Source organism: Cyanistes caeruleus, chromosome 6 (assembly GCF_971803275.1).
Source record: "Cyanistes caeruleus chromosome 6, bCyaCae1.hap1.1, whole genome shotgun sequence".
Lineage (NCBI taxonomy): Eukaryota > Metazoa > Chordata > Aves > Passeriformes > Paridae > Cyanistes > Cyanistes caeruleus.
This window is the reverse complement of record NC_141706.1, coordinates 50,134,659-50,206,747: the sequence shown is the minus strand read 5'-3', so window position 1 is coordinate 50,206,747 and position 72,089 is coordinate 50,134,659.

The following is a 72,089-nucleotide window of genomic DNA, read 5'->3' as shown; positions in this document are numbered from 1 at the left end:
AGTGTAAACCTGTTTCCCATATCTTACACCTGTGGAAGAGCTGCATTTATTCCCCTGATTTCACCTTGATTGTAGGGGATAATTTTAAATAATGCTTTTCAGATGATAGGCACCTTAAGTTATATTAAAACATGTAGAAAGTGTGAAGACATTATTGAAGGGGGCTTTTTTTTACTATTAGTGTTCAATAAATTATGTTTTTAAAGTTTTGGAGACAATTTACTGTATTTTTGTGATAACAGGTGTTTGCATTATCTTAGCAGTAAAAGGTGGGTTTTGTGCACATTACAGAGCATGTGTGTTCTAAATAGGTGTGTGTGTGTGTATTTTAATACTGATTAAAAACTTAAGTGGTTTTTGAAGTCTTTGAAAATGTTTTTGTTGTTTTTTTTTTTAAGAATAGATAATGTATAGGTAATCGAATCAATTACAATTGAACATATAGGTAATATTGAATCAGTGGAGTATGAAGTAATGGGAAAGTTTGATTTTCTCTCCTTCAAGTATTTCTGATATTGGCTTTTCTCATACAGATAGCTTAGGGAAAATGTCCAAAGACCACCACTTACATTGCAAAAACCTTCAAGCAAACTAAACTGTTCTAGATTTAAATTCTGATAACACAAGAAAGTGCCAGAAAATGAATTTGATTAATCACTCCATAAACATTGATGGTCGAGTTACTATCTCTTGTTACTTACAGGAGTTGGAGGACAGATTTTTTACCCACTTTTTAAATGTAAATCACAGTGGCCTTTGAGCAGTAATATGTTAGAATCATATCTAAATGCAGAAAACTAAGAAATACCACAGAATTTGTAATTCCTCTGTCTCAGCGAAAATATGTCTTTAAATATAAATGTAAATGCATTCCTAAATAATGATTCCTCTGTTAATTTGAGCTGCAATGAAGAGGACAAATTTTAATGAATGGTATGATTTTCCTCCCTTCAAATGTGTTATTCAAACAACTTTATTTTTCATTGTTCACTAAGCAGTACTAGAATTAAAGAAACTATAAACATCTTCCAGCTAGAAAAACATTTTTTTACAAGCAAAATATTTGAAGTTTGTTTGCTTTTTTCCTGTCTGCTTTTAAAAGTCTTAGTGAGTAGAGATCAGGCAGCTTTTCTCCAAAACCTATTCTATATTCTACTTGAAGCAACTTGGATGTGTTTCTTTTCTCCCTTCTCAGTTTTGTCCTATTAATGTTAGTTTTCCAGACATCAAAGTAGTAAGTAGGGTAGACTGTAAATTTTTTGACATAAGCTTAATAGTTTAAAGAGCTCTTGATGCATCTAGATCTTTAGCCTAATAATCTACAGAAGCATGGAAGTTGTGTAGAATGTCATATTTCAATTTTCTTATGTCATCCCTTTGCCAGTTTGTACAGTGGAAGCTCCCTGTGAAAGAGTCTTGTTAGTAAAATACTTAAGAGATCACACTTTTTAGAAGTGTTTGCCGCTACTCTTTTCATGTATTTTATTTCATTGATTGTGTTAGGTGAACACAGTTTCTTGCAACTCTGCTTCATCAGTTGTTTTTTAGAATTGTTGCGTTGTATTTTAGAATTGGAAACACCTGAAATCTTTGGATCTGTATAAAGCTATTTGACTGCAATGGTAGATCATTAACTGAACAACAGCTTCTCCTGACTAAAATTCCTGGGCCACACTACACATGAGAACACCCTGTGTCACTCTTTGTGGCTGCTGTGACCCCTTCTTCCCCAGAAATTTATATCTATGTACATTTATATCTATAGAAATATCTTTATATATATATTAATACATATTATAGAAAATAATATCAATTATCTCTTACATAAAAAGTAGAGTATGAAATACAATAGAAGCATCTCTCCAGAAACCAAACAAAACAGAACAAAACAACAAAAACCCTCCTAAAAAATGCCCCAAAAATGGGGAAATATTTGGAATATATGCAAAGTATATTTCTTTTCCCTTAGTATTTTGCACACACATACTAAGGTGTGCTTACATGAGTCAAATTCCTCAGGACTAATTTAAACAGCTAAGAAATGATCAGAGAGGAAGCTCTACACTGCTGTTACAAGAATATTGTTCGCATGTTTTTGTTTAGACAGCTCTTTTTTGTCCAGAGGTGAGAAAGTCATTGTCAAAGCAATCCATTCCACCCTTTTCTACCTGTCATCCACCTCTTGTGAGCAATGCTGGAATCCTTCATAGAATAATGAGAACTTTAATTTCACTACACACCTGAAACGCATGTTAATGGCTGAACTGTGTGTACAAGGTACAAATTATGTTTTCTTTTGCACTTTCATGAAGACAGCAAAATAATTTCAACCTGAAAAAACCCCAGAACCTAAAACAAACCCCACCCACACCTCTTTGACTTTTAAAACAAAAATGCACTTGCTATTTTGACTTCTTTGTGAATCACTTAGCGTTTTTGAGACTTTATGTGCTTCTGTTCATAGCACAGGCAAACTTTACATGAAGTTGCCCATTTCATGCTAGCACTGAAGTTATGGTCTCTTTCTGTTCCAGAGGAAAGATTATTGTTTCCCCATCTTTTAGTCCTCAAGAGTCCAAATTTTATGTACTTTTACTGAAAAGTCTCATATTTAGTGGAGTATTAAAATTTTTCTCTTTTCTTTGAGAACCTTACAGAAAGCAATTTTGAGTTCAGGAGAAAGGGAGGAGCAGCCTGTCCTTCAGAAAAGACAGGCTCTTCGTATGAGGGGCAGCTCCTACAAAGGGCATGCTCCATTTGGCTTGTTTCCTAGGTATGAGATGAAACAAGCCATGCTGCTTCAGGCAGATGAAAGCTGGGAAGGAGATGGGGGTTGGTTCTGACCCCAGTTCCTACTTGTCAAAAATGTGTGATTTTTTTTCTCTATTTAAATATATTATAAAGAGCAGAGGGGGGCGGGTGAAAAATGGAGGAAGAAAGCCAAAAAAAGTCAGCTATTTTCTGGCAGGTTAACCATCAAGTCTCATCATGAGAATGACTGTTATGGTATGATCCCAATCCTGCAATGTGGAATGCAAAAATGCCTTTTACTGAGACTGTCCAATTTGATTTGAAGGGCCTGCATACAAAGAGGCTCCCCAGGAAACTGTTTAATACTGCAACATTAAAGCAAAATATGTTACTTTAACTGGAACTTTGTTCTTCACCATAAACCTTTAACATCACCTTAAGGAGCAGATTATTAAAAAGTAATATGTGATATATCTATATATATCTATATATATATGTAATTTGAGATTAATTCCTAACTTAATATTAATAAGCAAAATGCTCAGACCTACTACAGGATGGACAGCACTTCTTTCTGGGAGAGCTCTGACAGATTAAAAAATGCAGAGTCAGACCCCAAACCTATCAGATTACCATTGTTCTCTGGTCATATTCCAGAGTCCTTATTAAATGAGCTGCACCAATCTCAGCTGGTATCTGAACTACAGCTCTAACAAGTAACTGGGGGAGAATGTTATTTGCTCATAGTATATTTCCCTCCTAGGAGAGATCCAGGTTAATGCTTGATAATCTTTTTGTATTTAGGGTTCAGGCTGTCTTTGCTTGAAGAAAACTTCCTCAGAAGTCACTAGTATTAAGCTTGTAGCTTAAGAATTAACAGTTATATTAACATTAATATCTTGAAAGCTTGTACAAACTGTCAAGCTAACAAGATGAACAAAACCTTTATTCTGAGAGAGATTTTCTTCCCATAAAATCTCAGTGTTTCATATCATCTTTGTCTCTTGTCAATTTATGTTCCATAGCTTATTCTTTGTATAAAATAAGCAGTCCCAGGGAAGTCATTAGGAAGTAGGAATATTATAAATGTTTGTCTAGAGCCAGAGTTTGCCAGTTTATTGCTGCCTGTTAAAGGTGTGAGAAATGGTAACTTTGCCCAAACTCAAGCAGTATTAGAAAATGTTGATAGCTGAGCATATCCATTTTTAGTTCCAGCATGCTCTGCTGTGTAATTTCTTGCAAAATCTTCATGTATGTGCTTTGTTCTTTATCTACTGGCAACTTGAAGAGAAAAATGCAGGATTTTGGTGGAAAGTTATAGTAAAATATTAAATATTGGCAGTCAGAAAAGGAACTACCAAACATGATTATATATCACCATATATACATATATATATCACCAATAAAGACATATTTTTTTTGTGACTCAGTTAAATTGAGTAATATGTCTCACAAAACTCAGTATCATCAATATTACTATATTAAATCTTCATCAGATGGATTATAACATCTTAGAGGTATCAATTGCTTTTGAGAGCTTAAGAAGCTTGTTCTATGCAAAGCCTCTCTAGCTTTGCTAAGTCTTGGAAAAGTTGCAGTCATTTGCATATGATATGACTACTACTTTTATCATAACTTCTGAAAAATAATCAGTGTCACAAAGTAGATACTTTTAGCAAAATCTCTATTTGCTTTCTGAAACTCACATCAGAAAAATAAGTAGCTAATTATCAGAAAAAAATAGTTCTACTGGACATTTCCAAATTCTGCAAGAGATTCCTAGTGCTTTTATTTAACTTCTCAATACTGCAAATCAGTTTAAACTTCTGAAGCTCAGACTGAATCTGAACTTCCAGACACCTGGGAAAGTAACAAACTGGATATGCTCATATATTAGTCAGAAGTCCTATTTAATAAAAAGGACAAAATGCAACAATTATATTAATAAGCAATATGCTTCCAGATAAATGTGTGGATTTGAGCATTATCTTGATAAGATGATAGAATGATAGGGAAGAAATTAACTGAAGAGAAAAAAAAAACCAAAAAACAGCTCTACCAAAATTCCCATGGAGAAAAAACACCCTTGTCAGAAAAGCTTTTTTTCCCCCAAACTTTAAATAGTCTCAACTTTCAGTTCAAATATAGTTTTTATAATCTCTAGGAATACTTTTATGTATGGGTTTCAGCTCAGACTTTTTAGCATTAATACTAATTAAATCTTCCATTTTTTTTAATCCATGTTCTCTGGAAAATTGGAAAATGCTCAAGTAGGATTAATCTTTTACAAAATTAATTCTCTTTTCCAGATCCATACAAACATGACAGGCTTTTTTCCCACTTTTAAGTCTATTTTATCTCTTATATGTACTGGTTAATAAAAACATTTCTCTGCTGTATGTCTAGGGGACATCAGACACCAGAGCTTGTGTACTAGAGCCATGAGAAGATTCCTTATTTGATGGGAAGAGGAATTCCAGGTTGCATGGTAAAAGCATGCAATAATTGGTCAGAAATCATGCTACCTACGTTTTAATTATGGCTTCTCCACCTATCAGCTGCATATCATGGGATGACTTGACTCCAGACTTAAAAGGTACTCATAAAGCTCTGATACACAAGGCTGGGTGTATCAATACATTAATAGTAGAAGCTGCTCTGACCTGTGTGTGACTGACATTCTGCTGCTGTAAACCAACACAGAACAGCAGAGGTTCTCAAGTGGGCATTCCCTGGTAAAGCACCATTGATCACTGGAGTGCCTGAGCAAGGACCAGAGGGGAGGATGGAGAGGTCAGGTCTAGGCCAGAACTGGGTCAGACAGAACAGCTGGATGTCTTGAATGCCAAAGAAGATGGTCAGGGTAGGAGCAAGGAAAAATCAGATGGCAGTGCCCACTCTGGGAATGCAGCTGGGCAGGGGGAACTGGATGCAGTACTTTGCATGTTTGTCTCCTCCACTGAAGAAAAACTTCAAATAGTTTAGAAATGGCTGTGCTGTGCTTTTTCCTTGAAAGGAATGCAGGGAAACAGATTTGTTTTCCCATGGAAGCGATCCTCTGTATCCTTCACCTCTCTGTGAGCAGTGAGTGCTGGTGCTTAGTGTACTTTTCTAGCCTATCTGAAGAGAAGGGCTTCTACCCTCCTCTAGAAACTGTGGAGGATGCTGTCAAGAATATGATCAAGGACTTTTCCCAATTAAAAAAAAAAAAGTGATCTCTTTATTTTGATAAGAAGGTCAGTCATAATGACTGACAAAAAGGATGATATCTAGAAATTTGTTTTGCTAAACTGCTAAAAACTTGACCTGTAATATTGATTTATATAGTTGTGAGGATATCCATTTTTCACTATTCAGTAAATATATTGCAATATTGTTGCATCTCTGGACACATAAAGCAGTCTTATTTAATTAATAAAGAAGAGAGTGCACATTCTCTTTTCTTTTTATGTGACATATATCAAAAAAAAGATTAAATATTAAAGTTGTCTAGGTCCTTTCCAGTTGAAAGACAAATGTAATTCTTGACTAGAAGTACATGTACAGGATATATATGCAACTCTAGGTGTGCAAGCCTGTATCATGCAGATTTTCAAACTACTAAAATCTTGGAACAGTGCAATAAACTTAGGAAAACATTGAGTCTCAATATAATCTTTCCTTACCTAAGAAAATATTTCTTTCATCTACTTTCCTTACATACATCTGTCACCATGGATGTACAAGGTTGTCAGTAGGTTTGACTTCTGTTTTTTAAGTAAATCCAATGGTTCCTTTTTCATATACTGAAAGTATACTTTTTCCATATATTGAAAGTACACAGAGGTAGACATTCAACTATGACAATCAACAAACTAAGCACAATAAACCAGGCTTTCAATATTAATGTAGACAGCAAAGCAACATTCAAGGATCAAGTGTTCTCACTGCATGTTTCAGATGAAAGACTTGGAATATCTTTTATATCAGAGACTGTGACAGAGCCCTTTGTAGATACCTGATACTTTGCCCACAGGGGTAATATCTGAGCCACCTGCATCTTACTTCGGTGTTTCAAATCTTTGTTGGTCGCAGGACAGCAAAGGAATAAGAGCAGCTAGACTTGAAAGGAGAAGAGGGAGTCAGCTGCAAATGACAACATTATGAGGAACTGCCTTAGCTATAGTAATTTATCAGAAGAATGAAGACATTTCAGCATCCTCCTCTCAATACCACCAGCTGTGTCAGAGCTGACAGTCTTTGCCATCAAGATCTTTGCAAAACACTGCTTACAGTGAAAGTGTGTGTGGGAGTGGGGAAACTGAGGGAATAGAAGAGTCTCCTGCACTGATATAGTCACCACAACTCATTCTGCTCCTAGGTTGTACTTTCTCATCAAGTACACCTATCACAAGCTGGTCCAGGAAAAGGAAAAATGGATCATAAAATCTAAAGAGAAGATGCCTTCTAATGACTAAGTATTCTTCTCTTATTTTTTCTAAAAGAACAAGATTTCCCAAAACTTGAAACCCTGTTGTATTTTTGGCTGAAGATTACTGTAATTTCTCATCAGATCTAGAAAAAACTGAAGCTTATGCAGAAAACACTAAAACTAAATTTTTGAGAATAATACAGAATACAGGTTTGTTGTACTTAGTGTTTTCAGAAAAAACATATCAGTTACACTGTTGAGAAGAGAAAGGATTTTTATTATTTTTTAAATTTTATTTATTTATTTATTATTAAATATTTTATTATTTTTTTGCTATACATTTATTAGGTGGAATGGTGTTCTTTTGAGATGGTAGAAAATACTAGAGGCATTTCATGGTACTGCTAAATGGATATTTCGGTGTTAATTTGCTTCCCTTGCATTTCCTTGGATCTCTTAGTTTGAACCCATACTAGGCTAGCCAAGGTAAAAAATTCTCAAAGGTATTAAGTGAGCTTGGTGTCATTGTTACTCTCCAGCTTCTCCAGCTGATCACTGTGATAGCCATGCCAATATAGTTCAGAGCTTTTGTAGCAGAACAGAACTGCCTTTGTAACAGTGTTGCTGCTATACAGCCAGGCTCTAGTCCCCAAAAATACACCTGGGGCTGCTTTCCCTGCCCTGTGTGTCCTGTGTGACCTAGTGCTGGCAAAGGCTGTCAGTTTGCATGGACTGTAGGACAGACACCTACACTGTCTTTCATCTGCTCCTTAAATCAAGGCTGGAGACCTCTGCTCTAACTCTGCAGAGTAAAAATAGCTCTCTGTCCCAAAGTACCCCAAACACACACTGGGGAAAGACAGCACAAATACCACATAAATAGTGTATGGAAGTAAAAAACATGACTAAGCAACGGCAAAATTTCTGGTAACCAAAATCAGAACCTGAAGATTGCTTTGTATATTGCCACTGGAGATTAATTAGAGCAGCATGTGTATATTCTGGAAAGGAGATTTCTGCTGAATGTAGTGGTTGTCCACTGCAGCTATTGAGTGAGATATTATAGTGTAGACACCATCATCTCTTAAAATGTTTAATGATGTATGAAAGTTGATGTGCTTGTGAATTTTGTTAAAGAGCTAAAAAGTCAAGAAATATTAAGAGTGCTGTAGCATTAATAAGAATATAATTTTTACTACTTTTATATAAACACATCTAGTCATTCAATATTGTCAGATATCTAGTGGCTTGTTGATGATACAGTGGTGAAATTAAATTTTTGTCTCAAAGGAAAAAAAATCTCCAGAAATCTAAAAACAATGGAAATTGAAACTTATTACTCACTCATGCTAAGTATAAAGCAGTAGAAAGGAATAGTCTCCTGTTTTTCACTTCATGAACAATTGATTAAAAAAATTAATTTCTTTAGTTCTGTTGGCTTTTTTCCCTACATTTTGAAATGCTAGTTCTATTAAAATTCTTCTGAATTAGAGGAAATATAATCATGCACACAAAGCAGCTATGGGTTTGTCCATGTGAAAACATTCAAAAATCTTTATATTGTGAATGAGTCTGCATTCATCTTATACTTGCATTCAGAAACCAAAAGATCTCTGTGGGACTAGATAGGACTTTGATTCTGAGTGTTAACAAATGCAAGGAATATTGCATATTTTAATTTATGTACATGCCTTGATTTAGGCTTTAGTGAGCTTGCACTATTGTTCTTAACAATTCTATTATTCCAAACAATTCTAATGACAACAAAAACTACTAGATAATTTGCTTTTGGGGTGTCAGATAGTGGCATTAACAAGTTCTACATAGTTAGAGAACAATTTGAAATGCTATAATGGAGATTGCAGTCTCCTTTGGCAATAAAGACCACTAAACTGACTTCACATACGTTAGTTTTCCTCACTGGGTCTAAATACATTGTTCCTATAGGAGAAAAACCCACAGCCATTCCACTATGTCCTTGAGCTAGGGTTTGGATTGGGGAAAAAGGATGACTAATCAAGAAACTGAGATTTGCAAATGTAGATTTTAGAAGCTGTTTTCCTCTGTTTTGGACAATTTATGCAACAAAATCAAATAGAACAAATGCAATAGAATCCTTTCGTTTTGGAACTGAGTGTATTCAGTGTCACTAAGGCCAATATTGTCTAAGAAACCAACATCATCTGTTTCCTCCCATACCAGATGTTTCTTCACTTTGAATTATTTGTTCATTTTTTAGAGAACAATCATTAATCCCTTCTGAAATTCTTTGTTATTTGTTGCTCAAAATGGTGTTATTAGGAAAAAAAGAATGACAAAACCACTTCTTAATACTCTTGTTTCTTGAATTCCAAATTTCACTTTAGGAAAATGCACAAAAGAATTTAGACAATAATAGGGCATACAAGGATTTTCTAAACCACAACTATGGAAAGGATTTCATGCTTTTTGAATCCTGATTCTAATCTCATAAAGCTTCCATAATCTCATAACATACTTCAGACATGCTTAACCAAGCAGGATCATCTTTTCATCTCAGGAAGGGATTTAGAGAATAAGGAAATTAAAAATTTCATATAATCAATTTTTTTTTCTTCTTCTATCTGCTTATGTATTTTTCTGCTTGTTTTCCAATACTTTCGCAGCATCAATAAAATAATGAGTCAAAAGTTATTTGTAGTGATGTTTTAGGATCTAAGAAAAATGGCTGCAAAGATAAAGAAAGTATAGGTAATTTTCATTCATGGACAATAGGTTTTCTTCTCCCCTTCAAACTGCATGTGAACAATTAGATGTGTCAGAACACCAGATAACAGAAAAAAATGGGTGATATCATTTATTACAGCAAGCCTTGCTTTCTGTGTTGGCTGTTTCTTCTCGAAGTGACAAAATTCTTTTACTCAGATGTCATAAAGGAAAAGTTCAGCTGTATCTGAGTTAAGAACTTCTGTGTTTTAGGCTGTGTTCTAGAACTCTACACCCTGGAGTTGAGCTAATGGTGAGAGAGCTAAAGAAATGTCTTGTGCTCTTCCTGAACAATACTTTAACAAATATCTCAGTGTAAGATGCACTGCTCTGAAGGTTCTACGACATGGGTTTGGGCCGAAGGAGTGAGCAAGCCAAGATAAAACATACATGGTTTGTTTTTTCCCTTGTGATGTAAAGGTGTCTTTTGAACTTTCTTGAGCTGGAGACATAGGAGTTTTGTATATATGGCAATATCAGAGCAATGAGGCCATCTCCATTGCTCTGAGGGATGTTTGAAGGCAGACACAAAAGTGGCTGCCAGCGAGTGACACCAGGGGGTACCTGTGGTTGCTACTAGTGTGGGTAAGTGGAGCTGGGCTTTGGGAACACATACAGATACCAGCTGCTTTCAGTCATCTCAGAGCTCATGAAAATGAAGAATTACATGCCTGAAGAGGACAATGCCAAATCCAGGTACTCTGCTCAGAGCTATGATCCAGAAACACTCAATCCTGATAGTGTGTATATATATATATATATATATATAGAGTCTATATATTAAAATTTAATTTAATAAAATTTAATTTTCAGCACATCTTTTTAATACCCCTAGTGCCAAAATACCTGCCTCAGCTCCACTGACATGGAGTGGCTAACATACCTCATAAATTCTCTGTGGTGTCAGTGAGACTAAGCCTCATAAACATGTATTTTAAACTATCTTTTGCACTTACATGACTCAGCACAATAGCCAAGATCATTCAAATTAAAATAAAATTTAAAAATCCCCAATATTATCATGTTTCCTTGATTTTTTTTTATTTTTTTTTTTTTGTCAACGTGGTATTTATTGTCAGGAAGTGGCAGTAATTCAATAAATAAGTTTTGGGTTTACTTACTGTGTTGGGATTTATACTAGAATTTAAAAAGTCTTCAAGCAGTGGCCTATGCTGACTAAAAGAAGGCTGCACTCTTCTCTCATCTTGGTGTAGTTGGACTGTGAAGGAAGGAATACCAAAATTCCAATAGAGTAGAAAGGCAGAGAATGAATGTGATGGATTGATGTTTTCTGGTTGCCAGGTGTCTACCAAACCACTCTATCACTCCTTTCTCCATCAAAAACACAGGGAGAAAAGTACAATGAAAAGCTCATAGGTCAAGTTAAGAGCAAGGGGAGATCACTTGCTAATTACCTTTATGGGGTAAAAAACCTCTGTCTGGAGAAATTAATTCAATTTATTGCAAATCAAATTCAGAGTAGGATAATAAGAACAATTTTAAAATCACATCTGTTCTTCTTGGGCTCAGCTCACTGCTAACTGCTCTTCAGAGTCCTGCCAGGGACTGTCCTGCTCCAGCACAGGGTTTCTTACAGGGTCACATTCTCCAGTCACATTCTCCAGGGTGGGGACCTCCATGAGCTGCTGGGGAACCTCTGCTCTGGCACCTGAGCATCCTCTCTCCATCCTTTTGCACTGATCTTGGTGCCTGCAGAGTCGTTTCCTTCTCATATTCACTCTTCTCCCTATGCTGCTTTGCAGGGTGTATTTTTAGCCCTTAAACGTGTTTTCACAAGGCTCTGTGACTGTCTGATGGGCTCAGCTTTGGCCAGTGCTGGGTCCCTTGTGCAGCTGACCAGACTGCTTCTGTCAGACATGGGAAAAGCTTCTGGGATTTCCTCATAGAAGACACCTTATAGCCTAAGTGCCATCAAAACCTTGCCAAATATACCAAAGACAGTGAATGAGAATGAAAAAAGTAAAGAAAGGACCTAAATGTAAGATCAATAAGGAGTCAGGGAAATATCATTTGATGTCTTAAAGTACATTTCATGTCTTAAAGTACAGATGTTCAAAATTTGGTTTATTTTCCTTGTTATTTAAATGATGCATAATGATTCTGAAAGTAAAATATAGGGTTTTAGGATTAAACATCTTTTTTCAGAAAATAATTAGAGTAAATGTACTTGAACAGCAGCTTAATAATTGATTTTAGTTTTTGTCTTCAAGAAAAAATGATATTATTTTTATAATGAGTAATAGATTTGTTGTCTGGATAAAGAATACATCCTAGCAAGATTGATGAGGATGTTAGAAACCACCCAGGAAAGGGGAAGGATACTAGAATAAATTTTAGCTGGAATACTCTCTACTTTTGTAAATAACATGAAGTCCTAATCTTTTAGGTTTAAACTTTAGGTTTAGGTATAAGGTCACAGAAGTTCTTAAAAATTAAATATATCACTTATAAGATTCCCAAATAAAATTTGCAAACCTATGTAGGAGGCTTACATCATGGAAAAGATGTTTCCCACACATTATATTATGCGATGGAAGAATTTATCAGTTAAAGAAGATTGTAATTTATCAGAGTTAAAGAAGATTGTAAATAAACTGAAGTAAATATTTATACCAAAGCATTAACTATGTTCTTTTGGGGAGGCGGGGTGGAATTTGGGGAGTGTTTTTTTGTTTGTTTGTTCAGGTTTTTTGGTTTGTTTGTGGGTTTTTTTTGGCAGAAGATGCAATCAGTGACTCTGAAGCATGTTTTGAACTTAACTTGGCTTCACCACATTATGCATTCAGGGAAACTGGAAAATTTAGAATATTTACTTTTAACACTTTCTATTGAAATATTTTACTTTCTAGACTTTAAGAAATATAAATTTAAAAAATACTTATAGCTCTCTCTCTTGTAAAGTCCTAGCAGTTATTTGGTCAGTGAAAAACCATCCAAGCTTGAGTGGTTTCACTGCTGAACAAAGCCTTCCTTTTCACAGTTCTAGAACAGCTCCCAGAGCAAAAGCAGTTGTTACAACTACTCCAACTCTGCTTGTAGTAGCTGAAAATGGTTCAGATCAAAGCACAAACAAATTGGGTAACGTGGGAGGGGGTTAGACTCCACTGCCTGCCACTCGCTTATGGATAGCTGTTATTTCAGGTTTATTTATGAGGGCAGTCCTTTACTATCTAATGCTTTGCCTGCACTTGCATATTTTATGCACTTAGAGGCGACAAGACAGGAGAGAAGTAGACTTTAAGTCTCAAGGCTATTGAGGCTGCAAAACTCAGACTAGCTATTAGCTCTGAGCTGGAGCTGTGCCTTTGCTAACAGAAAAGCAGCAGCATAAGTCACTGAGGTGAAGGTTTATTAATTCTTCCCTGCCTTCACTGGGGTTACATGGTAAAGATAAGGTCTCTAAATTTAGAGCTTTGTAAGATAAGAGTAAGTGATACCTTATAGGCTGATACGTGTATGACTTCTGGTACGTGCAACAAATTGCTGCTTGAGCGAAGAACCAGTCACCTATTAACCTGCTGCTGCCTACCTAGGCTCCAGATTGATTGCTGACAAGATTTTGCTGTTTGGAGGGAAAAATATAAAGTGGGAGACTATCCTTCTTATCTAGTTCTGAAGGACCACAAGCACACAAAACAAATCCTACAGCTATGCTAAAAAAAGCTGAAACTTGCCTGTAGCACAGACTTCAAGTGTGTTTTTCTGGGGGTTTTAAACATTTGTAATCACTAATTAACTTAGCTATGAAGATAAAAACTGTTTTGTCAACACAGAGAGTTTCACTGAGGAGTGGGGAAAATTTAGGGTGGGTCAAAACACGCAGCTCTCAAAAAAGTTTTTGCTTGTGTGGAACAAAGTTCTACTTGTCTATGCTGGCAAAATGCTTGTATTATAGACATCTGATAAATCACGCATGAAAGAAAATGATAAGGGGGAATGTTTGTGTGCACACACTAAAGAGCTGTGCACGTTGCAGTGCAGAGCTCTGAATGTTGCATTTCAAGTTAGTATTTATATTTTTTGGATGAGTAACAAAGTGAAAGGGTTTATGGGGAGTGGATAAAAAAATACTGACTTAGCTTTTTCTTACGTGTAATTCATGGTATTATAAAATTATATTATTTTGGAACATTTATGATATTTCACATGGACAGTGAAATATATTTCTGACTCTGAAAATACTAGGTTCCCTCTTTATACACTCTGGCTGGGAAGTGTGAGAATTATGTAAGCTTTGCAGTTGTTAACACTCAAGTTTTACACTGTGCAATAGTTTCAAAGGAAAAAAAAATAGTTGAACTGACTTTCTAGAGAAAGGGTTATATCAGAATTATGCACACTTTTTCATCCACATAAATTTTTCTCACTATATTTACAGTTTGGATGTGACAGGCAACAAACCAAAAGGGGACAATGCAGCTAATATTTCCATACTGGTTGTTAGGTTGTGAGAGGGTAGGCTGGAATAATTTATGGGCTGAGAGAGTGACAGAAGATGTAACTTGCATCACATTTTTCTCCTTTAAACTTATTTATGCATCCGATCTGAGCCTTGGAACAAAGACTAATTTGTTAGGTAAAATCTGTTCTGCAGACTTCTATCTCAACACTTCCATCAATAATTTTGCTTTTGTTGTTTGTTTTCTGATTTGAGCCTTTGTAGGCTGTTATGTATAAACTTGCTTGCCTCCTATGTTATTCACATTCTTAATATGGCCTAGATATATAGAAGAAATGTGAGAACATAATGTTACTTACTGGAAAGAGCATTGATGCTCTTATTTATATCACTGCATGGGAAGAAAAAGTTTAGTTAAAGTAATAAATACTTTACAGTATGACATCTCAGTGACCCCAAATTATGCACAACAGTGTTTATGGGTGAACCTGTAAAGAAATTGTGGGGGGAGGGGGGAAGATAGCTAGGTGTAAATTTATAATCTGACATAAAATATTACAGTATATTGAAGTAAGAGGGAATATTTGAATATTTAAATCTTCTTTAGTAACTACTCTGATTATAGATATTTACATAGCTGCACATTCTATGTCTTGAAATAGGTTAGTATGAGTGATCTCCTAGAAAAAGATTAAATACTTTTCTAATCATTTTATCTGAAACAGCTGATCAGAAATGCTTTCATATTTGGTTTCATTTGAGATGTGCTGATCCCATTGGCTTACAGGAAACATTTACTAGAGGAATCAGCTTTCTCTCTGTGGCTGTGTTTCAAGCTTTATGAATTGAGTTGTTAGGGAATAGCAAATTGACTAGGGGGAAATGGGAAAAGCAGCTTTAGGATTGATGTGCTGCAAATACTTGCACTTTTCTTGTTGTCTATTAAGATAACTATATATGTGAGGGAATGACAAGGTTTTATTTCCCATCCATTTGTTTAGCTTCTGTTAGGACATGAAATTGGGTTGGTACCTTTTATGAGGCAATGGACAGGCAATCACTAAAATGAACACTTAAGGATAGGTGTAGCCTGAACTCTCATCCAAGGCCTTGTAAAATAAATTTCAGTTTCTACATTAAGTGGAGTTTGGATTAGGTTTAAAGGTACTGTGGGTTTGAGAAATGTTAAAACAAACTGTTTTTGAAAAGTCTTCATGAAGCTGTAATTCACTTTCTTGGCTTCCAAGTTCTACCTCTGTCATGGAATTGTGTGCATATCCTGTGACAGCACAGCTTCTTGTCCCAGTTTCAGGGACATATGCAAGAGAACACAAGGGGTTGCCCTACACTGTCATCACAGTGTTTTGGGATAGTGACAGCTCAAATTTTATTATTATGAGTTTCCTGGAATTTATTAGTGTAGTTTGTCTATAGCACAGTGTTATGGATTATATCAAGCCTCAAAGGAACCACAAAGTTATTTTATCTGTCATTTTATTAACTTTATTTTAAAGATAATACATCTCTTGTCAATTTGTTTATAGGATTTAACTTGTCTTATAAAGGGAAGATATTAAACTAATGTTTTTATAATCAAAATAGAAATTATTAATGTCTCATCTCTAATCATCTTCAGACTTTGATTTATATATTCAAACTTATTTCTATGTCATACCTAATATATAGATTTGAAATAGCATACCTGTTGTTTATTATTCTTCCTCTATGGTAATTTCTGAAAAATGATACTATATGCATTCCTTTCACTGAAACTCTGTTAAAAAATATGTTAATAAAAAAAAAAAAAAAAAAAAAAAAAAAAGAAAAAAAAGAGCAGGCAGGCTTTTTAGAATTGGCCTGCCATCTCTCTTTTCAGTATATAGTACTTCATCAGAGTCCAGAGGAAGAGACCTGGGCAAGCCCCAGTCTCAGCCATGATGGGTCCTGCTGCAGGGCCCACATCAGCCACTGTCCTCTGGATGATCTCACACCTTCCCAGAGCCCCCTCTCTACTCCGGATCCAAGGCAGGAGGCTGCTCTGGGAGACATCCAACTCCCCAACACCATCTCTGCTCCCACCCCATCTCTGGAATGAGGTGATATTCTTCTGGCTACTCTTCTCTAATGGCTTTACCAGCAGTGAAACAGAATGGAAATTACCTGAGATTTCTTAGCAAAGAGTGCTACTTATTTTAACAGAGTTCTATAAATATTTTATTAAATCTGGGTTCTCTATTATGTTGTGAACCCTGGGAAGAAAGTTCCTTCAGAAGTGAAGTTATTAGGAGCAAGAGCTACACCTGTCTAAAATGAAGACATAGAAAACATAAGATTTTTTATTCTGCTCTTATTTCTGACTAATAAAGAAATATGGTCAGTTTTTTCTTTCATTCTGATATGGCTGTATTTGGAGTGAGTTTGATTTGCATTGATCAGTTTTGACTTAATATCCATTATTTTGCTATTTCACTTAGCTCTTCCAGCTAATTTGCTTCTAGCAAATTAGGCAACAGTAATTGTAGTGACAGGAGCCACTTTGGGGATAGCAGAGGGAGAAAAGTCTTTGTATATTGAAACTCTGCATAAATATGAGGAAGTAACTCACGACATCTGCACAAAAGCATTTGTTAGGAAAGTCTTTAGATGATCATGCCTAACTTTAGGCATTAAAGAGCAAATGTGGATTTTAGCTTCCTAACATCACATTAGAGTGGAGATGAGCTCTCTCAGTCTGTCAGCTTGCTGGGGGCCTGAATTGCCTTTTAGCAGTCACTGAATTACCCTCACAGAGGGAGCAAAGGGTGAATAGACTTCTGACTAGACTCCCGAGGTTTATAGGGATGAATTTTCATTTATATATGCCGTGAATTTGTAAGTTAAGAATGCAGTCATCCTGCCAGAGCTGGATGTAGCTGTGCTAAAGCTGTCTAAGAGCAGGTTTATTCTTATTTGGGCATCTCCTGACAGGTTTGGCTGGTTTTGACACATGTATGTCACACATAGCATTGCACATGGATCCAGGCTGTAAATCCAGAGGTGTTTAATGCTGGCTGTCATTAGAAAACCAAAGCAAGGGAAAAAACCAGGTTTGAAATAGCCTCCTTTCCTCAGCATTACTCACTACTTCCTACCCTGCTCAACAAAGTGGTTATTGTTAATTTCACTTTAATGCTCCAAAATTTAGAAACTTACAGGAGGTGGAAGCAAGGATAGGTAGCCCAACAGGAATATAGAGAGATTACCTAAATAGCTTGGGATCAGGTTAGGAAAGCTAATGCTCTGATAGAATTAAATCTGGTCTGGAATATCAAGGGAAATAAGAACAAGTTCTATAGGTATGCTGGCTATAAAAAGAAGGCTAGGGAGAATACAGGCTAGCTCAAAAGAAAATGGGAGACCTGATTACTTAGAAGAGGGAGAAGCCTGAGATGCTCAACTTTTTTGCCTCACTCTTCACCAGTAAATGTTCCTGCCATACCAAGCAATTTGCAGAAGGCAAAACCAAAGACTGGGACAACGAAAGACCATCTGTTGTAAGAGAGGAACAGTTCTGAGACCATCCAAGAAACCTGGAGATGTACAAGCCCTTGGGACCTGATGAGATGCATCTGAGGGTCCTGAGAGAGCTGGCAGTGGCAAAGGCTCTATCTGCATATTTGAGAAGTCCTTGAAGTTTGACCTGAAGAAGTCTGGTGAAGTTTCCATTGACTGGGAAAGGAGAAGCATAACTCACCCTTTTGAAAAAAGAAATAAGGAGAGCCTAAGGAATTACAGGCCAGTCAGTCAGGCTCACCTCAGTGCCTGCCAAGATCATGCAGCAGACCCTCCTTGAATCTATGTGTGTAGAAAATGAGGTGAATAGTGACAACCAACATGGCAGACACAGGCTTGACCGGCAGGCCTGTGTCAACCTCACAAAATTCAACAAGGCCTAGTGCAAAATGCTGCAGCTGGGTCAGGGCAAGCCCAAACACAAATACAGGCTGGTCAGAGAATAGACTGAGAGCATCCTGAGGGGGACTTAAGAGTGTTGTTGAATGAGAACCTCACCTTGAGTTGGCAATGTGTGCTCACAGCCTGGAAAGCCAGTTGTGTCCCCAGCTGCATCCAAAGCAGCGTGGCCAGCAGGGCAAGGGAGGGGATTCTGTGCCTCTGCTCTGCTCTGGTGAGACACCACCTGCAGTGCTGCATCAGCTCTGGTGCCTCACACATGAGAAGGTCGTGGATATGTTGAAGCAAGTCCAGTCCACAAGAGGGCTATGAAGGTGATCAGAGAGCTGGAGCGCCTCTTATGAAGACAGGCTGAGAGAGCTGGAGTTGTTCAGCCTGAAGAAAAGTCTCCAGAGAGACCTTAGAGCAGCCTTTGAGTTAAAGGGGTCCTACAAGAAAGATGGAGAGGGACATTTTACATGGGCATATAGTAATAGGACAAGGGGGAATGGCTTCAGACTGAAAGACAGTAGGTTTACATTAGACACGGGGAAGAAATTCTTTACTATGAGTGTGGTGAGGCACTGGAACAGGTAGCCCAGAGAAGCTGTGGATGCCCCATCCTTGGAAGTGCTCAAGACCAAGCTGGTTGGGGCTCTGAGCAACCTACTCTTATGGAAATTGTCCCTGTTCATGGTAGAGGAGGTGGAACTAGATGATCTTTAAGGTTCCTTCCAACCCAAACCATTTTATGATTTTCTGAAAAATACATAAACATCTGATCTACTGTTTGCAGATACATAATTAAGATTTGTAAACTGAAACAAGTTTGGGAGTTGAACAAGTTGGGAATATCCACATTAAACTTCTCCTCAGTCTGAGCTAAAGTCACCTTGGAGCATCAGAGAAAGGTTATAAAAGGGCATGGTTCTAAAGCAATGTGTCTTTTATATATCCATTGGATCACATTTCCTCTCTTATTACATAGTAAATTTTTAGTAAAGGACCTGTGTGTCAGGGACATCTGGACTGCCCTTTTTGTTTAGACAGTGGAAATGTGAAAAAGTTGGTATAATTATCTAGAGTTTATTTCTGATGGTATCTTAAAGAACTAAATGGCTTATTTGCAGGTCTGCATGAATGTTCACAATATGAGCTCTCCCCACAACATCAACCAACCAACCAACCAATCAAATGGAAAAAATTGGTTCCAAAAATTGTCCTTGATTTAGAGCAGGTAGCACCTCCTTTTCTGGAGACAAAGTCTTATCTTTTTTGTTATACTTGCACACAGTTTGTTCAGATTATTTAACTAGGAAGAAATTATTAGAAGGCAAACAGAGAATTCATTCAGTTCAGAAGGCTTATCCATGTATTGGATAATGAACTACAAATTTACTGAAACACACAGTGCTATAAAGGCCCTTATTGTAAGCTGGGCATAAATATTGCCAATAAATACTGGCTCCTGAATAATGAACTTTTTTAAAGAAGTTCAAAGAGGTACTGTATTATAAACTGCAGTAATACCAATGTCTCTTCAGTTGCGAACATCTGTTCAGAACATTTCTTTAGTCAGCACTGTTTGTTTTAGAAGCAGAAATCTGAAGAAAACATCAAACTATAGCAATTACATCAGTTTAAGGCTTTTCACACCTCTGTGAGGTACAAGTTTATACAAGCTTTCAAAAATCAATAAACTTTAAATGAAAGCCTGACACCATTTTGTGTACAGAAGCATTTCCAAAATTCACTCAGTGACAGGTATAAAGAAAATAATATCCTTGGCTAAGAATGGGTCTTTTAATTGTGTATATACGTAAAGTATTTATTCAATCACTTCATGGCTAAGACTTGATCTCTACTCAAAAATATTATTATGGGCAATATTATCAGAAAGCTGTTGGCAGAATTCATAAAAATTTTCAAAATATCCCTGGCAAAATATCTTATGAAGCCTACACAACTTAAACCTTTAGAGTAAATATGTAAGATCAATCACTATCTTACTTCAATTTCCCTGGCAGAACTGCAGAATAATTTTAGAGAACCTTGCAAAAGAACTTCTGTAAGGGCAAAGATGCATATAAGTCATAGCCTGAGCTTATTTGCAATAGGAATTAAAGGAATAATAGGGTTTTTATCTCTGTTAAATGACATTCACATTCCTGGTATAATAGTATGTCTTTTACAGCAGTGACAGATGCATTCAGAGGGTTGAGGATACATAAGCAGCATTAAAAGGTACATGTGTATATCTATTATATTTACATTCGTAATTCATTCTTTTGTGTCATTGTGAAGTACTGCCATCATAATAGCTAAACACGTTTTATGGATTCTTTTTGGCTCTTCATACAACTTGAACATTACCTGTATATGTTTTTATACTTTATTTGGGTAATTGAATTCGGTAAGGTTTTTATATTTTATCTTTAAAATATTTCAGATGAAAATTCTCAGCAGAGGTGTTCTCCCCTTCCTAGTGTGTTCATAAGCTTTGGCTGGATCAACTAAAATTTCACTGAGAAGCTAAACTCCTTCTACCTAAATCTCTGAGCTATTTGCAAACAATTACTCACTACTATTTTTTCCCCAATGTGATGCTCCTATTATTTTTATTGTTATGAAGCTAGCAAGGGCCATCATTCATCCTGTTTGGGATAGCTACCATCTTTTTACATCATAGAGGAGCTTTCTAAATTTAAACTCTGACGTTATATACACTAAAGGAAGTTTAGCCAAAATGTGTGATTAACTGAATTGCCTTTTTCGAGCAAAAAGAGTTGACTGAACCCTGCTATTCACTTGGAATGACCTGAGATTCATTTCACCACAGTGTTTGTGCAATCACAACAGGCTTGTGTCAGTTGTCAGAACCAGAGCTATTTGCTTTTTTATACCCGTGCAGTTCTGTTATTGAAAGGCTGAAATTCAAAGGTGGAAGCATGATATACCTTAGCTTTGTCTTGACTAAGTGCTGGTTCTTTGTGAACCAAAATCAGCTTGCTGAGCTTAAATAGGAGTGTTTGCTGTTACATGCCAATAGAAGAGTGTCTTGTAAAGACAATGGCAAGGGCCAGTGGAGAGAGTTACTGTTCTGTCAGACTACATGAGGTCAAGTCAGGTGCCACAGTCACTCTAAGACATCAAATATAAATAACACCTATTTCTCAAGTAGCTTTTCATTATTTTATTTGAAGATTCACTGTAAAGCATACGTGATATAATGTTTTTTATAATTATTTTTCTGTGTGTGTTTTCTTTCTCTAGTTCTGATCTCAGATTTCAAAAATGGAGCTACATGTTATTCTAAAATTCTTATAATAAAAAGCAATGAATTTGAGATCCTGAAACCTTTTGTTTTGCTTTGATTTGGGGGTTTTGGGTTTTTTTTGTCTATTTTATACCTTTTAGAAGTTTTTTCTGGTATTCAGCTGAAATCAAACATTTGTGATGAGGATTTTGTTAACACTTTGATGCTTCACCAAGCTAATGATCCTATATGGTTTATTTCACATCTTCATTTTTTAAGTAGAAAAGAGCACTGACTTCCCAGCAGTAAAAATAATTCTATAGTTTATAGCATGAATGTTGAATACTTTGTGTTTATGAAGAAGTTCACAGAGAGGATCAGATTCAAGGATTTCAATGGACATTTCAGAAACCAAAGTTTCTCATAAGTATTTCTATATAATTTAGCTCTTTGGGTATTAAAGATAGAAATAAGGTATGAATTAAGACCTGTTCTGCACTGCTGACATTTCTCTCCATTTTTATATTGCTTTTTGGTATATGTATTATTATGAGAGAGCATTCAGGAAAATAGCTCCCTTAAACATTTTAAGGGGACTTGGTGAAAATGTGTAGGTGTTTTGTTTAAAATTAAAATACTTGGATCAGGAACACAAAAAGAACATTTTTGGATTTGATTCATGCACATTATGCAAAATACTCACATTTTTACTTGAAAAGCAACATTAGTACACACTAAAAAAAGCTTCATTTTTTTAAAAGTTCTTTACAGATATGATTTCATCAAGGAGGTTGAAATTCTAATCTCTATATTCAGCATTTTAGCAGTCTATTCTGCTTTAATCAGAAATTCACATTTTTGTAACTGAATTTCTGTGGTTCCTGTCACATTTGATCTTTTGCCATTTCTTTACATAGGTGGGGCCTGAGGGTTTTGTTGAAAAGACAGATGAAAAAAAGGAGAACTAGGTTTCAGTTCCTTTTGTGTGTACAGAGAAAGGGGAAGGATCAAGGGAAGAGTTACTCTAGGCACACAGACCTGTGTCCCTCATGCAGATTTCTATCACCCATTTTCAATAAGTCTTTTAGGTGCATATCTTAATATCTTCTAGTAGTAGAAATGAAAATTTCTACAGAGGCAGAAAGAATAATCCTCTAATATATTCTCTGAAAAATGCATATTCAGAAAATCTCTCTCCAGCTTGCTAGATGAAACATTAATTTTTACACAGGTTATTAAACACAGGTTATTAAACAAAAACATGCATTATTTCTATATTGATGATGCTGATAATGGAAATTAATTTTTACCAGGGCAGCTAATAAGTTAACTACACAAATAGAATTTATTAGGTTCTTTTAAAAATTCAAAACTATTTGTTTACAGACTAGTTTAATTTTATACTTATCAATTATCTGCTTAATTTTCAAATGCCATTTTTAATCAGAGCTAGAAATTCCAATACTACCATCATAACTGATCATTTCATACATTGACTAAGAACATGGAGGGATTGTTTGATTGAAGACATGAAACAGAAGAAGCCAATTTTCTTAACACTTTGTGCAGGTGATGAAAATAAAGAAAAAAAACAACCCAGTCCTTTATTTTATGGTATTCAAATAATACAATTTTCTTCAAAGCTTATGTTTTTAGATTTTGGATCTAAAAAAAATTATATTGTTATTAATTAATATTTTGTGGACATCTGGAGTCCAGAGCAATTGCTGAATCAAGATCAACTTTCAGATACCTTTTCACTTGCGAATTATTTATTTTATGAAAAATAATGTTTGTTTTTTCAAACCTTACTTAATTAGAACATTACACAGGTGTTATTAACCTCTTGATAAAAAAAGATACCTCATCAATTGAAAAACTGTTATTCAGTATAATAAAAGTTATTTTGATAACACTGAATTATTTGTTTACTTAATTTGTGTCTATCAAATAATTTATTTTTCTTCCCAATAAATCTTTCCTAGCTGAGCAAATTTCCCATTGTAAGTACTGAGAGTGAAATATTTTTACCAGAATCATTAGGGCTTTGGTACTAGAGGAACTCTACATAAAAGAGCAACATTGAAATACAGCAAATAATTTCTAAACTTTCTAAAATATTTTTCCTCTAGTTTTTTCTGTCCTTTGTTATATCTCATCTCAAAAATATTCTTCATGTGACACTAGTAGTGTATCTTAATAGCTGAAGAAAAATAAAAATGGTAAAACCATTTTCAAAACACTTTCAATATTTTTAATAGATTTTTATAAAATAGGTACAGAATACCTGATGTTTTATAAGTTGTTTGATGAAAATGTTGCTATAATTCATTTGAAGAAATGAATTCTTCTATCCCAAATATATATGGTTATATTGCTTATTCAATGCTACAACATCACTGTAGTAGTGTGTAATAATATAGAGTCCCTTACTGTAAATCAATATAGTATAAGTATATAAATATATATTTGCCTAGTTAAAAAGAAATATGAAGCCAATGTGTGTTTGCTATGACCTTGCTGCTACTCACCATTCATCACATGGAGACAGAATGAAAAACACCACTTCAGAAAATTTGTAGATTCTTAATTCTATCAAACAAAGCAAAATATTCCCTGGGATTTCCTCCTCACTGAAGCTCACTTTCACAAGCTGGACATGAGTTCTTTGTGTGTGGGATCTCAATAAATAGAAGAGCTACAGTTGGCTGCAGATCCAGAACAACAAGTTTGGGATTTTATAGTCCTTGATAGAATGAATGCAAGTGAAGCTTTTACTATTTAAATGGTGCTGTAGCTATTTCTTTGTCAGCAACTGGTGCATTTAAGATAGTAATTAAAGTAAAATTTTCATTTCTTAGGTACTCACCCTTAATTATTGCCAATTGAATTCTTGTTGCATAGACATATAATCAATCACTGGTGGGACTTTACTCTTCATGATATGCTAAAGCACATGGCTGATATTTCAGGATGATTACCAACTCCCAGAATGCTATTTTGCTATTCTATAAAATAATTAATGAAAGCTACATGTGCAGACCCACTTATTTTATTGAAATTCAAATGACTGTGCAGTAACATTTCTGAAATATATGGCATAAATTGTGGAGGCCAACATGATTATAAATAAAATTATTCATATCTATGCGGTATTTACTTAACTTCCACATCTAGAAGCCTCCTGTCATGTTTTCTTTTTGAAATTATACCCTAAGGAGATATTCCTAGGGTAAAAATATAAAAAACATTATGAAATCCAGTTCCCTTAGTTGTAGGCAAATCTTATTATAATGAAGACTTCTCTAAAAAAATCATTGCTTTAATCAAGATTCTCTCAGGCTTGAATATGATTCTGTGTGTCCCAGAAAGAAAATGTTAAATTTGCTTTGTTTCAGACTGACCTTTTCTGAGGGCACTCTGAGGTCAGCTCAGGTCTCCACCCATTCTTTGGAAGGACTCTGGTTTTTTCAAAAATCAGAGGTGAATGTCTGAAGCATAGGTGTTCTGTGATGAACATCCAATAGCTTCCTTTGAGGCTTACCAGCATTGGAAAAAGTACAAAATCTGTTTTAGATTAAACATAAAAATGATGCTTTTATTTGAGCTAAATTTTTAGTAAACTTTTTTTTTATTTTTTTATTTTTTTTTTAAGGTGAAAGTATCTTAATTTTTAGTGATTTTCTTCATTTTTTAAGCCTTGGATACAGAATAAAACAGGGAGTTTAAGCCAGAATTCATAAATATTGACTGGTGCTTAAAGAAATTAGGGCAAGGAGTCACTCATGTTCTCCTGAAACTTCAAGGCTTTATCTATATATGTTTTATTCATATCCATATCTGGATTTTTTTGAACAATCCCAAGTTCTGTGAACCTAAAAATAACAAAATTCTCTTCATGCAGGTAGTTTGTATTACAAGTATAATAAATAAAAGCCAAACCATAAATCAAAAACTGGTGGTCCCGAAAAGAAATAGTATGAGAGTTTGTGATTTTATAAAATAGTACTAACCAATCTTCACAAAAACTGTGGTAGAGGAGGAGGTTAACTGATCATCAAAACATCCTTCCTGTGGAGATACTAGCCTCTGGTTTCCTTTCTGCTCTTTGGGATGGACTGTTTTTGTTTTGTTTTTTTTAAAAAAGAGGGGTGCTGGATTGTATCTATTCTACACTGAAGAGAGAGGATCTTTGCAATTCAAAGAATAGAGAAATAGGTAGTTCATTCTCTTTTTTAAATGAAGCATTTTGAATTGAAATTAATATGCTTTTAAAGTATGTGAAAAGGGGTAGAGGGGGAAAAAGCAAGAGGACTGATTCAAATGAAGGAGAAATATAAGGTTTTAATTTGATGGCTTGAATGAATATTTTCTTGGCTAAGAGCCATTGAAAAAAAAAAAAAAATCAAAATTAAACCTAAGCAGGGTAGACAGCATTGCACTCTCCACTCCAGCAAAGGAGTAATTTTAAAATAAATATCTACCTGACTTTCTGCTGAATATTAATGACTTCAGTAGAAGGTAAATACAATAGCCTGTTTTCAAGAGGGTCACATGATTTGTTTTGAACTGGGAAAGAAGTCCATACTCTCTTTGAAATCCTAGAATATTTAGAGAAATTGGTAAGAGATTTGGAGATATATATACATATATGTGTGTATATATATGTGTATATATATATTTGTATATATATATTTGAATATATATATATGTATGCATATATCTATACATATAAACACAGTACATATAACATTTAGGTGTGATAAATACACACAGAAAACGTTCTGTCATTGAAATTTGCTGCAGAGTCAAATATTCAAAGCATGGTACATGCCCTCAGTGTTATGATGAACTGTAATATAATACAACATACCCCATGACTTGGTGGCTTCTTTCTTGTGACTATGTTTTTACAAAGGATTTGCTATGAATAATAAATTGCATACCTAGTGAAAAAATAAATAAAAGAGATTTGGTAAAACTTAGAATATATTTTTTTTGTTTTGTATGGAAACACTGTGATGGAAAATTTCTCTTGGAACTGGAAGCTTCAGGACAAGTCATGCATGAACTTAAGCAGCTTATGGATAGCATAAGGAATTTCTGGGTCTTAGGACACAGTGCAATAGTAATGGCAAATTACAGCATTTCCTGACCTGAGTCAACTGCACCACGTAATGTTTGAGAGAGAAGTTCTGCCTATTTCCTCCTCACATAAATCTTATCTTTTTTCTTAGGGAGACAAATACACAGTGACAGGGAGAGGAGTAATTGCATCTATCAGGAGTCTGGGATCTAATTTAGAATTCAGAAATATTTGTTGATAGATACAAGCAGTGAATCTTTCTTCTTACCTAAGTTATTTAGCCAAACACTTTTTTTCCCAATCATTTATTGTGTCTGATGCACCACTGTATTTATATAACCAGTGAGTAAATCTTCACATCTGATTTTAAATGAGTGAGTGAGATGCTGCCTAAAGGTTAAATCACCACTTGGCTGGGTAGAGAATTTAGGGGTTATGCCTTTTAATTAGTCACCTTGGTTTAAGTGTCTGTGGATTAGGGAGGCACAAGGAGTAGTTAAGACTATGTAACCATCTGTGAAAAATATTGCAACAATATTCTGGTGTCATGAGTTATTGATTTTTTTTTTCCGTTATTTATGTTATACTCCAAACCATATATAAAACTTACAGATTACTAAATAAAGCATACAATAATGCGGCTTCAATATTTCCCCTCTGAGTTCTTTCCCATTCTAACCATCACTACCTATGGAACAGACGAGAGAAAGACATATTTTACATAATATCTTCCATCCACAAGGGTAGAAACCTTGCAGGGATTGCTGTGTGAGGAGGACACTGCACGTGGGAACTACAACTGGGCTCATCTCAGTACAGCTGAGTAGTACATGGGCACAGTTCTGACTTGTGGTCATTCCCTAAGATCAAATGGCAAACAGTGAGAAGAAAGGCCAGAAGAAATATACTGAGATCGTATCAGCCGGTTTACCCAGTGACCACTCTAGCCTCTTTCAGATCAAGTTTTTCCCCTCTTTCAATTCAAAACCTTTTTTTTTTTTACTTGGTAAGAAGAGGATGAGGGAACAGTTACATCCTAGCTTAAGTCCTATAATTATTTCTGGGAATTGTGCTGCATTTATCAAGATTACACTACATTCATTACAATGAAATAAGCAACTCTTGAAAGTGGAAAAATAAAGGTATTAGTAATTAAGTGTACTAATACATGGTAAAGTATTTTTTAATTTATTTTATTAATTATTTATTAATTATTTATTATTTATTAATTTTTTTAAGTATTTTTTTGACTTTGATTATTTTATGAAAATTTTAGAGATGATGTCACTATCCGCAGGAGAATCAAAATTCAGACGGGTCATGAGTGAGCCTTTTGTGGATTACTGCTGTTAACGTCAGGAAACGAAGACACTAAGATATTTTTAAGCCAGTATTTCAACAGTCTATATTTTATTGTATGTTAAAATTCGGGTTGGGACATTGGAACTAGGTTGTTCTTTAAGCCTTGTCCCAGGTGAGAGGGTAACACTTCAGGTTAGAGATAGGCATGAGCGAAAATGAAGACAGAAATCGCAGAGAAGTCAGGAGCTGGCTTTATGCATTATCCATGGGGAATGGATGACATAATCATTGCTAATCTGTGAAGATATTTTTGCCAGTTACCTAAAATATTAATCTCTCCTGAAGGAGATGGTTTCTGTGTGATACAAATCTCCAGCTACCCTTCACAGAGTGTCAGTGTCTGAAGAGGTGCCAGGTTAATGAAGAATGCTAAATGTCATCTCTCAGAGCAAATTGAAATATAGGATCCCTTTGTACACAAGGCTAGAAAAGCAGTCACTGATGACTGTATCTAGAAGAAGGGACTATTATTATAATATTTTATTAAGAAATCTGATGGGAGCTGTTTATTTGCTTCCCCTCCAAGCCACCCAGCTGTTCCTTCTATTTGTGGTCTTAGAGCTAATTACATAATGTCCCTAATTTATACTCACTGGTAAATCAGATCAGAGCATTACCTGGAGGGCAAGCTCTAATTAGAGGAATTTCAGAACAAATTGTCTAAAGAGCTTGTTTAGTGTGATTAAATGCAAGTGATGGGACTGTCTCTCTCTCTCCCCACTCCTTTTTAAAAAATGTGAACATTTACCTTGCACAAAACCTTGCAGATTAAAAAAGAATCCCAGCAATGACGGTTTTAATTAAAGGGATATAAAACAAATGGCAGTGCTACCCAAGAGAGGGAACTGAATATATGCAGATTAATGCTGTGTTCTCTTACTACAGTTTTAATATCTTAGAAATAACAAAGTGGACTGTAAGTGCCTTACGTCATGGATGAATGGAAGAAAGGTAAATGTGAATCCCCAATTTATATTGTGTCTGCAGCATGTTGCCTAGGAACACAGAAAAACAAGGAAGAAATGTATGCAGTCATTTGTCCTATGTAGCCTTGGAAATTATATGGTTTCATTTTTAAAATGGCACATTTTGGTCAAGATGTGTTATTAAGGGCCTGACTGAGCAGTGGAAAGGACCAAGTAGAAATGACTCTCTGTACTCTGCCTGGGGAAGGATTAAAGCTCAACAGTTTGTAATACCAGTAGGTAAATATCCTGAAAGTAGAAGGATCCTAATCTTTTGCAAACAGTCTCAAATAGCTATCTGGGGTTTATGAGTAGAACAGTGGGCAGCAAAGAAAACTGTGTAGTCAAACTAAAGAAGAGATGTGACTTTTCTGTTTGGTGGGCGCTGCAGATTCTGGTGGGGACATTGGGATCAGATTCACCAACAGAGGAAACAGAATTGAATGGAGTTTTAGGAAATGAATACTGACATTTTAATACCTTATCTTGTATTGTGCTTATGGAAATGTAAATTATCTGTTTTACAAGAGAATGAAAAGGTTAATGTATTACCATGCTCTGTCCTATTCCTGATACCTTTGAATTCCTACTGTACTGTGTGAATTTGAGGTTGTCTGGAATTCTGTAATTAAATTTCTTGTCCTGAGTAGACCTTGAATAACTCGACTCCATTATTCCACAGTAACTAAGGTAATACCATCCCCTTCTTCCTGAAATGACATCCCTCTTGTGTACAAGCACATCATGTTAACTTCTTTCCTGAAGAGGATACCATGAACTCATTTTTTAGCAACCTTCTTGTATAAAAATAGGAATAATTTTGAACAAGTGCTACAAAGGTTATTTTCATATGTACCCACTTCTTGGGCACATTAGGATAATGTTGGAATTATCAGCTGAAATAATAGCTCCTCTTCCCTGCCTGTTGATTAGAGATGAAAAGAAAGAAATCATGTGAGCATCATATGAAGCCTGAAGAATGAGTCTTGAAACACTTTGATTTTCTCTCAAACTGATCTTTACAGCATTTAGGGACAAGCACTTTTCTAGTCTCCCTAGATAAACAACTCTTGAGAAAATATTAACCAGCTGAAAGTGGTATCCCTTAGGGAAAATCCCTTATTACAGAACAGCAAAAGCTGCTAGAAGTAGACTACTGCCAAGATTCTGTAATAAAAGCAGTAGTTCATAACACAGGCAAAGTGAAATGAAAGAAAACAAAATCCTCATGGGCTACAAGTCAGTATAGGGTGCCAATCTCCCAGAAGGTTTGAAAAAAATTCTCAGGACAAAAATACTTTAAACTTTTTCCTATTTTTTTTTTTTTTAAGAGAACCACTGTGCTTTTCCTTTTATGAGATAGGTTCACTTCTCCAGATCGAAGCATTTCTAGACATATCCTGATGCATACTATTTTGACCAGTGAAATCAAGAACTCCTGTGAATGTATGTAAGCACTAGGAAATTTCCCCAAAATTTGTCTTGAACTTTCAAAGAGATAAAAATTTAATAACGTAAAATGTGCAGCTATCATAAATAATAAGTATATTTGAAACCCTGTATCCAGCTCTGTTTAGTGGGTTAGAGTAGAAACAGTAGAGCAGTTTCTATCAGTTTTAGGATGCACAGATCCATCTCCTGCAGAGATTAATGTATAGAAACTGTTTACATGTGTACTATACCTCTTATAACTTTTCTTTTTTTTACATTTTCCTTCATATTGTGTTCCCTTTATGACTGGCCAGCTCTACAGTTTCTAAAAATGGCTTGTATGAGTGTCTGAGAAGCTTTGACCTACCTTGACACAGGGAACTATGATGATACCATGTGGGAACTTTGAGAGAGTGAATAAGAAGAAATCTGTCCTCAAATTTTATGCTTTCTTTTAATTGCCTTTAGAGTTCAATACAGGAGTGTCCAGCATATGATGAATCTCATCCTGCTATCAGAGCACTGTGCTGCAACTACTAAACATTTGTCCACCATTTCTGAAATTCCTGATTAGAAAAGCTATTTTTAATTTGGAGTTCTATGAAAATAAAATAATTTTTGTTGGAAAACTCATTAGAATTGCCTCAATTATTTGGCTATTGAAAGCAATGTGAAGAAAGGTGCTGTTAAAATGTCACACTGTAGGACACTGGTGTGATGGAGGACGAGTTGGCAGCTGTCTGTGGGAAAAGTTTCATCTCCTAATTGCATTTTTCAGAAGCAGTGGTGGTGATCTCAGCAAGCCTGTGCCAGAAAAAGTCAGGGCCATGCTGGAGCTTGTCCCCAGAGGCAATGGGACTTGGAGGCACCACCTGAGCCTTGCAGCGCAACCCATGGCTGAAGGGTGAGGGAAACTCAGCCATTTCCTACATAATAGAGATGGATCTACTTTTGTAGATACCAGGAAAAAACTGCTACATCAGTGCACCACAACCTGTATCTTCTGCAAGTGGTTTGGTAGCTGCCTCCAGGATTAAATTGTGAGGCACAGTCAGAGGGAGAGGTCCTGTGTGCTTTGATTTAGATAAATGCATTCTAGACATGTGTGTGCAGTTCCAGGCCAGAAGAAGGGAGGGTGGAGGCTCTCTCTGTTTCAAAAAGCACACAGACAATTAACACAGAGATAAGCAGTTTGGGGAAGAGTGGCCACTGCTATTTTAGAGTGAAAATGAAAAGCTGCTAAGAATATCTAATATGAATGTCCTATTCTGGACATTCTCTGAGCAATCACAGGGTTATCTATAAGAACACAAAAGTGTGTTCCCCTAGGCTTGAGGGTAACAAGAACTAAGACCCTACCATGTGGTTAACTTAAAATTTAGAGGCAATAAAATAGATTGGGAGGGCTTGGACGTTTTCTGAAGACTGCAAAGATTTATATTTATTCTCCTGGTGTGATCTGGAATAAATCCTTTTTTTTTCCTTCCCCAAATATGATAATGTTACCATTCTCTTCAACATTTATTTCTCTAATCTGTGTTAATTTCTAGTAAAGGAACTTTTGTTTACTGGCACTTGTGGAAAATATAAGGCTCTGAGGCCCAAATCTTGGTTCATTCTCCAGGCAGTACTTTAATATAGGTAATAATAATATTGATATACTTTTAAGGAGTGCAAATAAACAGATTCCTTGGAGAGAAATAGATGATAGAATTCAAGTGAATGAAGGTTTAAGAGTGACACCATGGAGGAAAATTTTACAGGTATTTTAAAGTGATATTTTAAAGTAATTATTTCTAAGATATAAATAGCATTTATATCTTAGAAATAATACTGTCATATATATACTGTCATCTCCTTTATGTTATAATCAGCAATTATTAGATATTTTTGCCTTTGAAAGGTGCCTAACTAAAACAAATATATAAGGAATATTTCTGTGCAATGGAGTAATGCAACACAGCACAATTCCAAAATTAATTTAAGATCCCTAATTCATAATCATTGCCAGTAATTATTTGTGATGTTCCTAGTTGGACTATGCCCAGAATTGCCAAACAAATTGTGTTTAAAAGTTTGAAAGAGGAGATCTCACACACTAGTCAAAATCAGGTCAAACCTCTTTTTTTAGAATGCTTTATCCATTAGCCAATTCAACACACATAGTCAATAGCTAAAATTTGGCTTCATACACCAGAGATTCCGAGCAAGGGAGAGTGGCAGGAAGAAATTTTAAGTTAGCACTTTTTGCTAACTACTCTATTAGGACAAGTGAAGTTTAAATTGCTTGATTGAAAATTTATTTTATTTGCTCAACCTTGAAGTTAAAGCTGTCCTCTTCCTTGACTTCTGTGCCCATGAAATGGACAGAGTTGATAGCCCATAAAATAGACTAAATTTTCACTGGCATGCTATTAATATTTTGTCATCTGAAAAGATCAAGAAAACTAGAATTATGTGAATTTATTTCTCCTTGGAAAAATGTGTCAAACAAAACTTTAAGTCTGAAAGGAAGTGGTAGCATTAGTTTTGATTTGCAGACGGTTTTATTTTTGAATTCAAAATTAAAAAAAAGTTCATCTTAACAAAGGGAAAATGCTATTAATGTTTTTGACTTACCAAACTTTTCAAAACCATCTGAGAAGTTTGCTTGTAGAACATGTAAATATTCAGAGATAATCCAATATTTAAAGGATCTCTGATCATCAAATTTGTTGTAAATATTTGTCACTAAATTGTATATTTCATTGAATAGACATTTAATATTCTATTACTTCATAGTATACATAATGTACAATTTTAATCCATATTTTTACTCTACCTTAAACTTCAGTTGAGTATTCTATCAAATGATTGTATCTGAATGAGTTGGATCTTCACTTTTGATGGTGGTTCAGAGCTTTAAACCCATTGTTACTTATAGCATTTTCCTTTTAGTTTCTCTATGATTTTTCTTTTAGTTTCTCTATGATTTCCCTAAGTTTTTAAATGGGTATAGGAAATAAGGTGTCTTCTAGAGTGTCAAATCTGACAAATTGGGAGGCAGATAGCAACAATTCATAAGTTAAATCCCTGGCAGTAGTCTGAAAAAGAAACGGAGTATTGCAATAAAATAGCAATTTCAGAATACCTTTATTATGCCTCTTAGAAAAAATAAATCTGATTGTCTTAAAAGTAGCAGTTTGTCAAACACTAAACACAGCTAATGATCTTACTGTTTTAGCACGTAGAACTACCATTATTGTGCAGATTCAGCTTTTTTCTTTTGCATATAGTAGCAAAAAATCTTTACATATTACTTGGTTTGAAGAAGGTTAATTGGTGATTTTCCCATCTGCTTTCAGAGAGGTGGTAAAATGAAAATCCTGGCCCAATTACTATCACAGGGTGCTGAACCACAGAATGATTTGGGCTTTTAAGGCCCTCTAGAGTTCTCTAGTCCATGCCCTGTTGAGGGGAGTAAGACTAAATTCAAAGTTAGACCAGACTGTTCTAGGTCTTACTGAGTTTTGAATATATTTAGGGTGTGATTCCTGTGAATATTTTCCCCCACTTATACCTGATCAGATTTTCCCTTGTTTAAATACACAACCTGCAGAAGGAAATGTCTTTTTCAGACTCTCCTACAATCCTCCTCTAAGTAGTTGAATATCCCAATGAGATCTCCCTTAATCAAGCAAGCTTCATTCCTTCACACTTTCCTTACACATGGTAAAGCCTGATCCCTGCTGAGCTTGGACCAGTGGGTTGATGTGTATCACATCTTGGGGAATCCAAACTCTTATTGCAGGGCACTGCTGATGCTTCTTGTCCTTTCCTCTTTGTGGCACTGGATCCACCCTTGCTCAGGCATGACTTGCCAAAAGCCTCTCAGCCTCTACTCTGACTGACATTTTGCCAAGTTCTCCAAGTCATCTATTGTGAATAAAAGGTAAAGTAAGGCTAAAGAAGAACTTTTAAAAAAGTTTTTAAAAACCCCTATCTAGCTGATTGGGTTTTTTTTTATGTGTCTGACTGAATTGTGTCCCACATTGAAGGAATAAAATATGTTCCCAACGACTTCAGTGAAGCAGGATTTACTCCTATTATTCATGGACACTCTCTCGTGGGCATGGAGATTCTGACAAAGTAAAAGTTTATTCTTATTCAAATTTTTATGAAATTAATATAATAAAACTAGATAAAATTCACACCCACACCTTTGCCCATGAGGAAATGTGCCTTTAGTAACTGGATAACAAACTGAATACATAAAATACTTTTTCTGCTAAATATAAATGGTAAATTTATTAGGTTGACTATTGAATATAACTTCAATAAAAATTGATTATTAAAGAAATTTCCATTTCACTATCATTTAATATTCATAGTTCTTTTATACTTATTTTAATTGTTCTGGAATATAATTGATCAAGTTAAATTAAGTTGCTCAGTAATCAATAATGGTGTTACTGTGCCACATGAGGGTCAAGAAATGTTCATGAGATAGGGAGCACAAAATGATTATAAATACATTTGGAAGAGACTAGAAGAAAGATATTTTACGAAACACAGGAATGACTACTTGAGGTCTTTTCCTAATACCTTTCTTTTATAGAGCATAAGGGATTAGTGGTAGTACCATTTTTTGAAAATAAAAGTCAAAGTAGTATAAATCATGGTATAGCCATTGACTCCCATGTCATGGGAAAATTTGTACAATTGTGCCTTAGTATGATTCAGATAAAGATTAGATTCACATTAGTAAGAATGTAAAAGAAGGTAGATATGTGAACCTTTTCTAGCTCAGAAAGTAGTTACAAAGGTTATTTATTAATTGATTTGGTAATTAACCAAACTTACTCATGATAAGAAACCACAGCGATTGTGATGAATTTATAAACTATTAGTCATTATGTCCTTTACCTTTTAATATCACCCATGGTTGTACAAATGGTGGTGCACTGATCTTTTCAAAAAGCAAAACTTGTGAGACTTTTTAGGTAGTTAACCTAAACAAACACAGATTACGATGTCTGTGGATGCTCCCCTTCTAGAAGAAAGGTAAGAGATCAGCTTGTGGTTTTATTTAGTGGTATGCATATACCAGCTATTTCTTCTTCCTTCAGCCATAGCAATCATCTCTGGTAACTTCAGCCAGTTTAAAAGCCAAAATTTCCTTTCTATGGAAAACATTCAGGAACAGAAGTGATCTCAGATCTGATGTCATCTCAGGATCAGGCTGGGACATGATTTAGGAATGATTTAGGACTCAAACCCTGAAGCTGAGAAACATTCCTGGGTCCTGTAGGTGAAACCTGTTTAACCTAAAACTCTATAAAGCAAATGTGTCTCATTGTTTGTCTGAGATTAAAATCACAGACCTGCAGTTATCGTGTTTTCAGCTGAGACTATTAAAATTGCAGAAGTGCCTTGTTCCCTTTTACATTTTTTTTTTTTTTCAGTATAATCTGGCTTGCTAGAACCTGACCTTTAACAATCATCTTTTCTATGCCAGTATCTACATCAAATCTCAATATATTAATAATTTGCAATCATAGTCCAGACTGTAAACCCCTTAGAAAACAAGGCAAAATAGAAACCAGAGAAATTTCCTTTTTATTTATGATTGTGTTTTTTGAAGATTTCTACCTATTTCATTATCTACATCACCTTTTGCTAACCATTTTATATGACAGCTTAAGTGCCAAAAATGGAACAAAGAAAAGAGTCCAAAATGTTAATTTCTTAAGGAAAATGGTTTTCTTAAGAGTAACATTAATTAGGTGGGTCTCTACAGAAGATATTGATTTTATTAAAAAATAAACATTATTGGAACTGTTTTAACTTTTATTATCATCATAAAAAAAATGTTCCCTCATGAAAACTGTTTGGAACTTCAAGCCTGACTGAACTTGAAAAATGCAGAGCAAAGTTTTGCCAGTTTTCACCCAAATCCTCTTCTGGCATATAAAAATTGGATGAGATTTTGATACTTCTGGAACATATTGAGAAAATAGGTCCAAGCTTCAGATGTGTGAGAAAACCCTCTTGTGTTCTTTTTTAAGCATTTTCTTTCCTAATCTTTAACTGACTTTATATGACCTTCAACAATACAAACCACTTCAAAATTTTGTGTGCCTAATTTTTTCCTAAATATAGGAATGATGTAGTACATTAGTAGGGATGTAATGGCTTTAATTTATTTATTTTAATTTTAGAAGATGATTTTTAAAACAAAGCAATAAATGAGTGTTACAACTTCAGAATTGTAACAATTTCACCATAAGAAATAGAGGTAGAACTGTACCTCTTCAGATATGCTTTCCTATTTTAAATTCAGTTGACATGAATCAAGCTTATGACCCCTTTATGTTCTCTAAGGGCTCATTCTGTGCAGCAGTTTGTGTGAATAGGTTCAGCTGGCTGGACTGGTTGTGAAACCTGCATTTACGCAAAATGAGCGCTCACTTCAGGCGGTGTTATCACAGACAGCCAATCAGAGATCGGTAGCAATTTTGTGCAAAATAATTGACCAATCACATCTAACAGTTTAAATAGCAAATATAACACGGGACAGATTTTGACACGTTTGAATAGTTCTTTTGTTCACTACACTTAGGCTTCCCCAGAAAACCAATATTCAGGGTGAGCAAGACTACGGACTGGTGGCTAATCTGCATTTGTTACAAGATGAGAGGTTTTCAGGAACAAGTTATAAAAATTAAGGAATAATAATTAATTGGATAATTTGAAGTAGATATCTAATAAAAAATATTAGGAATGGTAAGAAGTCTCTCATGAGCAGAAAAAAATTAGATCACTGCAGAATGATTCACTGTGAATTATTCACACAGCTGTAGAAATGATTCAGACTGACAGATTGATTGGTAGAACATGCCCATAAAGACAGGATATTCCCCACTCTTTATTATCCTTTCTGTGTTACACATTCTACAGCTTTGACTGTGATTCTACAAGTTCATGCAAAGCAATGAAAGCTAGCCAGCAGGATGATCTCTGATTTTCCTACAAGCACAAAATTAAAGGATAGAACCCAACAGAAGCAATTGGCTGACGAAAGAAATGGAAATTACATTCTCAATTAACAGTGGAGTTATCAACTGAAATGCATATTATGCACTCTTTGGGCTCAGTTTTATAAGAGATGTGTGGAAAAGGTTGGTGTTAGCTGACTAATTTTGTATCTGGTCAAATAAAACTCTTGTTAGCAATAAACAAACTAACTGTCATAGGAAAAGAGTAATATTTTTTTTTATTGCAATCCAAAGCAAACTTCCAGTGGTTAAATTACTCTGATGAAATATGCTGTGAAACTTCACTGACAAGGGCACAATATTTTTCTAAAATAATGTGTTTTTGAAGTGACATCTCCCCGTTTCTTCAAGTGACAATAATATTTCTTTAGTTTTATATAGATTTTTCCTGTTGAAGAGTAATACTGAACTCAATCAAGTTTAACCTGATGAATTTATAAATAGTTCCTTTTAATTTTTAGCATGAAGAACTTTAGCTAAAGGTAGCTTCTGTATTGGCAATTTAACAGCTTAGTAACTGTAAAACATTTGCAATAAATGGAACAGAGCCTTCAAAAAGATAGAAAATAAGTCTGTCATCTTACTTGAATATGGAGCTGCTATTTTAAATACCACAGCTGGTACCCTTTGATTAAGTAATGCCTATCAAATGGATTACTTGAAATGGAAATTTTATAGTGCTTGTATTTGGATAGGAGAAGCTAAGTATGTAGACACATGTGCAGTGTTTCATCTGCACAGAGCAATGAAGATTTAATCAAAATGTTTGACCTTTTGGATACTTTTTGTACTATTTTGAAGCCATCCCAGAAAGATTTTATATTGAACATGAAATCGGAAAATATTTTGCCTTTATTTTTTATGTGCTATTGTGTGCTAGGTACTTTCTACCAAAATATTAAACAAAAATAAAAAATAAAAAGGTCATACATCAAAAACTGTTTTGTTGTGTTCTGAACCCTGTTCTAGCCTTTGGAATTGATTATTGACTCAGATGACTTTGCTTATATAGAGCTCCTAAAGAGTGCTACTTCTTTTGCAGATAGAAATGGAAAAATGAGTCCTATATAAAATATCTTGTGTTTTCTTACCACTAATCCAAGAATCTTTGGGCCTTGGAATACAGCAGTTTTAGTGGATAATCAAATGAATAAATGTTAAATGCTACTTTTCTCTGAGAAACATAGGAGACTTCAGCAGCCCTTCATATACCATTTAGGTGCTCAGCTCTAACAATTATTTACAAATCTTGTTTAATTGTTCAGGAATCTTGAGATGGATTGATATTTTGTCTGCAAAGTTGGCATCCCTGCGCAGTCTAATCCAGACAGCATTTACACATATGGAAAACTCATTCAAAAGCTGCTGTCCATAAGTAGGCCAAGATCTCTTTGATAATTCACTTACAACAGCAAAGGTTATGTGGGAAGTATTAAACGTGGGTTCCCTTCACCCAATTCACCAATTTTTCAATTAAAAAGCTGAAACCCATGTTTTACACTTCAGCCATTGCATTTTCTTCCAGAGTTGTTTTCAAGAGTTTTCTGAACACACTTCCCAATTCCCTTGTCAAGCTAGCTCAATTCAGGGCAAGGAATACAGCCTTCACAGGGCCAGAAGGAAAAAAAGAAAAGAAAAGAATAAAAAAAATTACCTTGACTTTATGTGAGAATAAAAAGGAATTGATTCTTGATTTTTCAGTACAATAACATCCATAAACATCACTGGGCATCAGAATGAGAATCCAGAGTAATTTTCTCTATGGCTTCTTTCAAGAATATAATTTGCATTCCCTGGAAAATTCAGTGGTAAATGAGGTTAAAACTTTGAAGTCTTTTGGAAAATGAATACTTAGTCCTGAGAAAAAGCGGCATTCACTTCCCTTGCAGTGCTTAGGAAAGCAGCACACACACTGAATAATGTAACAGGCGGAGTGGGTGGGTGTGCATGTGCAGGCAGAACATCTCAGTGCCACTGTTGCTTCACAATGAAAATTCATTCCCAGACATGTCTTTTCCACACAATCATTTTAACACATTCTTCCTAACCTGAACATGTTGGGCACAAAGGAGCTTCATGCATCATGCTGTTTATCCTTGATCTTTCCTATTGGGTTCAGGGAGGTGCACATCTTCTATTTTATCTTGGAAAATTCTAATTAAAAGAGAAGGGAGAGATTTAAATGTGTGAAATTTTAATAGACTTTCCCAGTGTAGCAATTGTACATTATGTCATCTTGGATAAATTTTGACTGAATTAGCTTTTGCAGAATGCCCACCAGACCTGCTTTCACAGGCTGTTTTGCCATCTGCACTATTAAAACATCCCCATTAGCTATGCCTAGGGTTTAATCTTTTGCAACTGATTACAAATTGTCCATAATTCACAGCCCAAAATAGAATCACAGGAATTAATTTTTAAAAGTTAGACTTGCAAATTCATGATACCAGAAACAAAAGGATATATTTATTTATATATATTTTTTTAACCTGGAAGGGATGAAGATTATGTTGGTCACTGAAGCTGATAATAAAGATAAAATATTAAGAAAGTATTAGTCAAAGTATAATTATTTGACTCGTGTGTTCAGGAAAATTTTAGTATGTTTATATTGCAAGTCTGACAGAAGTTCTGGTATTTGTCTTGCAGTCTGGTTGGAAAAATCCCACTGAATGAGCCACTGCCCTCTCACTGTGGTTAAATGATACATATTCAAAAAGTAAAAAAAAGATTGCCAGAAATACTGCTCTGTAAACCAAATATTTGTTCTTTTCGACATCTTAAAGGGAGAAGGGTTTTTTCCTTTCCCTATAATTCCTTTAAAAACAATCTTTCTCATTTTTGGCTTTTAGGATGGAAAAAAAAATGTAAGAGAGAGTGTAGAAGGTACTGCATGAAAGCTGGAACTTCAAGTTTTGTTCTGTGAGTGTCATCTCCCTGTTCAGATAAGATGTGTATGCTGCCCTGCACTCTACTTTCCTCCTCAGTAGTCCTCACCTAGTTTATCTATGGTTCCTGTATCGAGACAGAGGGTGACATATTGTCACGTAGAATTAACTCAAGGTCAGCTTTGAATCAGACAGATGTCAGTAAAGTCAACAGGTTTCTAGAATGCATGCTTATTTTTCTACTTCTAATGTTATGTTTCTGGTTTGGAAGTATCTTTTACAATGACCAAAAAAAGGTGGGGATTCTGTTTAGAGTCAGTCTTTCTAGAATAAGAATTTTGTGTCTTCTTGCATACCTATTTAGAAGTAAGTAATATGGATGGGGAAGGAAAAAGAGTAAAAGGAATAGTTAAGGCATTTTTAAACATCAGAGCTGTCTAAAACCACAAAGGGTATTGTTAAGTCTTGGTTGAATTGGTATGTCCATGATTTCCAGACTTACTGACAAAATGGAGACCTGAAACCCGATGAACATCCTCTGCTTTGAACTCCTAGTCCCAACAAACTTGAGGTTTCCTCTGCACAGCAATTTATGTCATGGGAGTGCACTAAGCCCCAGCAGCTGGGAGCCCTAACCACTCTGAAAGAAAATGGGCACTTGTTGTCATGGTTTGACAACAGGCTTTCAGAACGATAATGCTTCACTGGAATTCAAACATTCAATATAATGCCTACAAATTATGATTTTGGATGCAGAATATATTTTGAAAATTACTGATTCCATTTCCAGCATGCTAAAGGAAATGGAGGAAATGGCATTTTCTGATGACAGCTCTAGGCTCTACCCTGTGGAACTGTATGAGGTAAGCAGTTGTTTTCTGCCTTTTAATCTCCTCTGTGTCCATCTTTGTACCTGAAAATATATCAAAAGCTGAATGTTTGAACATTTATTTACTCAGGAAAAAATATACGGAAAACATTTTTTTTAAGGTGAGAAATCTGATACTAAAGCTATTCTTGAAAGAGCAAAGAGAAAACAGATCTCTCTCAACACTGAAACAGCACCCCTGCATTTGTCAGAAGAAACATTTCTCAGGGTATCACTTTTCCTTGGGAAGTTTGACTGCCACAGCGAGCAGGGCTTAGAGTCTTGACTCTTTGTTCACAACTCCAGACTACATTTTCTTTCATGACTGCTGACCTAGGAGCAGTCATGAGGAGCAGTTTGCAGACAGATAAGTATGTCCTCATCCAGCCCTCAGATGCTGTCACCAGTCTATAGCAGACGAATAGTGCATCAGCGTGTGCCTTCTTACCTCGTGCATACGAGGACTTTGGGGTGGCACACTTCCTCTTTCCCTTGCACTTTGCACACCACATCAATCAGGAAAAAATGTGGGCCAGGCAGCTCAAAGGTAAAAGAAGCTGTCTCAGCAACAGGGAGATGACTCAACAAGGAAATGACACAGGGAGAATTAAATGTTTATCTCTTCAAAAGGGTACAAGACATCTAACTATTCAGAAGCACTAGGTGTGGCAGTTTCTTTCTCTCTGATCCTGTATCCAGCCAAAACAGCAGTTCATGGCAAAGGCCCAAATAATATGATGCATTTAAATAGTCCAAATGAGCATCTGCATCATGTAGTTGCCTGTCCTTCAACATAGGATAAATACCAGGTCTAAATAACAGGCAGGGAGCTTACTCAATAATAAACTTGAAATAACTGGATTGTAACATGTTTGCAATGACTTAAACGTGCAGAGAAAGAATCCAGCTCAGGCCAGTACCAGGCAGAGCATTTTTTAATTTTTTTTTCAGATATACCTATTAGGCCTGATTTACTCACATTACATTATTGTCCACAAGGCAGAAAGATCAAATGTATTCCAAACCACATCAGCAGCTAGAGCATTAGGGAAAGAGGATTCTGGAATTTAGGGTAAGGCCAGTCTGTGTGCGATGCTTGAGATAACTGCTGATCTCTTTAAACTCTCTAATAGCAGTTCTTTCTGAGTCTCTCAGGAGATGGTTTGCTTGTACTATAATTGATACTTACAGCATCAATGGAGGAAAGCTGAAAAGAAGCAGAGGAAACCAAGCAAGTGGATGCCACAACATGCTGATTCATACTTTAAAAATTCCATGGTGACCCTGGTATATTCAGCACCACCAGCAGCAGGGGTTTTCCATGGATTCTCTGAAGAGAAGGGAAATAAAATCTTCTTTTGCAGCTATTGCCTGGACATGCCTCAGATCTGGGCCTTTCCCAGGGTTGCTGAAAGCCATCTAATCCTTGTTTCCACCTGCTCCAGCACATCACGTTTTGCAGCTCAGCAAGGCTCTATCTTTAGCCTCTCAGCAGTGGGACATTTTAGGCAGAAGAGGATTAAGCAGGTACACGCAGATTTAAGTGCAGCCTGCAACTAGTCACAAATGTATTATCTGCATAAGCTGTCATTCCTGGCAAGAATATAAAACAAAATTGTTGCATTGCACTATTTCTGAGTAACTGGTTTAAGGCATGAAGGAAGAGTGTTTCTATCTAAATAATAATGATATTCATTGCAATAAAACTTCATTACACCATGTCTGTATAATTTAGCATTTTTTAAAACTAGGACAACTTATCTTTATAGAGAAACCTGAGAGAAAATATGGGTGAAGAAAATGTGTCACACCGAACATTACTGCTACAATGTCAAAGGAACATAAACCATAAATCTAGGTGGCTAAATCAAAGTGTGGGTATTTAATACTGACTTGGGTGTCGCTTATGTAGATTTTAGAGTATTAAATAATTTATCCCTAAAATCCTAGTGTTTGTTTCATTACATGTTGTTGAACAATTTCTCTAGTATAGAAACTAGAATGACAACAGAAACATGATTTTGTCCTGTTTCTTTTTTTCCCATAAAAACCTGAAGTGGTGTAAGGATTAGGAAATTATTCACATGTATCCTCAAAAGCAGGTGTTTTTAATTGGAAAGACTTATTACTGTAACTAATCACATGCAAGCATCTTTGTTTTTGTAAAGATGAAGTTCCTCAAATGTAATACTCTCCTCTGTGGAAATGTTCTTCCTCTTTGGAAGCTGAGATGTGTCCTCGCTCTGAACTTGGGTTTGGCAGAGTATTTCCCTGTACCTGGGATCTCTGCCAGAAAAATGTGAAGACATGGGGTGGGACAAGGGAAGGAATGGGCTAGCCTGAGGGAGAGGTTAGCAGCCTCTGTGGTCAAGGGTTACAGAAACTCAAAATGTGAAACCTTCACTGAAACTGAGTTGAGAAAAATGAAGAATATTTAGGGTACAATTCTTCCAGCCCATTAGAGTGTTCAGATGGAGATGCACTGAGCTGGACTCCTAATTTCTGCACATAGTAAAACTCCACTGACAGTAAACAGAGTCTTACATGTTTACAGTGGTAGAAATTAAATTCTAATTTACACTCATTGTTTCTTCTTTATTTCTTCATATTTTCAGGGTAAAAATTAATTATTGTTTTGGTTGACATTTTTAGATTAGACAATTTTGGACAAGTTTGAGATTAGCTTTTTTTTTGTAAAGTTAAAACAAAATCCATGTTTAAAATTGATTTTAAACAAGTGCTCTGTAAAATGGAGGCAGCTTTTCCACATCTGAAGAGAGACAAGTTTGAAACAATATACACACATCTACTTAAAAATCATAATTTATTAATACGAAGAGAGATAACTGTGTTTTTTTTGGCAGTTATAACAAAGGCAATTATCTTTAATGATCACAAAAGAGTTAGAAACAAGGAAAACCACTCAAAGATATTGTATAATTTTTGACCCTTCAAATAACTAACCCTTTGAGCAATAGGACTCCAGCTTTTCTAACTCGCATTTGGACCTCTTATGTTGGTAAATAGCAAAACCTTTTATCCTCTGCTTATATTCATAATACAATACAAAAAAAGGTTTTTATAGCAGTGGCAAATTGTTAAATTGTGAACCATAAGTTACCCAGGAGGACAGACTTAGTTAACTAAAATGCCTTTCTGCTTATAAATCTAAAAGTTTTAAGATGATTTACTGTCCCAAATTGTGTCAAAGTTATCTTGACTTTTAAGAGTAAGTGCTCAGATCTGCACTCACTTGGAATCTGATGTGCAGCTATCACTGTGGTGGATAGACAACCTACATAATTATATATGCACTATATAATATTATATAATTATATATACACTTGTCTCCTAGCTATACATAAATGGTCATGGCACGTGGGAGAAGGATTTTAGCTGAAATAAATATTGCCTGTGGAGCAACAAAGAATTGTATGCAGACATCACATTACCACATCATCTTTGCCTAGAGGAGTGGTGAGAGCAGGAAAATAGGGTGTGACACCAACTGTTTGGCTCCTACATGCAGAGGATCTTGCCCAGCCCTTATGATTCACTATGTGCATGGTTCTGGTTTAATGCAAATTTGAATTGTTGCTTGAAGCAGTGTGTTTTGTGTAGTAAGACCTTCAGGGCAAGTAATGCAGAGTAAACTCTATGTAGAGCTGTCCTACCCCCTGGCCTTGTTCAACTCTGTCCACACCCTGTGCTGGAAGACTTGTCAGAATTGTCTGATGTATTAGTTGTTGCAATTGCTGGTGTGACAAAGCAGCTCCTTCTACTCTACAGTGCAATTTTTGTTCCTCTGTAACAGGCAGTCACTATTTAGGGAAGTTCAGGGGCTCTGGAGGTCTGGAAATATGCTTAAGAGGACATAGTTTATCAGTCTGTATAAAGTTTCCTCATGTCATGTGTACTGCCAGTATTGATTCAGTCTCTTGAAGACTATATGAGAATGTTGCCGGCACAGTGATAATTTTCTTAATATAAGATGACCTTGGTTAAGTCACAGATGTAGTGGATGGCTCACATAACATTAACACTCTCCACATTCCTGCAAAGATTCCTTTTTCTAAAGCAAAGACTTCCACCCAGTTCCACGTCAGTCTGTTTGGATGAGTTTCACAATTCAGCTAAAGCAGGAAATCTGTGTTGATGGTTATTAATTTCATCATCTCTCTGCTGTACCTCTGAGTATGAGGAGAGTGAGAAAGTCAATCTTTATTAAAGGAAATGAGGACTCTTCTTTCTAGTTATTTATGCTTCTTGCTCTAACACATTGTCAGTTTTTTTTATAACTCTGTTTATGTTGATGATTTGAAAAGTAAAATCCAAATCCTCCTTTCTGATCCATTCAGCCATCAGTCCAGACCTCAAAAATGATTTTACTACATCAATTATCAAACAAAAAATGTATATCATATACATTGATCATCTTTATGAGATCTACAGTAAGGAAGATATTGCAGATACCAATATCTTAGATACAGCAGAGAAAATGAACCTAGCTACCCATTAAAATCTTTCTCAGAATAAAGCTTTAAAAAAGTTGTGGAAAAATTAATTATGAAAATGACAGCTGTTACCTGCAACTAGACTGCAGAATGGTTTTCCAAACTGAATGTTCCCCATTAAAAAAATAAAGAGTTCTGTGCAGACAGTTTTGGATTAATCATTTGGTCATAATTCTTGAAACCTCAGAAGTAGTATAATTTATACATTAGCTTCTAGCCTGCTGGAAGCAAAAGTGAAAAAAGCTAGATTAGAACTTTGAAACATGTTCTTGTGTATGTGCTTTTGAAAATTCTTTCTTCTCAAGGAAGAACATCTTTAAAAAACAGTGAAATATAAAGGAAGTTGTTGTTCTTGTTTGTTTGTTTATTTGAATATAGGATCTTTTTCATACACATGCAGTCTTGAAACTACTCACAAAAATATTAAGCTCACTGAGAGAAGAGTATAAGGAAGTATACTAAATATTATCATTTGACAGGTGAAAGCAAACAGATGAAGACTTTTTGGTTTGTGGGTCATATAAATTCACATCATACTCTGAGAGGTAAATGAAAGAGAAATATATCTGAAATTACGTGCTATTTTTCAAGTTTTCAGTGAAATTACTGTATTTTATGTTTATATGAATATATATATATGCATAAAATATATGTGTATTATATATATATGGTATATCTGTGTGCATACACATATCTGAAATAAGAATATAGAATTTAAAAATAAACATATGAGAAAAATCCAGTGTCTGAAAATTGTCATTGATGTTAAGGAACTTCTATTTTGATATACCAGTGAAGAATTTAGTCTGTATAAATGATAAAGACAAAGTTCCCATATTGCTGCATTCAAGAAGACAGTTAATCACATATTCAATTTATATCAAGGTTAATGTAAGAAAGCTACTGAACTGGAACCCATCAGAATGTACATTCAGTGTTCCAAATTTGCAGCTGCAAAACAGTACATAACAACATAACAAAAGCTAATTCTTCTTGTTTTCTTAAATTGCTGAACTTGGAATTCAAGCATTTTGTCAGCCAAACCTGAATTTTGGAGAACAGCAAGAAGCAATAGTAGGATGTGTCATAGGGTGTTGTTTTTAATGAGTAATGGAGCACAGAGCAGAAGTCCCTCAGGTTTACATTCACATTCCATAATTGACATAGACATGACATCAGGAGACTAATAAGATATCAAATTTGTGATATTGTCCAGCTGAGCTTCCAACAGCTTTAAGACTAAGCCTAAAAACATATAAAAATCTCTTCTTATGATTAATTGGAGTTCGGCCTAAAAAATATATGATGGAAAAATATCTTTACTTTAAGTGTGCATTATATTATATTTGGAATTGTATTGAAAGGAACAAAATGCATCATAGGTAATATTTTTTTCAAAGCTCACACAGAATCTAGTGGAAACTGAAATAATAATATTACAATTCTCAGTATGCCCTGGAACAGCATATTTTTATATATTTCTACTTTAACTGAATTATTCAAGTGTTGGAACATTCAAAGAACAAACACAAAAGTTAATTAGGGATTTAATCCATAGAATAAAACAAATCCATAAATCTCATCTATTTGAAACATTTTCAGTTAGTCATCAATATTCTCCTTAAGAAATGTTAGAAAAAGTATGACCAGCCTTCATATCTTTTATTTCTGGATGCTGCCTCAAATTTTGATTTCTGGTTCTTTAGCTGACTAAGGCAACAGCAACACCTATGTAGCTCAGAATGGGATCCACACATAATTTTGCACACTTCAACTGATGCAAATGTCATAAGACTACAGGTATTTTAGAGAAATGGACGTTAAATTTGCAATTCAAGTTTGAGGTGACTGCAAAACTGTTAGACTGACTGCAAGTTAGACTGACTGCAAAAAGAACTTTAGTTCTTAATTTAAATATCCCCTTTAGGTAGTCAAAGGAAGGTTTCATAAATCTCAACAAAAAGCTAACAATTTACAGGAATGAAGGGATTCACTTTGTCTTGTACTTAATATTTCAGTGGTATGGCAGAAGCACAAATGAACTCTGAACTCTGGTACTTTCCAGCTCGTGATGAAAGGTCTCGTACTGAAATACCTCACTTTTAGCTGAAGTTTTTTGTCATTCACATCTTCACTTGCCCTTTCTAATGATCTTATGGAGTTTATTTTTTTATTAGCAAAACCTTTGCTACTATCCTTCAAATCTTCAATCAAGTACCAATAGCTTACATACACTAAAAACATGTACAGTTATCCACCAAAGCTGACAAATGATCATTTTAACATCTTAAAACAAACAAATAAGTACTTGTTTGACAAAACCACCCCAAAATCTTGATGGAAACTAACACATGATATGACAAGAGGTTTATTTTTCAAACCAGTCTCTTTTTTTTTTATTGCATATTCAAGTTATGGCACTTGATATCAAATTGCACACGCAGTCTAAAACACATAGTTCAGTGGGCTATAATGATCTGTCCCTACTTTGGGCAGACTGAAGTAAACATCATACATGTGGTACTCATTTCACATAAATTTCAGTTTCTGATCGGTGGTTACTGTCACTCGTTCAAGATAACAAACAGAAAATTATGGGAGAGCAATGTGGTGCAAAGTAGCCTGGAAGTTATCCACAGAGCACGTCTTTTATATCTCAGCTTGTAATCCAGCTCACAAGAATGCCTTTCATGTATGAAGAAAGAGGTTATTATCCTATCAGTATACAATCTGTTAATAACAAACATCAGGGGAGAGCGATTCATTTGCCCTGACAGCTTTGTGAACAGGCTTAGAAACTGTTCTGAATAGTGAAATACATTAAGAAAAAGATGTTATTTATGGCAGAAGACAGGAAAGGGAGCTTTCCTTCTGGAATTTAGGAAAGTTCAGCCAGCCAAAACATAGAAAAAGTTCCAAAATATATTTGCAAAATTAATGAAAGACAGACCTCCTTATTTTCACCTCAGATTTAAAGGTGAAAAGCCATGCCACTCTGTGACACATTTTTCAAGATACAATATTGAAAAGCTATCAATTTTATTCATAGAAAAGCATAGGTAGATCTGACTTATGAAAGCTGGTCCTTTTATTGGTCTGACCTCTGATTTAGTTTTATTTCTATATTGTTAACCTGAATAAATCATTCCATTCAGCTTGCACTTGTGCATGCTCTGGTTCTATCTGGCCATTCTTGAGAAACAATATGGAATAGAAGATGGAGACAACTTGCTCTTATCTATATGAACCTGGAGGCACAGTTTGCTGATGTATTGAACCTCCAGACTTACGTGATTGTGTTTGATAATAATTTGCATTTTTATAAAATTCATTTTAATGTAAATTATATATATATATGTATATATATTTAGGAACACAGTACTAAGCTAAAATATATTTTCCTTACTATCCTTCTCTTCGATTATAAACATGGCATTGTCAAAAAATTATACCTACAGCTTACAATAAAAAAGTAAAAATGGAAAAAATGAAGGTTAAAAACATTTATGATGGTCATTATTTTGTGGTACCTTAAGATACAGTTGCACAGACATGGACATAAAACAAGACAATTCGGAAATTCAGATTTTCTAATTTCATGTATTTTACAGATATAGAGCATGGTATTAGCAATGTATGGTAGATTAGCAGATTATTGTTAGTTGTTACAAAAAGGTTCTGAAAGAATTCAGCAAATGACAGTCTGCATTCCTTCACTCCAAAGAAGTTCTTGTTTTAAGAGCTTATGCATTTCCTAAATAGAAGTGGAGACCAAGCTAAAGAATTCCTTCCTTCCTCTCCCTCCTCATGAGTGCTAAATTTGAGGATAAAATCCTGGTTTTTGCCAGCCTGGTTCCTGCAGTACTTTTCTCTCAGTGACCCTGCTAGCACACACACATCTCGTGCAGCTCCAGGGGCAGGGGCTGTCCAGCGGGACCTGGGCCAGGCACACGGGGCCACTGAGCCCCAGCAGCTGCTCGGAAGAGCCAGAGAGCGTGATCTGCACTTCAGCACTTCAAACAATAGCACAAAACGACTCCTGTTTAGTGGGACTTCCCTTGGCTCCCTGTTACATTCTTGTCCAGGTCTTCCACCATACTTGGAATGATCCTTTGTTTTTCTACTGGGAATATGTACCTCCCACATGCTTTTCTACAAGCGTGAAGCAATAACATCTGTACCCAGCCTATAATGAGAAGGGACCTAAGCCTTCTTTTGCTGTTATGTAGTAAAATGCATTTACAGTTCCTGCTCCCATTATTTGTATTTTAAACTCACACACTATATTTCTAAGAATAAAATGAGAGATTTGAAGAAAAAACTTCATATGTAGCAGTTTAGTTTACCATTTTTTTAGGAAAGGCTAGTCCTTAGTATAAAAGACAATTCAACCATCCAATTAAAGTATTATTGACTTGGTATGACATTACACAGTGGAAAGATTGACTATGGGCAATTTTCATTAAAATTATTTATTCATATCTCATGTGATTGTTTGGGGTTTTTTTAAATTAATTTTTCAGCTGATGAAAAGGTGCTGAACTTGCAGGATGAAGTCCACTGCAAAAAAGACAGGTAGAAGCAGAAATCAGTATTCTGATTTGTTAAGAAGAAACATTTTCTGTAGGGATGCAACACTTCCTCTTTGTATATTTAACAGGGGCAATCCATGTAAGGTAACTCACTGAAAAAATGCAGCAAACTATGCCATGGGTTTTTGAGAAGAGCACAGACAGTAAAAATCATAATGCAGTTAATTACTACTGGGTCTGGATTTCTAACTCATCAGTGAAACTGTGAGCTTCTTCACTCTGTTTTGCATGTCTTAACCTACTCAGTTAAATGATTAAAATCCTTGGTAAAGAATGTGCTATCTGTGAAGCGATGGCCAAGCAGGTACACACTAAATTACAAAGATGAATTACTAGCTGGGAAAAATCCATTTTGCATCTGTTGCCATCTGATAGATGGGAGAAGGAGTGGATGAAATATTTAATTTTTTCTTTTCCCCCAATGGTATTTTTTATTATCAGTCTTGTATCTTCAGGATTAACAGTTCATTAATCATAGACACAAGGATACATTATGGTCCAAATTTCTATCAAGTCTCCCACACCAGATGAAGTGAAATTCATATGTGCATTCAAAAATTCACATTTTCATTACCAACAGTTGTCTAAAAAACATAGTTATTCCAAATCACATTTGCACTAAAGGTCAAGGTTGTCAAGGTCTAAGAACCAAAAGGGTTTTTTCCACAGAGGCATTTTTAAGCTCAAGTGACTTCTTATGATAATAGAAGTGCTTATTCTAGTGAGATTAGAGAAAAAAAAGGTATAACAAAATAGCTGTAACAGATATTGTGATTCTGATGGATAATAGATTAAAAATGCCTAGCATGGACTGAAATATTATCCAGCAAATACTTTTGAAAATAGCAGAAATAAATTTTTTTACTTTGCATATTGGAATTGTTTCTCAAGAAATAAAGTTAGACTACAATTGTTTTAGTCTTTTTTTTTTTTTTTTGTCAATGTCATAACTGAATTAGTTACAGCTATTTAAAAGACTTTACTTCAGTGATGTGATGCTTATATATGTTATATATGTTTATATACTGCTATACAGGGTCAGCAGTAAACAAAACTTTTGAATTCTTCGCCTTGTGGGATGAGGAGCTAGTAAAGAATATTTTTTTAAGTCAAGATACAATATGTTGCCTAAAGTAGCTTTTTATGCATCAAGAACTTTAGAGCTTATGTTGAAACAGTCCTTAAACAACAATCTGTCTTTAAAAGCTCTTATTATTTGCTGGTTTACTTTTATTTCACAGATTAAATATACCATACAATATTTCTGGATTTCTGTCCTTTGTAACTGTTGTCTGTAGATGATCAACTGCCTTGACCCTTGTACTAGAAGCAAATGACCAAATCAAAGCAATATAACAAGGCTGGATCACTCAAAAATTTCCAAGAAGTCAAATCAGTTTTCTGTTTTGAAGTGAAAAAGACTTATATTTTTAGCTAGTATTTATTTAGTATTTAATATTAACTAGTATTTAACTAGTATTATAAGCATTAGAAAATGTGAGGACAATTCTCATAAGACCCTGGTACCAGTGAAGTCAATGAAGAAAAACTCACCAACTAAAATAAACATGTCTAAAATTAAACATGGACTTTAATACAACTTTCTTCAGATTCACATAGCTATGAAACTGTCAATGAGGTGGCAGGTCTACATTTTCCTTTCTCTGTACACATTTTTATTTTACTGACTCTAGGGGTTTTGTAAGCCAGATTTCATTCAGCATATTCCAAAGAACTATACACTGTCTTCCCTAAAAGAGACGTTATCTTTGTTCTTATTTCCATTTGTATTTTTCCCGTGTAATAAATTAATCATTTAAACTGAAATGTTTCTCTGGGTTTCAGGGATTTTTAGTTGGCTGGTTGTCACAGGTTTTGGTTTCAGTGTGTTTACAGCTATTACACTTTATAAGAAGAAATAGATGCAAGATCTCTCACAAGGGAGTTTTTATCACATTGTGTTTCAGTTCAGCTCCCAATACAGATAGCTGAGTCATGAATACATATTCAACAAAAAAAAAAAAAAACAAAAACAAACCTTCCAAATATGTCAGAGTTCAGCAGAAAGTGCCAGGGTATTTCATACACACTGTCTTGATATCTTTAAGATGGTATCATGATGTTAAATCCCCTCAGAGGTGTCTTAAGCTAGGGTTTTCCAAAGAGCCTCAGGGTACAGGGAATACTTACCTCTTTAGTTTCTCCTAGCTATATTTGGCTTAGCTTCAGAAGAACTGTTTTTTTCCCTTGAGAAGCCCCATGACCATAAATGTTATGTCAAAGGGTATAGTTTTCTTTTTTTAATCCTACAATTACTAGCTAAAAATTCAAAACATGTTAAAGTGAAATTGCTTTTGGATTCCTGATTTGTGAGAAGTGTTTGAAGTATTTGTAAGATAAGTGCACACTAAAACATACCACTTGTCAATGTAAAATTAAATTTAATAAGTATTTTATATTTATTTTTATTTCTGATAATTTTGCCTCCCATTGGCTGTTCTTGTTATTATTAGTTGTAGTAGAATTAGTATTATTATTAGTATTATTATTAGTATTACTATGATTATTTAACAATAAGAATTCAGTATATCTTAAAAAAGTCTAATCTATAACAGATTATAAAGATGTGAAAGTTTAAAACCTTTGCATATTTTATGAATTATATACTAATACAAGCTGGTGGATTGGGAGTGTTGAGGAAGACAGGCATAGGACAGCCCTCAGCCTCCCACTCACGGCTTTGCCAATGTGATCCATCAGGGCCACTTCTGTGGCAGAACAGAGGCTCTTTCTTTGATTCTAAAATCATAGCAATAGTGCATCAGTTAAATATTATCAAAGCTTTTAAACCTTTCATATATTTTTATCATTGCATTGCAACATTTTCCTTCAGGCACTATACAATAACATGAATGCAATACCTACCCTGAGGAAACTGCTATACATAACAGCCATTTTTTCTAATCAAGTTGTTGTTTTGTTTTATTTTGTTTTGTTCTGTTTTCATTTGGTTTGAGCAACATTTTTTGCCTCACATTTAATAAAACTCCTAAAGATAGAAAAAGAGTGACATTTAATTTTCTTGGCTTTGGCTACCACATTGTTGTGTCTACATAGGCATGCACTCATCCAGAGCTGCTCACACCCACACTTCCACCCACCCACAAAGCTAATCACAGTGTTTTTAAAATAAATAACTTCTTACTGCCTAACCACAATGGCAATCCCTACAGCTCATTCGGTTCACCATGAATAAAATACATGGAATACTCCAGTAGGGAATTTTTTGGTTAAAATGAACATTATTTAAAACCACAGTATTTAAGCTTCTGGTAGTAGAGTTATGTTGCCTTCATTGTGATTCTGTGGCAGTGTTAACAGAATTTGAGTTCACTGAGTTCATAAGTCAAGATCATGAAGCACTGCAGACCAAATGTGCTAATCTGCTCTGGAATGTTGCCTCTTCCCATCTGAAAAGTCTGTATTTGTGTTGAAGACATAACAAAGAGACTTTCTACTTTCAGACTCACTGAAAGTATTTTAAATACTCATCATGCTAGGGATCTCATTTATCATCTATGCATTTAGATACTAAGCTTATGCTATATAGCACTTAGATATTAGAGATTTTAACCTCTTGCCTCTCCACTCAAGAATTCACAGAAATCAAACAATCAACTTTATTTTTTTCTATATATTTTATTTTTATTTTATTTCCTTCCTGCAGGGCAAGCTCTTTTGCTTTAAAACTGAGAATCAGACTGTATGAGCTAATGCCAAATCCCACAGTTGGAGTGCTTTTAAGACTTGGAACAAGTTAAGATGTATGTTTTCTAATTTATGAAAGAGGCAAAGAATGTCAGACAAAGAAAGGACAGGATAAAGAGAGGATAAAGAGAAACTGCACTTGTGCAATATGATGACAGTATGTAGTTACAAACTGAGAGGTCTTTGCAGAGACTGTATGATATTGGCCATTCCCACAAAAGAGGAAAAGATAGCACTTTAACCACATTTAGAGAAGCTGAGATACTCTGCATCAAACAGGAAAAAAACCTCATTCTTGCTGAACACTCCTTTCATTAATATTTCTAATAACCCATATTCAACAATGATGTTTGGCTATATTCTTTAGCAGTTTTTGCTACAAATATTGCCAGGGGTACATATATATTAATGTAGGGGAGTACACAAACATAGTTCTATGTTTACATTCTGTTAAAAACTGATTGTAAAAGTGGTGCAAACTCAAGGAATCTAAAATAAGAAAATGCAATTTTAATTCTGCCTGCTTAGGCATATACATTCTGACCAGTTTTAGATTTCATGATCCCCTACTGCTTGTCACTACTGAGGATGAATGATGTGCTATAATGAGCAATTTGTTTCTTTATATTTCATTCCTACCAATATAACTGAATTACTGCAGCACCCCCTGTGGGGTCACACCAGGGTGGAGCAGAGGGAGACAATCTCCACCTTCCACCCACTGGACAGGCTTCTTTTGATGCAGCCCAGGATACAGTTGGCTTTCTATGCTGTAAATGCATTTTGTTGGACCCCTTGCAGCTTTTTATCCATCCCTGAAGTACTTTTCCTCAGGGCTGCTCATCATCCCACCCATCACCCATGTGTGATGAACAGTCCGTGTTCATGTGTGGGATTGCCCTGACCCAGGTGCAGGACACTTGGCCGTATTGAACTTCATGAGGTTCCCACAGGTCACTCTCTCAAGCCTCTGGATGGCATCCCTTCACCCCAGCATGACAATTGCACTCCACAGCTCAGTGTCATCAGTGCTGAGGATGTACTTGATTCCACTGTCCATGTTGCTGACAAAAGGTGTTGAAAGGTGCCAGGGCCAGTACCAGCCCCTGAGGAATGGGCCTTGTCACTGCTTTCCACCCGGACGTCAAGATACTGATCGCAACACTGACTGCAGCCATACAGCCACTGTGCAGCCTACCTGCCAAATCCATGCCAAAATCCATTTTGGAGAGTAGAATGTTGTGTAGTACAATATCAAATATTTTACACAAATTCGGGTAGATGACACCGGTCCATTATCCATCAACTTTATACCTGTTTTAGAAGACCACGAAATTAGTCAGGTATGTATGCATGCCCTTAGTGAAGCCATATCTGCTGTCACAAAATACCTCATTTTCCATGTGCATCTGCATAGTTCCCAGGAGGATCTGCTCTGTGATCTTGTTGAGCACCAAGGTGAGACTGACCAGCCTGGAGTTCACTGCATCTTCCTTTTTCTACTTTTTTAAAAATGGGATTTATGTTTTCCCTTTTCCAGTCAGTGGGAATTTCACCAATCTGCCATGACTTTAATAATAGGATGGACAGTGGATTAGCAACTCAGTGTATTGTTTCCCTCAGGATCTTTGGTTGCACTTCATCACATCCCAGAGACTTGTACACATTCAGGTTCTTTAGATGATCTTGAACTGTATTTTCTCCTATGTTGTGCAATTATTCATTTCACAGTCCCTATCACTGAATTCTATATTTCTTTTCTTTATGTTTTTTAGTCCTATGGGATATAGAAAAGGAATTAATATCAAAGAATGGGTTTAGATTTTTAGGTATAGGAATGGAAATAAAAATCTTCTTAGTTCTTTTTTGATTCTTGGAAGAGTTTTTGCTGTCTTTCCTTTCCCTTCTTAATTTGTAATTAATTTGTTTCACTTTGGGTCTTGGGCAAAATTTTTGTTGCTCTTGGGAAACTGAAAATTTGTTGGTGCAGTTAAATGATATTTTTGAAGAATTAGAAAGAAGCATTTAACTTGTGTACTGTTCACCAGCCTTTGGATCCTTTTGTTTCCTGATGGTGGCCGTGATATTTTCAGTATTCTGAAGCTTAAGAATTACTATTAACCCACATGGGCAGTTTATCTTTTTCAAATTAAATAAAACCCCCAAGTAGTATTCATTATTTGTTGGAAAAAAATGACCAGAAATCCTCCCTGTAAAACTGTTATGATTAGTATTAGGACTTTGAAAGTTACTGCAACATTGTCCACATTGCATCTGATGTGGAAATTGTAACACTGGCAGTACCCATTTTTCACAGTTTTTAAATTGATATGAACTTCTTCTCTGACAGACCTGATTAGCTCAGAGGAAGACATGGAAAGGGATATAAAAGATGGAGACAGAGGGAATCCACCTCGGCACTGCTGGGGAGAGCGGAAAGAGTGTCTATCAAAAATGCTCCCTTGCTGTTTGGGAAACATATGAGTAAACACAACAGCAGCCACAAAACTCGTGGGAAAGAAAATAAAATGTATGAAACTCCAGCACTTGTCAGTGTGAGATCCATTGATTCCAGCAGAGGTGTGGGATACAGTGGTTAGGAAGTGAGAAGCACAGAGCCTTACACTGTGCTAAGAAAATTCATGACTACAGAAAAACCACAAATTCAAAGCTGTTATTGTGTTCCTTCATTACTTAGGACTCATCCTACTTCTAATCAAAAAAATGCAAGAACGAAAACAAGAAAAGCTGCAGAAAATATTTTGCATCCACTGTGCAATTTTATATAGCGCTAGACTTTAAAAGCTTATCGTGCAATTATTTTTGTAAGGTATTTTTATTTTGGTGTAATAGTCTTTATTCGCCATGAAGCCACAAAATTATCATTCTTTAAAATCTGATTTCAAAACAAGCATTAGTTTTAAATTTTCTGGAAAATCTTAGTAAGGAATCAACTCTTTTCTAAGATTTGTTTCTTTGGAAAAATCCCATAACTAAAAAAATGGAAAAGCAAATGCAGATTTATGGATTTTTTTTTTTTTTTTTTCAGTCTTTTTCTAGCAGAATATCTAGACAGAATCCAAAAATGTATTTTCTTTACAAAAGAGCTTTTTAATGTCCTTAAAAAATCCAAATGACTTTCTAACAAGATTTTAATATGGGATTTCACAAATTTGCTGGTGATTGTACACCTTATGCTATAAAATAGAATCTCTGACAAGCAATAATCCTGGATAAAATCTGATGCAGAAGTTCTGAAGTGAGAGCTTTAGCATAGTTCAGATCTCAAACAAAATGTCTTAAATCTGAAATTTCCTGGCCTTACCTATTTTTGTTCTTGACAAGGGAATTGTGTTCAGTTGTGAATCTGGCCCCAAGCAGAGAAAGTTTTATTATATTAATTCTCTCTGCATAGTTCTGACATATTAACATCAATGCAGCTATCTGATTTGCCATTTTACTCGGTTGCAGAGTAAATGACAAGGAGTTTTCAGCACTTGAAGGAGGTTTTCAGCACCAGACATTTTGTCTGAAGATATGTCAGTAATGATCACACAGGTGTAAAACACTAAGCATCTCCTGGCATTCACTGGTAAAAGTACGGTTATGCAATTTACCTTTAAGAATTTAATTTGTAAATTATGTTAAGGCATAGCAATAAAATGAGATGCTGAAATTCACTTGTATGTGCATGCATTGAGAACAGCTTTACAAAGAGGCTTTCTGACTTCCCATGTTTCACATTTCAGATAATTTTTATCTCTGTTGTCTGATGTTAAATATCAAAAGATAAAGGAATAATTGCATTATTTCTTGACTTTTTTTTGCCATAGTAAATAACATGGGATATTTCCCTGCAAAGTTTAAGAAAAAAGACACCAGTAAGATTCTCATATTAATATGATGAAGAACATTTAAGTAGTAATCCAATAAAGGACCTTTTTCAATACATCACCAAATATATTTTCTGGGAATAATTATGAACAATTACAATAAAAGATCATAAACACGTGAATATCAGTGTATGCTACACATGTCCACATGCAAAAAGCCCTGAAAGACCCCTAATAAATAATTTCATACTTTGTTAAATTTGCAAAAGTCCTGATTTTAGTATGGATATCCCAATAATGCTGTCTTTGCTGTCTTTGCTTGGATATCTCCTACTCTGCGAGACAGCTGAACTCTGATGAACATGTGAATCTCTTTAGTGAATGGCTACCTAGACAAAAGGTTTCTAGAATGTGCAAAAGTATAACAAATATATTTACAGAGCAGTGGTTCCCTCACTATATGAATTAAAATAGATTTACCTTCCAGTTGACCTACCCAGCATCTCTGTACCACTTCTGCTTAAAGTGTAGTACCTCTAAGGATGAAAGACTTAGGTGTTGACCACATTTAAGTGTTTTGTAAATATCTGATTTGACCCTTGAAACAACTTCACAATACTACCTGTGCTACAACATACACAGTCACACCCACATTATCATATTGCAGAAGAATGTTACAGGTCTTTGGTGCTTTTTTGTGTTTTATTTAATATTTCTCCATCTACAGTTACACAATAGAATTCCAGAGTTTATACAAATGTCTTCTACCCACCCACATAAAAATTTGAATTAAAGTGCGTAGAGATCCAGGTAGGTTATTTACAAAATATCAAGCTTATGAGATGCACATAGACCAAACACTTCTCTTACATTACACAATCAACAGAGACAACAAGAAGTGAGGGAAAAAAAAAAATCTAATATGCTTCCAAAGCATAGTCCTGCAGTTATCAAATCTGATATTACCTGTGCAGCAAATAACATTCTTAATTGATTCACAACAGTTCGAGATTTGCAAGTAGGACTAATATCTGACTAAAAGTGGAAACCCAGAGGCAAAATGAAATAGTGAGAGGTTAAGCAAAAAATAATAGCTGTACACAAAAATGTTCAAAACCTTCTAGATAATATGCATGACATGTTCTCGTAGGAGAAGAGAGTTCAGTGTTCTCACTGTTTTCTCCAGACAGTGCTAATTTGTTTCCAGTTAGTAGAAAATGTCCTGCAACTGACTTACCAGACTAAAATAGTCACAGGAATATTGTCTCTGCTTATAATTGTGCCACAGAAATATGTTGTCTTTTTTGCTATCTAGTTCTGAAAAATAATGCCCAGTTACTTTTCTGCTTGCCATGTATTCAGCTTTTTTTTTGTTTTTTAATAGGATATAATTTGTGAGAACACACATACATTTAGACATCCTCTCAACCATGTTAGATGTCACTAGAGAAGAGAGGATTTGTGGCTGCTCTGGTGGAAATAATGGAGTAATTGAAACTGATTATAATACTTAATCCACTTGCAACAGTCTGCAAGTATCACACATAGGATACTGAGAAAAGATTAATGGATTAATGAATTGTTCTGAATGTGTTGTTGTTTTTGCTTTGTTGTGTTTTGTTTTTTCTCAGGCTGTTGTTAATCCCCTAATCTTTAATAGGAAAATGGTTCCTGCAGTGTGGTAGGAGTAAGTAATTGTTCCCTTATGAATCTAATCTTTCTGATGCCTTTGCAGTGACATGTGGGTCACCCTCGATACTGTGTCCAAAGGACAATAATGGACTTCTGCTTTGACATTAAACCATTGCTTGTCTTTCCAAATAAAAGTTGTGAGTCTTATAACTTTTTCTCTCTCCCTTTTGCTAAGCTACAGTTAAAAGATCAGGAAGCTGAGGAAATGGTAACATCTCAAAAGAGATGACAGTTCAAGAAAAATAACAAACTTATACTCAGAAGATCCCTCTCTGTATGCAGCTCTCCAACCTTCCTGCACAAAACATCTCTCCAGTAAGACAAGGATGCCCCTAACAAGAGAGGTGCATGGAGAAACTCCTAAACCAAGAACCTAGTCCAGCTGAGCAGGAGATTCATTACCAACAAACTTTGTGAAATCAAGTAGGAAACATAAGGGCCAAATGTCAGATACTGGAAAATGAAGGGGCACACAAAGAATAATTAGGAAGTTGAGAGCTGTGAGTGTATAAGGAAAGAGACAAAGACAAAATGTCTTGTCACCTCACGCTAAATGACAGGTAATGGCATTTTTCATTATTTGGCAAAATGGTACACTCATAAGACAGTGGTCTGAGAATGAGATAGCTTAAGCTTTGTCTTTGCCATTGATCAACTCTAAATCATGTTATAGGCAGGTCACTTCAAATTCTGCAGCTCAGATACTTCAGCCATAAATTAAGATTAAATTATTCTCTTCTATTATTTTAATAATTTTGAAATGCAATAGACATGAAGTCACCCTGATTATTTCTCTTTGTTTTTTCTTTTTTTATTTTCTCTGTGTGATCCTCTGGCAGCAATGAAAAAACTGCAAACTTAAATGAAAACATTAGAATTTTGAAATGTATTATCTTTGTAATAAAAGCTCTGTATTATTATATTTTGATTTTAAAAGATATTACTGTTTCCTTAATTTATTATTCTGTGAGATGACATTAGATTTTACTTTTTTGTAGCTACAGTGTTTGTAAATTCTTCCAAAATTCTTAGTCCAATGTTGCTCTGCATTGTCAATAACGGCCCAATAAAATGAAAAAGAAACTTCTAGCCTCTATTAAGACTTGGTTTGAATTGTTCAGTGAAGTCATTTGAAATAGTTCTGTCATTCTCAAATCTTTTATTTTTATCAAGTTTAAAACAATTTTTTAAAAGGTAATAACCTATATTAATGCCTCAGATTACTACTTGATAAAAAACAGGTTTTTTTCCAAAGTTTTTCTATTTATAAATCATCATGATTCATTGAAAATAAATTTATTCACAACCTTTCTGATCACTTCTAGTTAGCATATTACCCTCAGAGATAATCCACTTTTCCTGCAGACACATAAATAATATATAAATTATTTTTCAACTTGGTGTGCTTACAGCTATAGGCCAAATAAATAAAAGCAATTTATGTTAGCTGCCAGCATTAGTTTACATTTTTACAGTTGTTTAGAGAACTGACAAAAATATCATATCTGAAAATCAAAGTCTTTTTATCAGATCGTGTTCTCATTTGGTTTGTTTTTGCGTCTTCGTTTTCCAGCTCTTGCTACCTCCATGCACAGCAGGAAATTCAGCTGAAGTCAAAAGACTAAGTAAATAAACAAGGCAGCTGCTTCAGAGTACTTCAGAGAGGTCCAAGTTCTGAGTTACAGGGCTGGCTAAAATGGGCAAAATGAAAACTTACACCAGTATAAGAATGCTTTATATCTGTCCATCATAAGGGACATTTCATTCAGTTTTTAAAAATTCAGGTTTTTTAAAAGATGAAGGGAGTGTGATGGAGGGAGGGTGCTCATTGAAGACTAAGGGTTTATCTGCATCTGGGTTTGGCTGTGCACGTGTGGTTCCTATTTGACTCAGAAGAGGCCTGAGGCCACAGTTTTGCCCTGAGTGATTTGTGACAGATGGTGAATAACAAATAAACTTTCTAAGCAGAGATCAAGGGCTTTGGGCAAGCATCTCGGATTCTTGCCTGGGAATATGCAAGAGCTTTGCCATAACTTGTATTTCAGCAACATTTACCTGTCAGTAAACCTTACACAAACACAGAAAGCACTGGGATGGGAGAAATACGTTAAGTAAATGTGCTCACATGCTCAGAGTTTGCTGCTTCTGACTGCTGATCATGGTCACCTTCTTTAACAAGACATGGAACCTCATTTGACATGTGGGCAGGATAGAAATGAGAGACAGCTGAGCGTTCGTGCATTTTGCCAGAGTGACCAACCCAATGGGCAACAAGAAAGTCTGTGCTGAGAAAGCCCTTCATCACCTTAGGTGGACATCATCACTCTATTACACTGTGCCAAGGTACCTCAATGTGCCTTCAGGAAAGGAGTTTGTGACAAAATAAATGTGTTTTGGAAATGAGAACTTCTTAAAAATAACAGGTGCAGTATCTAGTTTTGAGCCTGGTTTTAGGCAGAGGCTGCTAAAGCAGAGGGTTTATTTTAGAGAGAAATGTATTTTTATAAACGTTGACTGGAAACTGGTTCAGACATTTGTACGAAAATGTTGTTTAGTGCAAGTTTGATGCAAACACGTGAACCAACATCCTAGTTATTGTTCCACTGGACTTTGTCATTTGACTAAAATATCACTAATTCAATAAAAGAACAGACTGGAAGTTTGCAATGTAACATTTTCATGTTTACTCCAAGAAAAGCAGTGCTAAATTGATGTTACCAATTTCATACTGTAGCTACAGTATTAGTTTTGACACTGTCTGCATGCAGGTGGTTTATAATGCATAATATTGATCTGGAGGACTTTTTCTTCCCCCCCTGCCTTCAGCTGTATATTAGCTTCTAGCCTTGATCTTAAATGTTAAGATGGATGTTCAGTATTATTACCTAGCAGAAAGGGTAAAAAATCAATTTTGTCTCCTCGTGCTTTATTCCCTCATCTTTCAGTGCTTGAACAGTGGAGTTGTAACAAACATCAGCATAAAATAATTATTAGCCGACGTTGCGACAACTTCTGTCAGATGAATAAAATACTATAGGTACATTGATGCTCCCAAAATCAACTTTCTGTAAAAGGATAAGAAAGGAGTATAGCAAGCAATCAACTGTTTTTAATGGAAAAGAGTTTCAAAAATTGTGAATATCTGCTTTTGAAAATTAAACCAGACAAAGGAAGGATTGTCTTATTTACTAACCCTGTGCTAAGTAAACAAGAAAAGCTTTTATTAATCTTTAGTTTGATTTCTGGATAAAGGTAATTTTCTATTAAAATGTATTGATGAGTCCTCTAAATTTCATTTCATGACTTCCTTGTCTCACAGCATGCGTTGGGACTGGGAAATAAAATCCTGCCTTCCCCACCCTGCTTTCAGGACAGTACTTGATCATAGACAAGGACTTGTGCCACTATAGCCTAGTGTTTCCTAACCCTTTATATCACATTAATCCTTTATTTCCCTGTCATCTATGACTCAGTTTGTTAAAGGCAGGCCTCACTCAGCCCTTCACTAGCCCAGTACATCTCTTCTATGTTTTGGTATTTTACACAGATGTAATGTAGATTAGAATCGGAGTGAAACCTTCACTACTGAAAAGAACATTGAACTTCTAGTGTTTCCTCATGTTGATGGTTCTGTGGTCATGCATAACAATTCCTTGTACAATATTGTCTACATGATAGAGATAAAAATGTAACTGAGCGTGTTACCAAGCTACACTAGGAAAAATTATGCTATTAACTTGTTCTTTTAAGATGATATTGTGCAGACTGCTGGCCTGCCAAAACATCTGAGATCATATTGTTATGTTATTCTGTTCTCCTATTCTTAAAACAGTATATTAAGGGGTACTTCTGTGGAAATGTGCAGAATTTTATGCCTACTTAAACTTATTGAATGTCTCTGTAAATGACTTCATATAATGAAATCCTCATTGTATTCAGCTTTAGATATTTTATAAGATAGTATTAAAATGCTTTTTAGAGACCTCCTATTTTTCTTAACCTTAAAATAGAACCCAATCTGCTTCTGACAGATACAATATTCCTATTTAAAAACTAAGTCAAAAATCATCTGATAAGATTAAGCATGCTAGAAAGTAAAATAAATGCTATACATTTACTTTTATGCTTCTTTCTCTATTTTTTTTGATCATTTGAGGTTATTAAATCAAGAATTGAAAGAGATTTTTGGCTTTCAAACAGTTGAGATATTAGAGACAAATGATAGCAAGAACAATGCTAGCATACAATGACCTGAAATAATGAGATGAAAATTATGGTGTTAAATATCCTGACAAATTGCTGTGGCTTTGTTTTTCTTTGTAGTTTTGTTTTTTTTGGGTTTTTTTTACAATTCAGCTCGTATATATGGAGGTTAGGCTCTCATTTTCTGCTTATAGCCAATATATATTTAAGATTTTTAAAAACACAGACATATGACCATGCAATGTTAAATATAACTTTCTGAAGAAATACCTTAGATGCTTGTATATCTGCATAAGGTGTTTTAAAACAGGCTCATTGTTTTAACTTCTATGAACTTTCATATATCCTAAAATTTTAAAGTGCACATGGTTTTTATTTAAAAAGAAACCACATTACTTCAATGTTTGATAAGCTGATAATAGAAACTTTTGCAGAAAAGAAAAACTAATTATTATTTTTGATATATTTCACATTAATTAATATAGAACTTAGATCATAAATACAAATTTATGAGAAGTTGGGTTTTTTTGTTTTTTTACTATAAGAATAAGATATTTTTTTCTATATTTTTTTTATTTGAAAGCAATTTATTCTGATTTTACCAAGCTATTCTGATTAGCATACACAATAACAATAATTCTGTTGGTAATTGTTAAACTGAATTCAAGTAGGAAGATGAACATTTTATTGAATTGTCTGCACATCTTAAGCCAACTAACCATTCTTTTCTGTACCCCAAGATACAAAATGATGCCTTTTTCTTTAAGAAATAAAACCCAGAAGATTTAAGAGCATGAAGTAGATTAGTGTGGTGCATGGAAATAAATATAACATAATAAACCCACTCATTTTAGCGATGTTTACATATGTAACAACAAATCCATGAAAATTATTCAGATGTGAGCTGTAAATATACAGATAGGCACAGAAGCCAATTGAAATCATCATCAAAGGTAATTCTGTACCTGGGAAAATACCAATTTTGTTGTGCAGCAAATTCTGTTTTTGGTAAAAACAGTGCCGAGTTACAAATTGCTAAGGTGTAATTCTTTACCTCCCTCTATGCTGTTGCCATGCTGTCTCTCACTTTTTCAAGAGATAAAACACACTCAGTGTGCACAGGTTATTCTTGGAATGGCTGGGTACTTCAGACTCCTCTGGGGCTGTTATATTCAGGAACCACGCTGATGATCTGATGAGGCTGGCACCTTTCTCATCTGCCTGGTGTGTTCCACTGCCTACCTGTGCACAATGAAGAGTGGATTTACTGGCTTTCTACTCCTCCATCTGTTCTGAGGAATGAACTGAAAACTTTGATTGTAATAGAACACATTGCTGTTTTGTCCTCATGAGAACATGGCCCAGTGTTTTACCTATACAAGTAAATAAATCCAGGTGTTTAGCAGAGGAATATCATCCTGTAAAGTCATTTCCTTATATCCACAGCTTTAGATAGGTCTCACTCCCAAAGGAACAGATAGTACATAGAAATAATTCTCTTGCAAAAAGAGCATGCAATTAAGAAATTAGCTTGGTTTCCAGCCAAATAAATTCGGTACTTATGCAATCCAAGAAAAGAGAACGAGTAACCATAGTAATAGGTTTCATTTCATTCTCTACATATCTAAATATTAACATGGATCAATTATCAAAGGAAAAGTGGCTGATCTATACTAGCAATAACTTTTCCAGATTCAGGTCTGTGAAGTTGTTTGTCTTTGGTCAAACTGCAAATTAGTTGCCCAGGATGTAGGAAAAAAAAACTTCTAGATGACGAAATAGAAATTTAATATTAATTGTGTCATACTCACATGATTGTGTGTGTTTTAAGAGATGGGTGTCTAAAGAGTATAGTTTGAGGTGGTACCTAGAAGCAGCGCAGAACTGCTGTCATGCAGCTGCAAGAAATTAATGTCAGTAGAAAAATCAAGACACAGAAATTACAGTGTACCAGAAGTTTAGAAAGAAGAAGATGATATTTTTATGTTTTCCTGTGTGGACCCTGTGGGACATATATTTCTGGAATAGTATGATTTTTTGATCTAAAAGTATATTTTTTCCACTTAGGAAAGCAATGTTTGTCTTAAGAAAATTGCTTTGTCTGAACCGCTTCATTCAAAGGGGTTTTTTTATCATATTTTATGAAATTCAGATGAAATATATAGATATAATAAGAACTGACAATTTAAATTTTTTTCCTTTAAATGGAAGGCTTGGGCTGACCTGCACTTTAGTAAAATTACCCCTCAATCTACATTTCTACTATCTCCAGAGAAAAGCATTATTTTTTAAGGATTTTGTAATTCATATATCAATTTACTTCTAACCACGTTAAAGACAACCAAAAATATATTAATAAAAGAAAGATAATGAAAAGAAATCTTACAATATCATGAAATTTTAATAACTAATGTGATCAGAATTGTCAGGGGATTATTACCTTGTTTCACACACTAAGAGTTTAAGCTCTGCTTCCAAACTGTACATAGACAATTAGATGAAAATTCTATAGCAAAGGGTCAAAGTCTGAGAAGGTGCACATTTCCCAGGTCTCCTCTCCTCCTGTGGAATTTCACCACCTGAATCCTAAAGCAATTCTGAAGTCCTGAAAACACCTGCTTGTACATTATATTTTCAGTTCATGTCTGAGTGGTTTCATTTCTATGACACTCTCGTGAGGATGGAACAAAATTAAACCAAGACACCATAGGTAAAATTTGTAAGTTATGTAAATGTCACATGTAGGGCAAAATGTTGTTTCTGAGTAGAGGAATGTTGTTGTCAAGAATACCACTGGGAACATCTACATGTGCTCAGAACACCATGGCTCTTTTCACCATTGTTTGGAGTGAACAGAACTGACACTTCTTATCCACCTCCTGGGACAGATCCTGGCACTGATGTTCAGCAGCCAAAAGCTCCACTTTTAAATACAAGAAGAAGACTGCACATAATCATAAGAATCACTCTCCACAGCTATTGCACCTTTGTCTAGACATCTAAATGGAAAAGAAACCAAACCAGAGTGAAACAATTAGGGAACCAACTTCCCATCAGTTTCCCCACAGATCTTTCAGTATCTCCCCAAATTAATTGTTTAGAGTATTTGCATGTACAAAATAATATAAATAGAGGGTTTAAAACTAAAATTTTAAAAATCTCCAAACAATCTATACATCCTAACTGGAAATTTCACCTCAACAATTCTATTTAGAATTACATGGACAGTTCCCTAAATATATTGAAGGGTGAGTGTGTGTGGTATGTATGTACACACGAATAAACTGCCCACTTACTCATTAGTAGTTCCACGTATTCAAGGTGAAGTATGGGCCTTAATAGTGTAATTACTATTAAGTGCCAGAAAATTTTAAGACCAAAAATATCTTAAATTCTTGGCTATCTTTTAGCTTAGCTAAAAAGTTTCACGATAATATTTTAAAAGCCACCTACTTCTGGTTTTCCTGTCAACCTTCTAAAGGATTTTGACAAATCCTTTCTCTCTATGTAGTTATTATACATATTTGCTGAGGTGTGATAATGGAATTTGTGTTTAAGTACTGAGCATGCCAAAGAGCTAGTTGTTTTTACACCATAGGGATCAGCTTCTCAAAAATGACACATATTTCTTTTCCTCTCTTAAGGAAAATGACAAAGAATTAGGTCATCTGAAGAGATGATACGTAGGTCTGCTGCAGATATAGGGAACTGAAAACCAGTTATAATACTTTTGAAGTTTGTTTTTGGAGTGTGAACTGATTAAAAATGTGATCCAGCACAGTGGAAATTGAAACAGAAATAAAATTACTGATTTTCATTCCCCTTACTTCTTATTTATTCTACATTCATCTTGACACATCTAATGGAAGAAAGATTCAAATATTTCCAGCTGAAAATGTTGAACCTTTATTCACAGAAATTGTAAGTCATGTAATGGCACATAGAATAAGTGACTACACGAAGAGTTTAATAAAACTAATTCAAAAGCAAACTACAAGATTCATTTTCTGCCTTGTTTAAATCTGGAGTAAATAGTATCTTTTCTTCCCCCAGGGCACTGACACTTCTCAGAACTGTAGGGTTCTCGTAGAACCTCCCTTTCTCTTTCATTTTTGTGATTTCGTCTTTTCTTTTTTTCTTGGTCCTTTTCAGATTTTCCAGGGAAAAGACACACATGTCTGAAATTTGGCCTCTGAGTACTATTAATGAGCAACCTAAAAATCAGCACAGGTGGGCTCCCAAACATTAAACCACAAAAATGGCTCACGGAAGTTTTTTTCATGTGTTGAAGTTCTTTGTATGTGCTCCCTTCCACTTCAAGGGAAATGTCCTTTAGCTGAGTTGTAAACTTCAGTTAACAGATGTCTTTGGACAATTAATGCTTTTTGAATTCTACTTAATTTGCTCCATATAGATAGTCAGTCTATTTCAAATCTCTCAATTTCTCATCATATAGTGATGTAGAACACACATAACAAAAGGTTTCAAAATTCTGTGTTACCACACATTACTTTTAATTCAACTAATTTAAAATTCCATAGAAATTAATTAAATTAAATTAATCTATTAATGTGAAAAAATGTCCACTAATATTTTTATCAGAAGTTAATTACAGCAATCCCATTTAGAAAGTATGTATACTGGAAAAAAATAACTGTGATTATCTAACTGAATATAATCCAGTTATAGATATATATATATATAAACATGTTTATATATAATAATATATACCTTTATTATAAACATTATGAATATATAAAAATCTCAAAAATTGAAAATAGCTAGCAGAGAGTTGATCAAACCATTATGATTCCTTATGCAGTCGGGTGGACAAAAACTTTATTTTTGCCCTTTGTGTCTCTAGGGTTTTGTTCTCCAGCACATAATCATATCATATGGCATATTCCACAGCATCATCTCCCGTAGCTAAATAATATCCTGGAGATCTGCAGCAGAGCACCAAGTATACGTAGGAACTCTTTTACCAAAATATCATTATCTTCAAACATGTATTCTGTCACTCAAACCTACCCCATTTTTTATTTTTTTTTGTATTTTAGTGCATTAATAATGTATGATGCCATCCTAATCCCTCTGTTTTTTTTAACTACTTATTAAATATCCATATTCCAGTTACTATCATCATTGCCATATTCAATGCTGCATTTTTGCTTTCAAGGGCTACTAATGCCAGAGACACCAGTAGTGAGAGTGGCAGTAGGTGCATCCTTTTACAATTGCAAGATCAACAAGTCTTCAGTAGTTAAAGCAAATTACAGATAACAAGAAAAGGAATTTTTTAGAAAGGGTAAAATAAGGAACAAGCAGTAAGCTGTTCTGCGGCTGGTTTTCATTCCTCTTTTTCTGATGGGCAGAGCAAGAGTTTAGGTTACAATCCATAACAATGTACCATTTCCCATTCAAGGTGACTGCAAATTCAATTCTTCCTGGCAGCACAAATTATTCACCTCTCAAGTCATCCTTCTGACACTGAATTCGGTTGCACAAGAAAATGTGTCTGGCAGCCTTGAAATGGAAACAGACAAATTGCAAAGAAGGGTAGCAAGGCATCTGAGCACTTCTGCCGCATCTTGCTGACAGATGGGAGATGTAGCACCAGTCACCAGTGCTTGCATCTCCAGTGCAGTTAAAGAAAAGGAAGCATTCATCAAGCCTTTCATTTCTCATTCCTCAAACAGAAGGCTGTTTACATCATGTCAGCAAATGATTACCCTCTGCTGCTGTTGTTGTGCTACCTATTGGAAAAGGTGAAGAGGTTATGTTTTGAAATTCCATGGAGATGTTGATTAAGGAAACAAAGGAAGCGGGCTCTTAACACCCAACACCCCCCCATCCTTCTCCCCTGCTCCCCCCATCCCCCCCAAAAAATAAAAGAGGAAGCAAGCATCATCACACTCACATTTTGACATGAGAAATGAGTTTTTCTTGGAGATGACAATGAATTCAAAGCTCAAACTGCTTACATATATTAGGGGAAAACCACAAGATCTAGGCACATTCTCTTCCAACTGAATCAAGTCTTTAGGTCGTTTCCGTGGTTCTCAGTCCTTATCTAGTTCTTAACTGACAGGTGACCTGGGGTAGCGTGGATCTCCAATTTTCTTGGCTTCTTTTTAGATCTTTATTAACTCTGCCTAAAAAACCAAAGTTATTCTATCTGTGTAGAAATCTGCAAAATTATAACTTGAACAATTCCATATTGGACCATAATTGGAAAAAAATGATCCATAAACTGAAAAAGACGGGGAACTCCTGTTTTAGCTGTTGAATGTACTCAGAACTACAAGGTCATACAATCTTTTCAGAGTCTTTATCAAAAACATGATTCAGTTTAACAGCTCATGAATTTTTGAAACTTGGAGGTAGTCTTTGACTCTCAAAGAAGACAAATGAAGGGTAGAATTTGGCTTCTATGAAAATAACTGAAGACAAAATTATTGTGGTGATTTCCATGCTTTATTTTAACCAGGCTGTCACCAGACCTTTTATTTTCTTTTCTTTCTCTTTGAATGTGTGCATTTTTTCAGCTCCTGAAATACAGATTTTTCTTCCTCAGTGGTTTAGTTTAGTATCTGGACCTAGATAATTGTTTAGAGAATTATTTCATGTGCATGTAATACAGGAAACTACATTCAGTTCAGGCAGGCTCAACAGGTCTTTGTTCAAAACTGCTGTGTAAACAACTCAAACCTTCCATCTGTGTGATAGCTTTATTTCTCTTTCCCCAAGCTCTTCTAGTCTGGTAGACCTTAAGTGTCTTTTCTGTCTTGAAAGATGATTTCTTTCTTTATTTTCATTCATATCTATCTCTAATCTCAGAGACTTCATCCTTTCTCAGAGTGATAAATCTCCACCAAGTACATTACATTTGACTTCTTTTATTTGTGCCATGCACATTTTAATTGATACTGCTGTTTTTTTTCATACAGACATGAAACGTGGCTGCCTTTCCTTATCCTGGGAAAGTTGTACACAAGTACCTGACATACTCTGAGTTCTGCCCCAGTTTCCTCTCTGTGCCACTTGCATTGCTTCTACAAAGATAGATACCAGCACAGAAAATCCCTAGTCCTTAGTTGTTCTTAGAGAAGAATATTTGGATCTGTATTGTTTCCATTTCCAGACAGCCTCCTTAAAGAGGTTAACTTTAACTTGAAAATATTAACAGTGCAAAAAATAAAATAAAAGTTTATCTCTGTGAATATTTGAAGTAAAATACAGATGAATGTTTATATTTATAAAACAGTCCCAGTCCTATATGCAGAGAAAAAGAACAGTCACATCTATATGGTCAACCCAAAACTTATATTTTCATTTCAAGAAAGATAAAACTTCATGTAATATTTCTTTGCTTTATTTTGACAAATTTTGTTTATTACTTAAAAGCACACTCTACAGTTTCAAGCTCTTTGGAGTATCAGTGTCTCTAGTTACTCAGTCTGTGACTGACATGAGCTCTCTATATGTTTCCAAAATGTTTTTATTCAGAGATTACAACTATAAAATAGTATGTATATATGAGGAAGGTTTTATATTAATAAAAGTGAGACAGGTCTTGAAAATATATAGTATTTAAGACTATAAAGAAATACAGAGAGTAAGGCTTCCATATTTATGCCAAAGGTAAAAAATAGAAAAAGAAGAAATGAAAGGAATCCCTTGGTCCTCTTGCTCTTGGTATAGCAGATAGTTCTGTTTTGCCTATTTGGCAGAGCAACTTTCACAGATCACCACTAGAATCACCCCTAGTAATTCTGGAGGTAAAAAAATAGACAAGTTCCTTGTCTAATAATTATACTGTCAAAAATTTAAATAATCCTACTGAAAAACCCAAGGAGTTTAAATGGAATACCTAATTTCAAATGAATACCTTTTAAGAGATAAGAATCAAGAATATGAACAACAACAAAAAAAAAGTCTATGAATACTTGTTGATTAATTAGCTGCCTGTTATAGAAATCTTTAATCTTTTGCTTTTGTTATATAATGTATATATTTTATTCAGGATAGCACAGCAACCAAACAGTGTGTGAAAAATCCTAACCCCGTAGCAGCCTATTTGAAATACCTGTAGTAGTTTGGACACGATCTGGCACACGGAGCAGAACAGGCATGTTAAACATGAAACTGCTTTTACAGCAATACTCCAACCCATTTTAGCCACAAGGATTTTGAACAACTGGGAATTGTGTACAGACATTTGGTTTGTCATTAGCACAATACAACAGTACTTTTCTTATTTCTAACCAGTGTTCATATGCTATTCATTTAGCAGTTTTGTTACACTTTGCTCTGTTTCTGATTCTAGACTTCAGG